Below are 62,674 nucleotides of genomic sequence, written 5' to 3'. Positions count from 1 at the left end.
TTATAGGGAAGGTAATATCTTACCTTTATGTTTGAAGAAATATTCATTTAATATGGTTAATGATCAGTTTATTACCTATTAAATCACAGTTAAGTCCTTTGTCTCTAGTGTGACTCCACTTTGATCTTAGTGAAAACCGCACAGGTAAAATAAAAACCTTATTGATAGATTGTTATAGTACTGTAGGGAAGTTCAAACATGAGACACTGTTAGTACCATAGCATAAGAAGTTATTTAACTGTTTGATAATTACTACATAAATTTCATAGGAATCTGGTTTTTTTTCTGAACATCATTTTGAAATCTTTTAAAAAAAATAATCCTGAATTATCAATTGTCTATTTTACTAGCAAATTATTGATGAGTTTCTTTAACAAATGCAATAATCAGAAATATAGTAGTAAAGGAGATATTTAAACATACATCATAAGGGGAAAAAATTATAAAATATCTTTCTTTTGGAAATTTTTATCAATTTGTTTAAAATATCATAGAGTACAATTGTTTGCTTTATACATGTATATATACTATTTATGAAATTATTCAGTAATTTCTCTCTCTTACTTTTAGAGATTATTAGTACATTGTGACAAATTTTCTCTGTTAGAGATTATTAGTACATAATGTGACAAGAAGTGTAGGTGTTGATATTAAAAACAAATTAAAATCAAATAAATTAAAAAAAAAAAACTGAAGAATTTCTGACTCATAATAATGACATATCACAAATCTTGTAGAAAGACAGGGCTTTGTATTCTTCATTTACAATAAATTGTTAAACCATATTTGTGGTCAATGACTTCCATTAAATTGTCAGATGAAATTAATGATGAAGGTTAACGTTTAATTGAAAAGTTTTTGTATTAGTTAGTCTTAAGATTCCTGATGGTCAGTGATATTTATATATAACTGCTGAAATCATCAATGTTTACACAGGCTGATGGAACCAATTACCATTGTCAATTTAACTAAGGACTCTTCAAATAAAAAGATTACTACACAGGTTCAGATATCATATAGAGCACAAACTTTATGCCACTGTATGTTAAAGAGCCATCCATTTATCAAATTAGTATGGTAGTACAATGTTCTTTACTTTGGATTTTAAATTTATCCTTTAAAACCTTGTATGTTGTACTTTGAAGAACATATAGCTTTAGATTGTCACCGTTAACTATTTGATTCATAACATGGTTTGTAAGAGATTTGTCAAAAAATAAAAACAATAAGCCATGTTAGATGCATGATAATAAATCATAATTGTTCTTTGTAAAAAAACAACATCTTATAAATTCTACACTGTTAGGTGTTAAACTTGACCGACAATGTGGTTAGATGTATACAATGTTATATCTTTAACAACACTTTTTCATCATGATTATGTAAATATGATATAGTAAAATCTTTTGAAGTCATAATTTTTGAAGGTTAAGAAAAAGAATGATAAATTAGGTAACAGGAGATGTCTTTTTTTTTGGTTATATTTCAACTTCTTGTTTAATTTAACAAGTTTTGAAAATGAAAACATAACAAATTGAAAAATTTGCTGTGTAATTGTTAAAGACCTTAAAATATAATGTACCTTTATATTTTATTGATAGTAAATGTTTAAGAAAGATAGTATTGATAGTAAAATAGGTGGGTTTAACAGATATACTACTAGGTAAGTAATCAACTGAGGGTATTTAGGTAGATACTTCTAGAGGGAAATGTTATGTCATCTGTGGGACAGTGACAATAAAAGATCACCAAACAGTCATCTTGAATATCAATATCACCTTCAACTTTTAACCTGTCTGTCCTGTTTACAATTTGTTTGACTTGTTTTACGGGGAGATACTCAAATTTCAGTCCAGGATTCCACAACAACCTTTGAGTTATTTACCCAGGTTAGCTTTTTGCTAATTCGGACAATACAATTATATGAAACACTTGGTTAAGAATAGACTACAGAGAGTTGAATTTGATACCAGGCTGCTGTTCCTGTTCCATTACCTTCATTAAATTCTCTCGATGATTTAATGCAGTAATTTTGTGATACATTTATGTATTATTAAACCCATAATTTATTCATACTTTTGAAGAAAAACATATTTATTAAAGATAGATCATTTTTGGTCGACATTTATAACAATCTGGTTTGAGATGTAAATTGTGTTCTTTTAGTGGATATGAGATATTTGGTTAAACAAACCATCTTTGATCAAGCAGTGTATCACATTGTAACTTAAGTGGAGTAATTGAGATTTTGTTCTGTAAAGCTGTTACATGTTTTATTGGGATGGTTGTTTAATAACTCGGATATTGGAATAAGTTTTTAAATATAGAATATAAGAAAGACCTTAAATTGAGGGTTAATGTAACAGACTATGTGAATTAAGGATACATGATAAGGGCCAGTGTAGAATCAAAGGATTCATTTTGTGGATTCATAAGTTCATTTAGTTATAAGAGCATTTTCACCAGGATAAGCTAATGAAATCATTTTTATACCCCCGCTTTAAAGAAGGGAGGGGTATACTGTTTTACCTCTGTCTGTCCATCCGTCAGTCCGTCCGTACGTCAGTATGTCCCAAAATTGGTTTCCGTTCTCTAACTTTAGTTTGCCTCAACCAAATGCTATGAAACTTATACACAATGCTTATTACCACAAAACACAGATCAAGGATGAATTTTGGTGACGTCACTTTTACCGTTTAAGAGTTATGCCCCTTTACAAATGGAAAAATTCCTGAAATTTTGGTTTCTGTTCTCTAACTTATCTTTGCATCAACCAAATGTTGTTAAACTTATAAACAATGCTTATTACCACAAAACTCAGATCAAGTATGAATTTGGGTAGCATCACTTGTATCTTTCTTGAATTATGTCCCTTTATAACGTTTTATGCAAGCGGAAGCATCATCTGTGTCCCATGGACACATTCCTTATTTATTTTGACAACAAATGAAATGTTAAGTTTGCCATACAAGCTATCTGCCTTTGAAGGATGTAAGGAATTTGAATGATAAAACTGAGGGACCCTAAATAGCAGGAGCTCAAGAGCTTAGCTGTATTGTAAAATCGTTAGCACTTCATACAAACACTCTACCTGATGGAATATTTGGAATGATTGAGTTGGTAGATATAGATAGAACTTTAATCTCTTTGTACCATGTTGATCCACATGTATATGTCTATATGTAATCCTTAATTTGTTGACTCAAGTCCTGCTGTGTTAGAATTCATCCTCTTTACTTAATGTACTGGTATCTATTAGACATTAAATCCATGTTTAAGTCCATAATTTCCATATAGTCTGTGTGGAGATATCTATGTAAGCTATATACTTCATTTCTGAAGAAGAAGCAATCTATAAGTTAACCAAGGAACTGAGTTTCCTGCTTGAATATAATTATATTGAGGAACGGTAGCTTGCATGTAAATGGATTTTAGAGTGATTTAATCTTGTTTTCTTAGCTCCTTAGATTAAATTCAGTTAAGCCATAGGCATACAATTTTAAATGAAATTGAAATGACTTGATTTAAGTAGGATTAGCTAGTTTACTACAGAAAGGATTTAAGTTCCATGAATAAAGTCTTAAAATAAATCTACAGGATTTGTCATAGTCCCAATCTTAAAATAATCATGGAAAATGCAGCTTAGTTTGAAAAAATAAAAATTTGTAAAAGATTGTGTAGAATATGATTTTAGAATATATTTCTCATCAGTTGAAAGCAATCTCTGAAACAGTTGTAGATAATTATTGGATCAGGGATTATCAAACTATATATAATTATATAATTATATACATGATATATGTATATGTCTCAAAACAAAACAAATACTGATGTATTTGAATGTAAATAGTTCAGGTTTTTACAAAAATTCCCAATTTGATGTGTCTGAAACAAGTCCTCATTTACTTGGAGAAAAAATAAATGTTTTTGTTCTTATAAAAACTTTAAATTAGATAAATAGATACATAAAATAAGGGTGAAATCTAAGGTCATTAAAATATAAGAAAATGGTGAAATCTAAGGTCATTAAAACATAAAATAAGGGTGAAATCTAAGGTCATTAAAACATAAGATAAGGGTGAAATCTCAGGTCATTAAAACATAAGATAAGGGTGAAATCTCAGGTCATTAAACATAAAATAAGGGTGAAATCTCAGGTCATTAAAACATAAAATAAGGGTGAAATCTAAGGTCATTAAAACATAAAATAAGGGTGAAATCTAAGGTCATTAAAACATAAAATAAGGGTGAAATCTCAGGTCATTAAACATAAAATAAGGGTGAAATCTCAGGTCATTAAAACATAAAATAAGGGCGAAATCTCAGGTCATTAAAACATAAAATAAGGGTGAAATCTCAGGTCATTAAAACATAAAATAAGGGTGAAATCTAAGGCCATTAAAACATAAAATAAGGGTGAAATCTAAGGTCATTTAAACATAAAATAGGGGTGAAATCTAAGGCCATTAAAACATAAAATAAGGGTGAAATCGCAGGTCATTAAAACATAAAATAAGGGTGAAATCTAAGGCCATTAAAACACAAAATAAGGGTGGAATCTAAGGGCATTAAAACATAAAATAAGGGTGAAATCTAAGGTCATTAAAACATAAAATAAGGGTGAAATCTAAGGTCATTAAAACATTAAATAAGGGTGAAATCTCAGGTCATTAAAACATTAAATAAGGGTGAAATCTCAGGTCATTAAAACATAAAATAAGGGTGAAATCTAAGGTCATTAAAACATAAAATAAGGGTGAAATCTAAGGTCATTAAAACATAAAATAAGGGTGAAATCTAAGGTCATTAAAACATAAAATAAGGGTGAAATCTAAGGTCATTAAAACATAAAATAAGGGTGAAATCTCAGGTCATTAAACATAAAATAAGGGTGAAATCTCAGGTCATTAAAACATAAAATAAGGGCGAAATCTCAGGTCATTAAAACATAAAATAAGGGTGAAATCTCAGGTCATTAAAACATAAAATAAGGGTGAAATCTAAGGCCATTAAAACATAAAATAAGGGTTAAATCTAAGGTCATTTAAACATAAAATAGGGGTAAAATCTAAGGCCATTAAAACATAAAATAAGGGTGAAATCTCAGGTCATTAAAATATAAAATAAGGGTGAAATCTAAGGCCATTAAAACACAAAATAAGGGTGGAATCTAAGGGCATTAAAAACATAAAATAAGGGTGAAATCTAAGGTCATTAAAACATAAAATAAGGGTGAAATCTAAGGTCATTAAAACATTAAATAAGGGTGAAATCTAAGGTCATTAAAACATAAAATAAGGGTGAAATCTCAGGTCATTAAAACATAAAATAAGGGTGAAATCTAAGGTCATTAAAACATAAAATAAGGGTGAAATCTAAGGTCCTTAAAACATAAAATAAGGGTGAAATCTCATGTCATTAAAACATAATATAAGGGTGAAATATCAGGTCATTAAAACATAAAATAAGGGTGAAATCTCAGGTCATTAAAACATAAAATAAGGGTGAAATCTAAGGTCATTTAAACATAAAATAAAGGTGAAATCTCAGGTCATTAAAACATAAAATAAGGGTGAAATCTAAGGTCATTAAAACATAAAGTAAGGGTGAAATCTCAGGTCATTAAAACATAAAATAAGGGTGAAATCTCAGGTCATTAAAACATAAAATAAGGGTGAAATCTCAGGTCATTAAAACATAAAATAAGGGTGAAATCTCAGGTCATTTAAACATTAAATAAGGGTTAACTCTTAGGTCATTAAAACATAAAATAAGGGTGAAATCTCAGGTCATTAAAACATAAAATAAGGGTGAAATCTCAGGTCATTAAAACATAAAATAAGGGTGAAATCTCAGGTCATTAAAACATAAAATAAGGGTGAAATCTCAGGTCATTTAAACATTAAATAAGGGTTAACTCTTAGGTCATTAAAACATAAAATAAGGGTGAAATCTCAGGTCATTAAAACATAAAATAAGGGTGAAATCTCAGGTCATTAAAACATAAAATAAGGGTGAAATCTCAGGTCATTAAAACATAAAATAAGGGTGAAATCTCAGGTCATTAAAACATAAAATAAGGGTGAAATCTCAGGTCATTAAAACATAAAATAAGGGTGAAATCTAAGGTCATTTAAACATAAAATAAAGGTGAAATCTCAGGTCATTAAAACATAAAATAAGGGTGAAATCTAAGGTCATTAAAACATAAAGTAAGGGTGAAATCTCAGGTCATTAAAACATAAAATAAGGGTGAAATCTCAGGTCATTAAAACATAAAATAAGGGTGAAATCTCAGGTCATTAAAACATAAAATAAGGGTGAAATCTCAGGTCATTTAAACATTAAATAAGGGTTAACTCTTAGGTCATTAAAACATAAAATAAGGGTGAAATCTCAGGTCATTAAAACATAAAATAAGGGTGAAATCTCAGGTCATTAAAACATAAAATAAGGGTGAAATCTCAGGTCATTAAAACATAAAATAAGGGTGAAATCTCAGGTCAATAAAGTGGAAAACATAAAACATAAGGACAGAAAACAATAGTCCATTTAACTTTACACAGGCAACACTATCTATAACACAAGGAACAGTTGATGTAATATCTGAATCTGTTAGAGGATAACAGAGCCTGCTCAACTAATTAGTCACCTGAAGTCTGATTTCCTTAAGCACTATAGTCAAACTTATATAACTTACAGAATTTTTTATTCAGTATGAGAAAAAACTGTTGGGTGAAATGATTCACTTAACCAGTAACTTGTATAATGAAGTTAAAGATAAAGAACAGCAATAGCTACTGGATATTCATTTATTTTTGTGGGTTGAGGAAAAATGATATTTTAATGGAATTTTTATTTCAATTATTGGATTACTTTGCTGAGAATATTTAAATTCTGATTTACATTAAACTGAAGAAATCCATGAAAATTGGTACCCCAAAAAATAATAAAGAATCATCAGCATAGCTTTGTTAGTATTATGTTTATCTATAGAAGTTAAACTGTTCATTTACGACTTTATTCTGTTTTTCAGATCCATCCAATGAGTATTTGTAGCCGAGACGTAGCAGAACAGATGGTTTATGGCTGGGTTGGTGTTATGAAGCTAGAACCTATCAGAAATCATTGTATGAGCTTATATAAACAGGTATGAACATATCTCTGTGTGAGCTTGTATTATAAGTGGAATAGGATCCCAGTTACAGGATACCAGTCCAGTACCCACGAATGAAGTCCCTTGATAAATCTACCAACTTTTAAATGGGATATTGTACTGAGATGAAAATTATGTAAAGATGCTTAAAATTGTAGTATACCTGAAGGGTATTCATTAAACTTTCAACTTCATTTAAATTTTAAGTGATTCTGAAATGTATAGGGTGGATGATTGTCTGAGTAAATGGTCCAAATTTTATTTTTGATTTTGACCAGGAAGTTAATAAAATGACCCTATTAATTCTCAAAACAGTATTGCTCTCTTAATTGCAATTCATGACCCTATAAGAATTCTCACAGAAACCAAGAAGGAGGCTACGAGTATGAGAATTTTGTAACTGAAAATTTGCAGTCTGATATAGGGAATAAAAAATCTGCCCCTCAATTTGGATAAAATTGCGTTATAGTAATGGGGGAATTAATTGGGTCCCCGTTCCAAGTCATGTATGAAATTAGAACCCATAAAAAATCATTGTATCATCTTATATTATCCAGAATGAAGTTAGTACCTATCAAAACCCTGCTGTTTAAGTTTGTAACACCAGTTTGTTATACTTTGATAGACCATTTTTTGTCTCGCCTGCGACTTTTGTTGCAAAATTTCTTCAGAGAATGTGAGACATAGGGATTACTTTCCATAGGCAGCTCAAACTATTTGTATTAAGCTTTTTATTTTAGAAGGTAGAAGACCTGGATGTTTTATACCTTGTATGCAGATGCCTTATGTTACAAAGTTTCCATCTGTCATATATCCATTCTCTTTGACCTCTGATTTTCAAGGTTCAGCGACTGCTTGAAATAAAAGTTGTGTATTGTTGTCATGGGAAATGCTCACTTACTATGAGTAAAAGGATAATTATATTTGGTATGATCCTTGCAAGTTCTACATGTCCATCAGACAAGGTTCATCTGACCTTTACCTCATTTCATGGTTCATTGATCAATGTTAAGTAATAACAAAGATATCTTGGTTTTTGTCGAGCCTGCGACTTTTGTTGCAGAAAGCTCGACATAGGGATAGTGATCCGGCGGCGGCGGCGTTAGCTAACTTCTTAAAAGCTTTATATTTTAGAAGGTGGAAGACCTGGATGCTTCATACTTTGTATATGGATGCCTCATGTTACGAAGTTTCCGTCAGTCACATGTCCAAAGTCCTTGACCTCATTTTCATGGTTCAGTGACTACTTGAAAAAAAAGTTAAGATTTTTTCTAATGTTAAATTCTCTCTTATTATAAGTAATAGGATAACTATATTTGGTATGTGCATACCTTGCGAGGTCCTCATGCCCGTCAGACAGTTTTCACTTGACCTCGACCTCATTTCATGGATCAGTGAACAAGGTTAAGTTTTGGTGGTCAAGTCCATATCTCAGATACTAGAAGCAATAGGTCTAGTATATTCGGTGTATGGAAGGACTGTAAGGTGTACATGTCCAACTGGCAGGTGTCATCTGACCTTGACCTCATTTTCATGGTTCAGTGGTTATAGTTAATTTTTTGTGTTTTGGTCTGTTTTTCTTATACTGTATGCAATAGGTATACTATATTTGGTGTATGGAATGATTGTAAGGTGTACATGTCTAGCTGGCAGGTGTCATCTGACCTTGACCTCATTTTCATAGTTCAGTGGTCAAAGTTAAGTTTTTGAGTTTTGGTCTTTTTTTCTAATACTATATGCAATAGTTCAACTATATTTGGTGTATTGAAATATTTTATGATCTATATGTCAGTCACGCAGGTTTTATTTGACCTTGACCTCATTTTTCAAGGTTCATTGCTCAGTGTTAATTTTTTGTGTTTTGGTCTGTTTTTCTTAAACTATAAGCAATAGGTCAACTATATTTGTTGTATGGAAGAATTGTTAGCTGTACATGCCTGCCTAGCATGGTTCATCTGACCTTGACCTCATTTTCATGGTTCATTGGTCAATGTTTAGTTTACTTGGTTAATGTTAAGTTTATGTGACAGTTGTAATAAAGTTTTATATTTAGGACTATCAATATAATATCATTGATTTGTAAAGAAGGCGAGACATTTCAGCGTGTGCACTCTTGATAATGTAGTGTCACTATTTGTTAAGCATACATGTACCTATGAGTGTTGATGCTGAAGAGTATGGCTGCTGTAGTTTGTCTCTTTGTTAAGTCTTCATATGAGTGTTAATACTGAAGAAGTTTGTCTCTTTTATAACACATTTACCTTACTGTACAGGTATACAAACCACAGGTGTAGAAATTTACCTGAGGCACAATCTTTGATGTCACTTCACAGAGAGTGCAATAATTATCATATAATTTAATTATTAGGTAAAAAATGCCATTCATTTTCAAACTGTCTTCTAAATATTTAATCTGGTGACAAGACAAATTTTTATCATAGTTATGAGGTCTATGTGAAGGGGGATTGTGATATTGTACACAAAGGCTGCATTGTTGACATACAAATACATGCATAGCAGGAAAACTATTTTAGATTTTCAGAAGACATCTATAAGAAATTTGAGGAAAAGACAACATATGAATTTTTAAATTTTTGTTTAAAAGAGTTTTCCTCTGTGTCTAATCTATCTAATGAATGAAAGATGTTGGATATTTGTAACATTAAATGAGAAAGCAATCCTATGACAGAAGAAATAAAACTCCAAAGACATCTACAGGACAGCAACCCTATGGCAGAAGAAATAAAACTCCAAAGACATCTACAGGACAGCAACCTTATGACAGAAGAAATAAAACTCCACAAAGACATCTTTGGGACAGCAACCCTATGACAGAAGAAATAAAACTCCAAAAAAGTCTATGGGCCAGCATACAGTCTTTTAATTATCATCTGCATTATTTGTCAATATAGAAATAAGAAGATGTGGTAAATTATTGCAAATGAGACAACTCTCCACCAGAAATCAAATGACATTGAAGTGAAGAACTAAGGGTCACCGTATGTTCTTCAACATTGAGTAAAACCCATACCTAGATTTGTACCTGTATCTGAATAGAAATATATACATATTATTAAAAATGACGATTTTTATCCAACGCAATCATAGGTTTGAACGTTGTTTTCAATTTAGACTTGTTTATATTAGTATTAGCCTATACATTGTGGGTCCCTCTAGAACTTGAAGTGATGTATGATTTTGCTCCATGTTGAAGTCTCCACTGAGATGATGAGATGAAGAACAGCAATAGAAGCACTGTGTATTTTCTTTTTGGTTTTGTAAAGTCAATGGATGAATTGTGTGACATTATTTATAATACACTATAACCATTCTGTACACATGAAATCTGTACAGTGCATAGTGATTCTGTTCCTAAGACACCCAATCTATACAGTGCATAATGATTTTGTTCCTAAGACACCCAATCTGAACAGTGCATAGTGATTCTGTTCCTAAGACTCCCAATCTATACAGTGTATAATGATTCTGTTCCTAAGACACCCAATCTATACAGTGCATAATGATTCTGTTCCTAAGACTCCCAGTCTATACAGTGTATAATGATTCTGTTTCTAAGACACCCAATCTATACAGTGCATAATGATTTTGTTCCTAAGACTCCCAATCTATACAGTGCATAATGATTTTGTTCCTAAGACACCCAATCTATACAGTGCATAATGATTTTGTTCCTAAGACTCCCAATCTATACAGTGTATAATGATTTTGTTCCTAAGACTCCCAATCTATGCAGTGCATAATGATTTTGTTCCTAAGACTTCCAATCTATACAGTGTATAATGATATTTTGTTCCTAAAGACAGTCAATCTATACAGTGCATAATGATTTTGTTCCTAAGACTCCCAGTCTATACAGTGTATCATGATTTTGTTCCTAAGACTCCCAATCTATACAGTGCATAATGATTTTGTTCCTAAGCCTCCCAATCTATACAGTGCATAATGATTTTGTTCCTAAGACTCCCAATCTATACAGTGTATAATGATTCTGTTCCTAAGATACCCAATCTATACAGTGTATAATGATTTTGTTCCTAAAGACACCCAATCTATACAGTGCATAATGATTTTGTTCCTAAGACTCCCAGTCTATACAGTGTATAATGATTTTGTTCCTAAGACACCCAATCTATACAGTGCATAATGATTTTGTTCCTAAGACTCCCAGTCTATACAGTGTATAATGATTTTGTTCCTAAGACACCCAATCTATACAGTGTATAATGATTCTGTTCCTAAGACACCCAATCTATACAGTGCATAATGATTTTGTTCTTAGACACCCAATCTGTACAGTGCATAGTGATTCTGTTCCTAAGACTCCCAATCTATACAGTGTATAATGATTCTGTTCCTAAGATACCCAATCTATACAGTGTATAATGATTTTGTTCCTAAAGACACCCAATCTATACAGTGCATAATGATTTTGTTCCTAAGACTCCCAGTCTATACAGTGTATAATGATTTTGTTCCTAAGACACCCAATCTATACAGTGCATAATGATTTTGTTCCTAAGACTCCCAGTCTATACAGTGTATAATGATTTTGTTCCTAAGACTCCCAATCTATACAGTGTTTAATGATTTTGTTCCTAAGACACCCAATCTATACAGTATATAATGATTAAGACCCCTAACTTCCAGATGATTGTCCTTCACATATTATGATGTAGAATGTTCTTAACATAAACCACAGATATTCCCATTTAGCCAAAAGACAAAACAGCATATTTGAGGCTGCCTTATTAACTTTTGGTTTTTAAGAATTTTAACATGAATAATTGACATTTTTGTACTGTGTTGCGGATACCAGAACAGGAAGTAGTAAAAGTCACATGTAAAAAACGTTATGCACATCAATAGAGTTTTATTCCTTTGTACAGAACTTGACCGTGATGACCCTCGTCCAGTCATACATCTAAATGTAGTTAATTATCATACCTTAAGATCACCTTTAAGATGACATGACAGATGAAAGAGAAATAGTCCATTGCATCCCGACATATCAGCTTTGATGTGTGTGTTTTTGTTTTTGATGTGTGTGTTTTTCTTTTTAATGAAACTTTCTGATCACCTTGTACTGAAGACATAGAGGACCTATTATATCATCATAAAGACACAGTTCAGCTTTTATAAATATCCACTTAACATACGAATTGACAATCAGTTCATTGTCATAAACATCTTTTCATACGTTTTTTACTAGTAATTTATCTTTGTGTATCTATATATACAATGATATATAAATGATATAGATTCAAAACATTAGAATTATACAAATTTTGTTTATATCCTTTCTTGTATGAATTGAGAGTTTTTCTATTTATTTTATATAAGACAAAAGACATGATGTCCAGAGGATTGAGTTGTATGTTATATTGTACAAAACTTGGATTCCAACCTTCATATATATGTTTGTATTTTGTGTTGTTGGGTTGCTGTCTCTACTCCTTTGCTTCATGCTAATGTGTAGTAGAAAAGAGAATACTGCATAAATGTAAATGAGATATTAATTGGACTGGCTCTTTTGAGAGGGCAGTCATATTAAAGAGTAAGGCCTCTGTTATATCTAAATATTTGGAACATTGTCTAATATAGATATTACAGAAGTCTTCCTCTTTAATATGACTCTCCTCTCCAATAGTCCTCATATGATTCTCCTCTCCAATAGTCCTCATATGAGGGTTGGAATTACCTTTTAAGGGCATTGGGATTAGGCCTTTAATTATATTTGCAGGAATTTGGGATTGAGCTTTTATTTTTGCAGGGATTCAGGATTTACACTTATCTGGACTCGGAAATTAATGATTTTTTTTTGGGATCCGGGAAAGAATGATTTATTTTTTTCAGGAATTGGGGATGACACCTCCTCCCCCTACTACCACATAGGTCTACATTAATTATCACTTACACCAGAAATTTACCTCAGCCCTGATGAGAAGTGTTATGACAGTAATTAAGAAAAACTCCTTATATAATCACCATCATGGTAATCAATCATAATGAATTCAAATATACTATCATATTTTTTCAGGCTAAAGTAGCAATAAGACGAGGCGCCACTGCTGTAGTGTTTGATGTGAGTGATGTCCCAGAGGCTTCAAAAAGGGTATGAAGACTGCAATATTGAAATACAGTTTAACATGTCTGAACAAAAAATTATTTTATAAGAAGGAAGATGTTTATGTGATAATTCATTTTTTCAATTTACTCATGTTGAATTCAGAGTTGAATTCACTAATTTTGCTTCAATTTTCATAATTGTTTTATCATTTATTTGTTTAATTCATTCATTTTGAACGGTCTTAATGAGCCATTTAGTATATAGATTATAATTATGGGATTATGGGAACATCATCATTTAAAAAAAAACCAATTGGTCATTGAGTCCTTTGCAACAGCACTGAGACTGCATATCATAAGATATCCAAACCAAACAAAATACTGGAAAAATAGTTCTCTAAGGTCTCACCATTATAGGAAAGGAACTTACCTTCAAGAAACAGACCATGAACTTCCAGGTATAATACAAATCTTTGGCTTTAAGTTAAATGGAACACGTTTACTGTTGATTCAATAATATTTGAGCTGCGTCGGATAGAAATTGACCTTATGTCAATAAATTATAATACATCTGTTAACTTATTTCGGGTTGAAAAAATTTCTATGCAAAGTATGTCACTGTTTGAAAATTTCGTTGATATAAGAATCCTACAAAACAGACCAAAATTAATCTTTTGTTTCGTATTTGCATGTTCTAAAATCAACCAAAGTCTTATTAATGTACATGTATACGTGAACTTGCATAAGGTCGATTTCTATCCAACGCAGCTCATTTGTTGGATATCAAGTTCCGTCAATTTCTTTTTGGGACCCCAAATATAAATACTGGTGGAGATATAAATTTTAAGTAACTTTGATATACTGGTATGAGCCAATGAAAATACTGGAGGAGATATAAATGTTAAATGATAGAATGAAAATGAAATAAGAAACCTTTAAAATAGCAAATTGTTTTCAACCACAAAAGTTGATAATTACAAAAATAGAATAATCCATGGTAATTAGAAAAACTGCACAGCAGAGATGCATTGTGTTAAAATTGTCCAGTGCACAATCTATTTAAATGTAATAATGAGGTGTATTTTTACCTGCAATATATATGCAAGATACCAAATGTGCATTATTGGTGCACCTGGTGGGTACTCTGCAGATTTTATACGTCTTATGATTAGATCATAAATTAATACAGCTATGGGTGGTCTTTAGAAATTTATAGTCTGAGTTTTTTCAATGTAGAATAATTATCGCAACATTCTCATTGTGGTATTATATATAAGGTTTATGTTTATGTTCATTAAAACTGTTTTCAAATACTCTAATTATAATAAAATTAAAGTTTTAAATTTGTCTGTTAAGTGAGTTGATCTCAGACGATAAATATGTTTTCTGTTAAGGTCTTATTGGTTTTATTGGTTTAAAGTACAAAGTATTTAGGCTCTCTGAATTTCTGGTCACTAAAGTGGACTGTATAAAAGTCATTCTGGAAACACAATTAATGGTCTTTGAGGGTTTTTTTTTTACATTAAATACTATATATTTCAGGAAATTTGCTCTTGTTTCTAATCTTCATTAATTGGAAAATTTACACTATGCAGATATTGGACACTATCTATTTAAAACAAAACTCACAGCACAAAGCTGTAAAATGTTGAAAATGAACACAGCAAAGATTTATATCTTTCCACTCTAAGGCTAAAACCTTGAACAAAACCTGACCCAAACATTACCCAATATCAGTACAATTAATTTGTGTTGTTATACCCCAACTCCAAAGTGGGAGGGTATATTGTTTTATATCTGTCCATCATTCTCTCCTTCCCATGAAATTCTAGTCTCATTATTCTCAGGAACTACATATCAGAGCTTCCTGAAATCTGGTATTGAAGTTTTATGTTGACCAGAAGGAACTTTTTTCATAATGAAATTGTTTTCATCCATTCTTAAAATTTAATTTAGAATACACTATATTCTTTCTTTTCAATTTCATGCAAACAGTTGATGGGTATTTAAAGTTGCAAATATATTAACTTAAAGATATATTCACAAATAAAAAAAACCACAAAAAAACTGTGACTTACACTCAAGTTCCTTAAAAAAACAAATTTTTCATGCAGTGATCATCCTTGTTTTTTTTTTAGTTGAGAAATTATGCATGGCAGCAGTTAGACAGACCTGTGATAACTATTCATGGTAACGAGGCCATACGACTAATGACAATCATACAGACACAACAAAATGCCAGGGCAAGAATACGGTCTTTACCTTCCAATGTCCCAGCCAAAAATGTAAGTATAAAGAAACATGGTCAGTTATACATATGTAATTTGTATGGGGCAGAATATGTTCTTTCAATTATTTCTTTTCTCTACAAAAAAGATAATTATTTGTGTTAGCAAGGCTTGTCCTGTCAACAACAGCAAAATAGTTGGACTGAAATACTATCTTTTTTGTTGGCTGGTGTCAACAGACAGTTAAAATTACATGGACTTGTGACCTTGTCATACTGAGTACTTGGTGCATAGGACTTGTGACATTGTCAAACTAAGTACTTGGTGCATAGGACTTGTGACCTTGTTGTACTAAATACATGGTGCATAGAACTTCTGACTTTGTCATACTATGTACTTGGTGCATAGGACTTGTGACCTTGTTGTACTAAATACATGGTGCATAGGACTTGTGACTTTGTCATACTATGTACTTGGTGCATAGGACTTGTGACCTTGTTGTACTAAATACATGGTGCATAGAACTTCTGACTTTGTCATACTATGTACTTGGTGCATAGGACTTGTGACCTTGTTGTACTAAATACTTGGTGCGGACTTGTGACCTGGTTGTATTAAAAACTTGATGCATAGGACTTGTGACCTTGTTGTACTATGGTACTTGGTGCATAGGACTTTTGACCTTGTTGTACTAAGTACTTAGTGCATAGGACTTGTGACCTTGTTGTACTAAGTACTTGATGCATAGGACATGTGACCTTGTTGTACTAAGTACTTGGTGCATAGGACTTGTGACCTAGTTGTACTAACATCCCTTACAGTTACAACAAAATGCATTTGTCAAATTGTGTCATTGATTTACAATGATATAGCAAAATTAGAAGAACCTGGCAATATAGATCAGTCAAACAGACAAAAACAAAATGATTCATCCTAAATACCAATGTAAAAAAAGAGGCAGAAGATACCTACGGGACATTCAAAACTCAGGAGTCAAAGAAAAACTGACAATGACATGTCATGGCAGAAGATACCTACGGGACATTCAAAACTCAGGAGTCAAAGAAAAACTGACAATGACATGTCATGGCAGAAGATACCTACAGGACATTCAAAACTCAGGAGTCAAAGAAAAACTGACAATGACATGTCATGGCAGAAGATACCTACGGGACATTCAAAACTCAGGAGTCAAAGAAAAACTGACAATGACATGTCATGGCAGATGATACCTACGGGACATTCAAAATTCAGGAGTCAAAGAAAAACTGACAATGACATGGCAAAAATAGAAATACGGTGAAAAGATGAACAAGTCCACAAAACACAACATAGAAAATTAAGGAAAAGGAATTTAATTCTATGATGTAGAAGTAATTGACAACTAATACATTTCCAACAAAATAGCACTGGACCTTTATATGGGTTATACACTCAATTACTAACTGTAAAATTTTACACTGCAATACAGGAGTTAATATATACAACTAATTTAGAAGTATAAATATATCTTATTTCCAGGCTATAATTTGACAAAAATAAGATAATAGATATAAGAAGATGTGGTATGAGTGCCAATGAGACAACTCTCCATCCAAGTCAAAATTTATAAAAGTAAACCATTATAGGTCACAGTACGGTCTTCATGTTAAAGTATTATTATGGAATTATCTGAATGAATCTTAGTAAAATTGATTTATAAGTTTTTTTGCTCACAATTTACTCATATTTTAATCTTAATATAATTAATATTCACTTGATATATTTCAATATACAATTCAGTATGACAAAAGTAATACTGTTTTATGGAATTTAATATATTGTCTTTCAGGAAAATGATAAAGAGTATTTAGATGTGGGAATTTTTGTTGCTGTTTTCGTTGCTTTGTGCATACTTGTTATTGTGATACTTATAAAGGTAGGTACTTGTTTTTTAAAACGTTTTCAATTTGGACAGTTTTTATAGAATTAACTAAGGGAGCTCGATGTATCCATGATGTTATATAGTAAATCAGTTGCCTTTAGCTTTTTGGTTGTTTTGATTAAAAAGGAATTTGTTAACTTCAGTTAATCCTATCATAACCAGTAAAGATCCTTTCTAAAAGTTTTGATGATTTGTTGGTTTTTCCCCAGTATATTATGTAATTTAGTTCTCCATTAATATACAATAAAATTCATGTCCTACATATTAATGTACCCAGTATACTGTCTTACATTTTACAATTGATAATTTCTGTTCTTTAAAAAGCTTATTTAAAACAGATTTTGAATTCAGTATATAATTCATTCCTGGCAAAAACAGAAAAAACATTTTTGTTGAGGTTATTATTCAGGATCCAAAGATATCTCACTAAGATTAAATTTTCTGATTTATATCTTGAATAAAATGTCTTGCGTTCCTGTCAATTGCACCGATGCAGTGATTATTAGAAAAAATATCTGTAAAGAAAAAGTAAGAAAGCATGACCTTGACCTCTGTAATTTAGTACAGTTTAGTTAAAAGCATTCCATGTAGTCATATTAAATAGGAGATTTTGAAAAGTAAGACCCTTGAAATTTCAGATGTAATTAATTATAGTGTTATATAATTTAACAAAGAGATTTATTATATTAAGTGAGATCTTTGAATTCTATCTAATGTATCAAAAGACTTTTAAAATATGAAATGGAAAATTTGAGAATGAAACGTATCATTAAGTCTTCATTCATTAACGAATATGCAATAGATTTCTTGAAGTTTTTCATATGATTTATGATTTTAAACGAAGTAGATTTTTATTTTGATTATTCAATTTTGAGATGTAGCCAAATCCCTCCCTAAAGGTTTTGCACTAAATTCTCAAGGTAAATTGGACTTCTCTGAATGAACAATAAAGCTGGTAGTTTTACTGAACATAAGGGGGAACAGTTCTTTATCAATATCAATACTCTGTGTTTATTATTTTTAAGTAAGGTTTTTATAAATTCAGTCATTTGTTGAGCAGGGTATCTATAATCCATAGAGACTACATCCTCCTCAGAGACATCCTCAACTGTCTAGTGATTTGTGATAAATTTCCTTGTTTCTAACTGACCAATGGTCAGCAGTTACATGTGTATCTCCAAACACTCCCCCCCATTGATTAATTGAGTGGCATAAAGTTATACCATTGAATATAAAACTAGATTAACCCTGCCACATATCAAGTAAGGAAGCTTATCAGTGGTTGTTTTATGTCATATCTCAAAGTCTTTAGTTTTCTACAGCATGTTATGTAGACTGTTATTTTTCTTTTGGTTTTTTTCTTTTTTGCCATGGTGTTGTCAGTTTTTCCTTTTTTGCCATGGTGTTGACAGTTTTTCCTTTTTTGCCATGGTGTTGTCAGTTTTTCCTTTTTTGCCATGGTGTTGACAGTTTTTCCTTTTTTGCCATGGTGTTGTCAGTTTTTCCTTTTTTGCCATGGTGTTGTCAGTTTTTCCTTTTTTGCCATGGTGTTGTTAGTTTTTCTTCGTCTTATGAGTTTTAGTTATGGGACTTTATAACATCTTCCTACACATTAAGAACCATCTACATTCATCAAGTGAATATGACAAACACTTAAGTATAATCCAATTTGAAATAGAAATTTTAATTTTATTTTCATAAGCAAAACATGGCATTAATGAAACTAGGCACTTTTAAGTGTTCATTTAGTGCAATATGGCAATAGTAATTTAATGATAGTATGTGTTTAAAGGAGAGAAAAAGAAATTTTATTATATTATATAATATTGGTTTTTATTAAGACCTATAAACCCTGATCAGAAAGTTACAGAAAAATAAGTTGAACAAAGTTTCTATTTAGTAATGATGCAGTATGAATTATAGATTGGAATTTAATTCTTGGTTTTTACCTGTAAGGAAAGGCTTTGATCATCCAGGTGTTGTCTCATTTATTTTATTGGATTGATGTTAAATAGTTATGTATATCATGCATGAGGGAATTTCTATTGAAACAGATTGCTTAAGTCATTTAACAAGCTTTTTGTCAAATTATCAAAATATTAAACAAAATTTTACTTTTTTTTAATGCTGTCTAAAAACTTGGTGATATTTGCAACCATTTCATGGATTTTTATGCGTTTTATGAGAAATTTGATAGAGTAAATTTAAAAATAATGGAATTGGGAGTATAAATTTGTTCATATGTTGCCATATAATCGGGGGATTATATTTTAAATAAGAGTCAGTGTGCTGTATTCTGATTTGATATCAAACAAAATGACGGTTTATTATCATCTATTTGACATCTATTTTTAAGGCTATTTTGTTGTGCTTTGATTTACAAACTTCTGTTCATTTGATAAATTACATTCTTATTTATGGAAATTTAATTTGACATGAGAAAAAAGACTTTGTTAAACTAAATGTGAAAAAGTATTACTTATATTAAATGTAAAGAATAGAATTGCCTACATTTCTTAAATAAGAATACTTCAAAAAAAGGGAAATTTTCCACAGATAAAAGAGTGTAGCTTCAGAAATGTTCTATATATAAAAAATTATAGTCTGTAAAAGAGGGGTAAAAGATACCAAAGGGACATTCAAACTCAGAAGTCGAAAATAAACTGACAACACCATGGCTTAAAAAGAAATAGACAAACAGTTGACAAACAACAGTACACCAACATAGAAAACTAAAGACTGAGCAACACGCACCCCACCAAAAAATGGGGGTGATCTCATGTGCTCCTGAAGCGTAAGCAGATCCTGCTCCACATGTGACAACTGTCATGTAACTAATAAAAAAAAAATCTATATTTGTTTATATATCCAAATCAAGAGCTGTCCTAAGTCAGGAATCTGATTACAGTAGTTGTCGTCTGTTTATGTAGTTCATACATTTATCTCGTTTCTCGTTTTTATATATATTAGACTTGGTTTTTCCGTTTGAATGGTTTTACACTAGTAATTTTTTGGGGCCCTTTATAGCTTGCTGTTCGGTGTGAGCCAATGCTCCGTGTTGAAGGCCGTACCTTGACCTATAATGGTTTACTTTTACAAATTGTAACTTGGATGGAGAGTTGTCTCATTGGCACTCATACCACATCTTCCTATATCTACTTAAACATTATTTCATTTTTTCATGCTTTTATTTCCTTATAATTGAGGTAAAATGAATTTACAAAAATTATACAATACAAGGATCGTAAAAGATTTATACAGTTATAGGCAAATATATACTTAAGTCTATATGCAATCTTTGATGATGACATATATTGTTCTATATGACAGAAAGTCCTTTTAGTCATTGTGTTACTTTTATTTAAAATTGCCCTGGTACAATATTAATTCAGGGGAATTTGACTCTATGTCTTTCACTCATATATTTTTAACTACTTTATTTAACGCAGGTTAAAACGAAATACACAAAGTTAACTAATTAGCTAATGGTCCCTAAATGGTATATCTATATAAATATTTCATTGAAGTCATCTGCCCTCTCAGGAAGTTACCAGATAAAAATATTTATAGGAAACATTCTTGCGGACTGTTAAACTCAGTATCATCATTCATCTTGATACGTCAAAAATATCAGACAATTTTGCCATAGTTATGTGACAACACAATGGTTATGATGTAACCTTATATATCAGATGAAGGTCTCCATGGAAATCATGATATTGAAGTATCTAGTTATCCTGTGAGACTGTTTTTTATATATATATATCGGTTTAAAAATTATATGCAATAAGAAGTGAGTCCAATGTTATCTTTTGAAATATGTGAATTCATAAAAAAGTTCTGTTTTTATTAATGCAAACATGATACTGACAACGTTATATGTGAAAAGATATGAAGATAATCAAGGGGACAATACTTAAGAATTGAATGCTTCTTTCAGAGAAGGTCCGGTAAGGGCTAATTTTGGCCTAAAATTCGAAGTACATCTGATGACTAATTATTGACATTTTTATCGAGCCTTCGACTTTTGACGAAAAAAAGAGACATAGCGATCCTACATTCCGTCGGCGTCGGCGGCGTTGGCGGCGTCAACAAATATTCACTCTGTGGTTAAAGTTTTTCAAATTTTAATAACTTTCTTAAACTATCCTGGATTTCTACCAAACTTGGACAGAAGCTTGTTTATGATCATAAGTTAGTATCCAGAAGTAAATTTAAAAAAAAAATTCCTGTTTTTCCGTATTTTACTTATAAATGGACTTAGTTTTTCTGCCAGGAAACATTACATTCACTCTGTGGTTAAAGTTTTTAAAATTTTAATAACTTTCTCAAACTATCCTGGATTTCTACCAAACTTGGACAGAAGCTTGTTTATGATCATAAGATAGTATCCAGAGGTAAATTTAAAAAAAAAAAAATCCTGTTTTTCTGTATTTTACTTATAAATGGACTTAGTTTTTCTGCCAGGAAACATTACATTCACTCTGTGGTTAAAGTTTTTTAAATTTTTATAACTTTCTTAAACTATCCTGGATTTGTACCAAACATGGACAGAAGTTTGTAAATTATGATCAAAAGCTAGTATCTAGAAGGAAATTTTTATTAAAATTTTGTACATGTTTATCCATATTTTACTTATAAATGGACTTAGTTTTTCTTCCAGTTAATATTACATACAGTCTGCAGTTAAATTTTTTATAACTTTTATTAGATTCATAAACTATCCTGGATTTTTACCAAACTTGGACAGAAGCTTCTTACAATAAAAAAATTGTATCGAAAGGAATATTTTTATTTAATTTTTTCCTCATCTCATTTTTGTTGAGCCTCTGATTAACAGCAAAAGTAGGCGAGACACTGGGTTCCGTGGAACCCTTACGAATTTTTTAAACACTTAAGTGTCTACTTCAGTCGATTCAATTAGTTTAAGTAAAACATTTGAACTGATTTGGTCATTTAAGACGCTCAAATTCAAGCTTAAATATGAAAAATCTATCAAATATGCCAGAAAACGTCCCTTTTCAGATGTTTTTTGTCTAAAATGTAAATGGCCGCATTCGTGTTCAGTCTCAACCTTTGTATAAGTTATGTATTATCATCAAATACAACATATATTTAAATATTAATACTGAACACAAGTGTGGCCACTTCCATTTTAGACAAAGACCGTCTTAAAATTAGCACAAATGCTAAAATTGTGAAGATTTCAGTAATTTTGCATGAATTAATGATGCTAGAACCTGATGCATGTGCATTGTATTCTCAAGACAGCCAATATTTATGTAACAAAAGTATTCTACTTTCCAATAAATAGCTAAAAGTTTACATTTTTAACAAATTTGTAATTTGTAATGCTATATTTTGGGCCAAATAGGGATCGTACCGTGCCTACTTCTTTATTGGGGTGTAAAAGCGTTGACCGCAATACATTCTGTATGAAGTGCGGAAGCGCTTCATTCTGAAAATGTGCGCACGGTCAACGCTTTTACAACCCTATAAAATTACCAAAAGAAGCATTCAATACTTATAATTACATTTTTTGCTAGGATTATGAAAACATGATTTCTATCGAGATTTTCTTTTATTTACCTGTGCACTTTATTGTGGGAGCTCATGTCATCATGAATGTTACATTTCATTTTGAAATGGAGGATAATTTCAGAATGATGCGAGATTGCTGTTAGCCAATCAAAATAACGTATTATAATGAAACATACATGTAATGTAATTATAAATATGTAAGTTCTAGAAGTATAAAATTGATTCTAGAATTGTAATATTAAAGAGTTATTTCCCTTGTTTAGTGCAATTTAAAGGTCATTAAATAATTATTTTGTATGGTTAACTTTTAGTTTTTTCCCTAAAATCTTGTTTAAGCTGAAAAAGTTCTTTGTCTATTTACATTGTGCTGTTTAGATTGAATGATATGCCTCTCTCACCTGTATAAGTTGTCAATTAGAAATAAGAGAATATTTCTTGCTGAAATTTGCTATGTGAGAGTATTATCAACATTCACTTTATTTATATCTCTATCTGAATTAATTTAGGTAAAACTAAAAACTGATCGTCTCATGTCTTTCTTGCATGCTTTAGATATATTAAAAGTCTCCCACATTGCACGACACATTTTTGTTTTGTATTCTCTAGGTATAATACAAGTTTCTTCACATGTAATGTAAAATGATTTACACAACAAATTCTCATTCATTTTACTGGTGAAGCATTTGATCAAAGTACAGTTTCATTGACATGTATCATGCATAAAACATATTAAATGCATGTTTGGCAAGTCTTTATGTCATTGTTATATTACAAAAGGCATAAAACCTTAGTAATTTCAGATTGCTATCTACTAATGTTGCATAAAGGTCACATGACCTTCAATATAAATTCCATTTTAGAGAAATAAACCATATTTGATAGTATAAGCAATTGAATAAAAATATTTGTTGATGTTGTAATGTTTCAATCCTTTTCCTCAAGAAAAAAAATCAAGTCATAAATATTTGTTATTTTTATATATCTTCAAAAGAGGCATGACCAATTTCCTCAGAAATACTTTTAACTCACAGGTTAGCTGTCTACAATAAGAAAATTGATGAAAACTAGTGAATTTGAATAATAAAGAGTCTGAAAGAGACTAAAAAGATTTTTCAACCTTGTAAAATTCAAATGTTATTTAGTACTGCACAATGTTGGCAACATTTATAAAATAAATGATATTGCAATTTTTGTTTTTGTTGAATTTTGCATCAATAAACAGTTTCATATGAATCAAAGAGACAATGCATACCTACACTTTCAATAGAATGATAGTTATGATAATCATATTTGGCCAAATCTATCAAAAAAAAGGAGATGTGAACCATCTTTGAGCATTTATAACTTGATGACAGAGTTTGTCTTCAATAATGTGACATGGTGTTGTTACTGAGAGCCTCAAAGTACACATCTGTGGCTCCTTAAATACTATGAATTTTATTGAAAATTAAAAGATTTTTTTTAAATGGCCCTGTTTTGATATAATTAATCTGGAATAATTTACCCTAATATATTCAGGTCTTTAACTCATCTATTTTTGATTAGTTTAACACTGGTGTGTATGAAATACAAGCTTAAGCAATTAACTGATGTTTTTTACTTTGATATATATCTAGAAATGAATATCTGTCCCAGGATTAAGGGGAGGGTTGGACATGTTTAACCCCGCCACATTCTGTATGTATGTGCCTGTCCCAAGTCAGGAACCTGTAATTCAGTGGTTGTCGTTTCTTTCTGTGTATCATTATTTCGTTCATTATTTTGTACATGAATTAGGCCGTTGGTTTTCCCGTTTAAAATTGTTTTACATATGTCATTTCAGGGCCTTTTATAGTTGACTTTGCGATATAGGTTTTGCTCATTGTTGAAGGCCGTACAGTGACCTATAGTTGTTAATTTCTGTGTCATTTGGTCTCTTGTGAAGAGTTGTCTCATTGGCAATTATCCCACATCTTCTTATTTTTATATTTCACAAAAGTCTTCTACCCTCTAAGGAAGTAACCAGTTTAAAAAAAAGCATTTGCTGGCAGACTTATATTTAAAACTGCAAAAATTTGTGTTGATTTTAAAATTCTGTTTTTTCATTAACACGAGTAATGTCCCTTTTTTCTGTTTCAGTTTAAATGCAGGCACAGAGAGCAGCAGGTGTGTATTAAGACTATTATAGTACAAGTTTTTAAAAAATGAAACTAAAAAATTTCTGAAATAACCTTCAAAGATTTTGAACAGTTGAATTTACATGTATAAGTCTTTGTAAAAAAAAAATTGTAGGAATTAAAAGATAATAAGAATTATTTAATGTCAGAAACAAATTACAAAGTTAAAATTTCCTGTTCCACCAGTGACACCTTGTGTGATACTCTGTTAAAAACAATTTATTGAAACATCAATCATTGATGGTAGTTAGATAGTTATTTTACTTAAGATCACAACATACATTACGATCAGAGCTTGTAATGTCTCTAACTGTAAAACTTGAACGAATTTGAAAATGGAGGTATAAGTCTATGCACACTATAAAAAATATGCTAATTGCAGCTTGTAAATTGTGTAACCTTGCATTACACAACTGTATTTGAACAATTATGTTACAATAAAGATTTTTTTATGCATTTCAGCTGTCTATGTCTGAGCTGGCAAAACAGGCAATAGCAAAACTGGAAACCAGAAAGTACCAGTGTAAAAAAGAAAAAAGTTTGACAAGACTTACCTCCCCTACCTCAGATGTTTATAGTCAGACTTCCTCAAATGGTGATAGTTGTGCAATATGTTTAGAAGAATATAGAGAGGGACAGGTACAATTTTAATTACTCAGGAGAATATATATCCATTACACATTTACAAACCAGGAACGTTCTGTTGTACATTGACGTATCAGAACATATCTATTGTACATTAACACACCGGGAGAGTTCTATTGACATATCAAAAGACAGAACATATCTATTGTACATTGACAAATTAGAAAAGTCCTGTTGTACATTGACATTTAAGAACATATCTATAGTACATAGACACACTAGAAAAGTTCTATTGTACATTGACATATCAGAACATATCTATTTAACATTGACACACCAGGAAAGATCTATTGTACATTGACACACTAGAAAAGTCCTGTTGTACATTGACATATCAGATCATATCTATTGTACATATACACACTAAAAAAGTCCTGTTGTACATTGACATATCAGAACATATCTATTGTACATTGATACACTATTAAAGTTCTATTGTACATTGACACACCAGTAAGTCCTGTTGTACATTGACATTTCAGAACATGTCTATTTTACATTGACACACCAGAAAGGTCCTGTTGTACATTGACATTTCAGAACATATCTATTGTATATTGACACACCAGAAAGGTCCTGTTGTACATTGACACACCAGAAAAAATCATGCAGTTGTATAAGCATTTGCAAGTCTCATTTCCATGGAGATTATATGGCCCAGTCCTATCATCATGGTTCATTGAAGTAAAAAGTGTGTGTTTAAGTTAGTTTAATTGAGGGAACCACTTATGATAAGTCAATGGTTTTTGGTATGCAGTTTTTTAAGCATTGGCATCTCTTATTTCCATGGAGGTTATTTGGCCCTGCATCATTAGTCATGGTTCATTGACTTTGAATGTTTGCATAGTTTACATGTTTAAATATTGCCATTTTAATTTCAACATTTGCATTATACTATTAAAATTACAAAAAATCAAGACACATCTCTGTGTCAACAGTTTATTTCTATTATTTCAGGCTTATATGTATGACCTGTTCCATAATTTCAGCAGTTTATGTGTTTTTATCTATTATTTCAGGTTTTACGTGTATTGCCATGTTCCCATGAGTTCCACAGTTTATGTGCGTTTATCTATTATTTCAGGTTTTACGTGTACTGCCATGTTCCCATGAGTTCCACAGTATATGTGTTTTGGTCTATTATTTCAGGTTTTGCGTGTATTGCCATGTTCCCATGAGTTCCACAGTATATGTGTAGATCCTTGGTTGGTTAATCATAGAACATGTCCATTTTGTATGTACAATATTATAGGTAAGTAACCAGTATTGAAGGTCAGTAACCAACATTGAAGGTCACAGATATTTGTTGCTGAATAGGACACTTCAGATTTGATGGAAATGCCGATTCATTGCCAAGTCTTAAACATTAATAAGCATAAAAATAGGAAATGTGGTTTCATTGCCAATGACACAACTATCAATAAAGACTAATGGAAAAGTATGAATAATTACAGGTCACTGTTCAACCTTTAATAATGAACAAAATCAAGACACTATATCTGATTTGTACTAGATAATTCAGTTGAGCGTTCAATGACGTCATTTACACCTATTGACCTTGGGGAAACTCATTCATAAAATGTATACATTATGTGGGACTATGATTGGAACAGCCAAAACAAATCATGACATTGCCGATCAGCTGACATACAATAAATACGTATTTTACCACAAGTGTGTACTCAAAGCAATTGTAGAACGTCATAAAAGAACAAGGAATTGATCGCAACCTTCAATTAATTTCATTGTACATGTTGAATATGACCTTGTACGTGTTGAATATGACCTTCGTTGTACATGTTGAATATGACCTTGTACATGTTGAATATGACCTTGTACATGTTGAATATGACCTTCATTGTCCATATTGATATGACCTTTATTGTACATGTACATGTTGAATATGACCTTCACTGTACATGTGGAATATGACCTTTATTGTACATTTTGAATATGATCTTCATTGTGAATGTTGAATATGGCCTTCATTGTAAATATAAAATATGAGAAATTGACCTTCATTTTACATGTTTTTTTATTTTCAGAACAACCTGAATCCCACCAGTCTTCAAGTACTCAGCAAACTGAAAGTAGAAGTTCAGACCAAAGACAATATTATCAACTACCTCCTCCAACAAACAATATTTATCATCAGATTACACATTCTCAATACTTACATTATTTAAATTATCGTTCAGAGCTTCACAATGCATGTACATCCTGCGAGGGAACAGTTGGATCCTCTGTTTCCTCGTGCAATTCTTACTGTCATGAATATCACCAAAATGCTCATCGAAATTTTTCACGAGAACCTTATCATCACAGTTATCATCAGGCATTGCAATCATGTTGTGCTAAAAATAGAACTAAAGAAGTTGGTCGTGTTTTTCCGTGGAATTCTTCACTCGTCAACTCAGGGATATCATATTCACATCATGTCACTGCATCATCAGTTCACCATCATACAAATTATTGTGGGACACACAGACAGATTCATAATTCTACTCACCATTATTATCTAGGGCAAAGTACACGATTATTCCAATACAAAATGAAAAACAATGTGGGACGAACATGTGATAGTGAACCAGAATATAATTCTGGAAAAGACACAAGTATCAAGGCTCATTATGGAAGTTGCAGTAGTGACAGTTGTTCAGACAGAAATCCGAGCAACAGTAGTTTAGAATGTCCAGAATGTGTTCAGCAGTGTGATATTGTTGTCGATAGCAACCATAGTACTTATGGTAGTAGTGGTAACCATGACAGCAGTGATAATACAAGTTATGATTCTAATGTGTTCTGGGGTGGGGGAGCCCCAGATCAAATGTGTACAGACCTCAGTTCTGAGAAAACATCCATTTCAGAGGCATCATGTCTGGACAACGTGCGCAGGTATTCAGATTTTAATAATTTTGGAGAAATTGGCAGCTGTAAAAACTGTGATATTAAAAATAGTGTTTCAACTTTAAACCTCAGTGAACTCAGTGGTTGTGACACAGCTGATAGTTTAGATTCAATGTCCGGTAAATTGGATAGTTGTCCATCTGTAGATCAGTTATTAAATTTGAGTGAGATTTCTGGTCTCACCGAGGATAGTGAGACATCGTCTAGTCATAAAACTTGTTGTTCTTGTAAACTTGAAAATTCTGAAACTGAATTGTGTAATGATATTCCTATGGAAAGTAATACACTACCTAGGAAGGATAAATGTAGAATGGTTCACCATGTTCAAAACACTTTAAATACCTTTCCCAAAGATAGACGAAAGAGTCTGACAAATTGTGTTGATTGTAGAAGTCGGTTGTTCATTAATCGCCAAAAGACTGGCCCAAACATGTCCAGACTTGGGTTGAATACGAATAAGTGTAGAAATCTATCCCACTCTTCAGCATGCAATAATGGGTTGACAAATCAGGAAATGGAAACACAACGATTACATTGTAATCTTCCACACTCTTCAGCATGCAATAATAGATTGACAAATCAGGACATGGAAACACAACAATTACATTGTAATACTCAGGGAGAATTGTATCCCAGCAATAACACACTCAACATTGCTGCAAGTACATTGACCAAAGAAAAATCAGCTTTTGGAAATTCTAATGGGGACTTACTTCACAATTTTCGTTTGAGTAGGTCATGTGATATTTTACCGATAATCAGGATTAATGCAGATCGTCATTGTGACAGAGTTATTTATAGACAACCAAAGCCTCTAACCAAAGACTCTATAGTCACAGCTACCTCTCAAGGTAAAATTTATGAATTACTAATTGTTAAGCTGTACAACTCAGTATCTCAGGAATATAATGTTAACCTTATTTGTCCTTGTGCTAAATCATCATTCCAAAATTGTGGCATTGGTCTAAATCAATAAGCCAATGAGACAACAATCTACAAATCCAAAAGATGTTGATGTAAGCAACCATAGGTCACTGCATGTACGGCCTTCAACAATAAGCAAATGCTTTAAAAGACCCCGACATGACAAAATGTAGAACAATTCAAACCAAAAAAAGCAAAGGGCCTGATTTATGCTAAAACAATAAACAAAAAGACAATTATCATGATTATGAAAGACAACCACCGAATTACTCCTGACTTTGGACAGGCACATTAAAAATGTTACAACTATCAGTCACTGCAATTTTACTATATGACATATAGATGTATAGCATTTATAGCAATCCAACAAATAGAAATTTTTTATAAGGATTTTCTTATGGTGATATGCTTACTGCAACTGTCAAACATTGCAGAGTATAAATTATTTCTGGTTATTTCTTCTAAAATTGATGTATTGACATCATTAGTGTTATTTCCTGTAAAGTTATGGTTCAAACAATTTATGATTACATTGCTCCAATATTATTAAGTGGCTGTAAATTCATTTGTAATGTGTATGACAAATTGTAATAATATTTAATATGCAAATGTGCTGTAATTTAACTGTCTCAGAGAAATGGAAGCTGAAGTTGATTTTGAATACTTGTTGTCATCTGTAGACAGAAAATCATGTAAATTAAATTTGGCTTGTCAACGTAGGAGTCTTTCCTTGTATATTAACCTTGTATGTAAATTTATATTAAAACAAACCTTCAAATTATATTTAAATGATGAACTATTCATAAAGGCAGTTGGGGGTCCAGCAATTGAACCTGCAATCCAGGATAACTAATACAAAGTTTGGAAATTATAAGTCCATGTGGTGAACCAACCCTATTGTGTTTACTTTGGATAGTTTCTCCTGAAGTCAATGGAAGTGGATACCTTGGTATGCAGGGTTGTCAATAAAGTAATGCAAACTTTTGCAAAACTGAAAATACCTATATATGACAACAACACTTCAAAGAGTCTGTAATTTTATTAAACTTGGTTGACATGTTTCGCCTGCCAGGGTGACTCATACAAAGTTTTTAAATGTTTAACTGAAATGAGCAAAATATGAATATTGTAATTACTGTAAATTAAGAAATTATTGCATACATTTATTATTGCTATTTCTGAAGAATAGACAAAAATGCAAAATTAATTATTGCTATTTCAGGAAAATCTACACATGCTACATACAGATATAATATGTATCAGGTATCAGTATGCGAGTTCTTATTATTGCGATTCCCACCAAATCAAATTAATTGCAATAATAAAAACCTGGCAATAATTTCTGAATTGACAGTAATCAATTTACATGAAAATTGTTTATTGATATGAAGTCCATGTAATTCCCCTGAAGATTCTACTCATACAGAGAAATATTTTCTGTCTTTTTTAAGTTCACCAATTGAATTATTTTAGGAAAGAGTCATTATGTAAAAAAATAATTTCTTTCTATTTTAGGTTCATCCGTTACTGTACTCATGAAAGACAAGACAAAACATGCCAGTGGAAATGCTGTATGAAGACATTGTTATACAGAAGTGGTGTACCAGAGTCTTTCACTACCATGACTACAGTTCATTGTTGTCATAGTTATAATAGTCATGTTTTTCTGTTATTTTTTTTAAGATCAGTTTTTAGTTGTATAAAATCATTTTTAAAATTTTGATAATATTGTTTTTTGATCTATGACAATGTTTTTAAAAATTACTCAAAAATATTCAGTGAAAAGTAACACAGAAACTGGAATAAATGTCCATTCCTAATCTCATGTTTCTTGTGAGTAGGTCAAAAGAATTTTTAATGGCCCAAAAAATATGATAAGCATCTTTTTTTTTTGAATAGGTCAATAGATTTTTATGGCCCAATAAACTTTTAGACACTTAATCTAACAATATTTAACAGAAAAGGAATATGGTAATTGACATGATACATACTACTTCTTAAATACTGTATAAGTGTAATGATTTTCATTAAAGATTTGGTCGGCACTGGTTTCTCTTAAGTTCTTACTATTGACGATAATGTTCAATTTATTTTCTTAACGTTCTTTTCTCAAACTTTTCCCTATTAGTTGGAAAGATTATTAAAAAAACTGTCAGCGTGTGAATTGACCATCACCATGTGTTTAGGACAAATCTTTATTAGAATCACCATATTCAATGAAAACTTCTACTACCTCAGTCACAACTAAAATGCACAAACTTTTTCAATCTTTTTTCCAGCCACACAATTTTAACGTAAAAATATATCCTTTATGGAAATTATATTAATTAATATGAAAGTAATCATATTGTACCTAATAGACATTTCCAAATATTTCAATACAAATACCTCTTGACCTGTAAACTACAATCATTTAAATAAGCATGATACTTTGGTAATAGTATCTTTAGCCTTTGCGGGAATGTGAATTTTACTACAGAACTTGATTTTTTGAAAATTTTGCAATTACATGTTCCATAGTGCTGTTGGGTATGAAAAAATATAACCTGAAATATTGTGAGTACTGCCAATGTGAACATATCAGTCAAAGTATAACATCTTCTATGTTCACATTTCATTGTCAAATTTTATAAAGGCATTTCTGATGGGCATTCATCAATAACATTTTAATTGATATTAAGTATGGATTTTCAGCTTATTTGATTTTAATAGATATGTATTCGCCCATGTCAACAAAAATGTATCGCCTTTTTGTCAATAAAACTAAATGTTATGTTTATAAGTTATTAATAATTTATTTTTGTTAATTTTTTTTTAACATTCACTGGAATTCATTCTAAGACTGAAGAATAGAATTTTTAAAAGTATAATGGCACCAGATTATTCCACTGTTAAAGTCAAAGTAAAAAATTCTGATTTCACATTTTTACAATTTGTGTCCTATACAAATGTGATCAAAAATAGAAACAAAAAGACATGATCATTGGACATCTTTGAGAAATTTGTAGGGCCCGAAACATTTCAGAGCCAATTAAAAGCTTAGTACACGGTATCGGTTTTAATCATTAATGAAGGTCTATAAGTATATGTCAACGTTCCTTTTCCTTCGTTCTAAGATGGGTTCTTGTCTCATAGGCAATCATACCCTATCTCCTTTTTTTTACATTACGGTAGGCATAAGTGTAATATCTAAAAAAAAAATTATGGAAGGTTGAGTTTTAATAAAAAATTATGTTTTTATTCAGCATAGCTTTTTACTAAAAACTAAATGTCCTTTAGAATTCAAAAGCATCAAGTCAAAATTACTCTCAACCATTCAATAGTTTTAATTATATAGCCATTTTTTTTCTGTTCAATCATTTAAGGTATGTTTTTCATCCTATTTTTGTGAATTTTGTGTGATAGAATAACAATGCATTATCTACAATCAAGGGCCAGTATATGTTAGGTATTCAGTAAAAGGTGGAGGTATGATAAGAGATTATTTAGCCCCTGAAATTGCAAAAATAGTAAAATTCTTTTTAACCAGCTTTAACTTTATTATAAAAGACATCTTTTTTCACATAATGCCTATTAGAGTAGAAATTAAGATTATACACATATTTGAATATTAAAGACATCTCAAAATGATGTTATTCTGTTCGGAATTATAATAATTTTTTATTTTTGAATCCATGGCTCTAAAAGTGACCTCGTCATACCTTAACCTTTTTCCATTTTTTATCAACCATGTATTTGAACATTTGTAAACATTTTCCGCCAATTTAACTTCAATCATGAATGTTTTGTATCATGTCTTTGTGTAAAAACAATACATCAGAGTTTGTCACCTACACATTTCCATGTAAAGTTACTTAAATTTCAAGTTTTTTAAAAACTATAATTGTGAGAGATTTCAAAAAAGGATACCCCCTGCCCACAAATTGGGTTGACTCAGCTACAACCTGTTTAACCAGGAAATATTCTTTGATGCAAATCCTAAGGTTGTGTTCCCACAAATTACCCCCCCTTTAATATGTTATTTATTATATAATATATTCCTATATGCACATATTTTGGTGTTGTCCTACAAGTGTTTTAAAGTTTTCACAATATTCATCCAGCCTTTTAAGAGGATTTGCACATACAAGGCAAATGGGCAGACAGACAGGATGATTTCTATATACTGACTGTTTCAACAAGTTGTCAAATCCTTTAAGATAATTAAATTGAGAAGAAGCTTTTACTCATGAATAAATAATTACTGTTGATTCATTATTATTCCTTGGAAACCAATTTTCGTGGATTTCTGATATATAGGTAAACCACAAATTTAAATGTTTAACAAGGTACAAAATTTCTGCTGGTATATGCAGGTTTTGGCAAAACCACAAAATTAGATATGACGAAAATGCATTTTCCCATCAATCTACGAAAAAATAAATTGATCCATAGTATTTTATTGAAGACTGTCAAGTTTTTTTATGGTCATTTCTTAATAGAGTGTCATTGTTTTGTTAATGGCTCTTAACAAGATAGCTGAATTTAAAACTTACAATTCTAGACCAACAAGAGAATTATCATTTTATTTACCTTAGTTCCCCAATATAGATTGCCTGGTCAAAGGGAAATAACTTTACTTCTCTTCCCCAATTACCTATGCTACTTTATGCTGTTGTGCAAACAAATTTTTATTGTTTTGGGCTTTTAGTGTATTTTAAGAAATTTCATGTCTAAGTTTATTTCATATAATTATGATTTTGACAGTAAATGCATTTACAGTTGTCGTAGATTGAATTTGTTATTTTTTTTTTTTCATTTTATGAAAAGTTTAAATCATCTATTATTAGATTAAAAGTCCAATAGTAACAGTCTAAATTTGCCTTAACTAAAACACATCTATGTTAAGAGCTAAAAGCACAATTTAATAGTGTTGCTTTTTAAAAGCTGACGCTATGAGTAAGTCACATTTTGGGTTATTTCCATGATTTTGAAATGTTTTTAAGTGAGATATGCTTATCACATTTATGATGGAAGTTCTGAAGTGTTGGTTTTATAATATTGTTAAAGTGCTATTGACTTATTACTACTAATATGAGGTCAGAGGTGTCAACCTTAATATATATATGGGAGTCTAAAATCCAGACATCAGAAAGGGGGGGGGGGGGTGAAAATAACACATCCCCACTATTTAAAATTCCAACTTCTCCATCTTTCAATTGTAACATTGATACATTTTTTACATACTTCATAATTAAGAACACCTTGTTAAAACTAATTAATTTCTTAAAATTGGATTAAATTGGTAGGTAATAATTGGTGTTTTCATGTAGAAATAGTACAATACCTGAAAGTAGGAATATAACTTTAAAAAGATAAAATAGTAAAAGCTCTCCCCAGAACGGAATCTCCTATTTTATAGGTTGACACCAGGGGCAATTATTTGTAAGAATGTTTTGTACTGACAAGGGTCGGTACTATTTATTTGTTGTTATTATATATAGACCAATTTCTGTTTACATTCTGTTGTTTATTATTGTTTCACTCTGTTTCAACTTAGTGAAATATCAGATATTAAAAGATTAAACTTTCTTGAGCTTTGTTTTATCTTTTGGTGTGTGATTGATTGATTGATTGATTGTAGGTTGCTTAACATCCAGTGCCAGTCGATTTTGATTCGTGAGAATGATTTTTAAAGAACTCCAAAGGACAATTAATCAGCTGACTGGAACTTTTATATTTTGACTGAGATGAAAAGATTTTGGAGCACAATTTTTCAAAATAGAAGGAACCAAGCGGCTGATGTAGGATAAAAGAGAGGTCGAAAATACCAAAGTGATGTTCAAACTCATTAAAGATGACAAACTAACAATGCCAAATAAAAAAACCCTGAAGAAACGACAAAGTATACAAAAACAACATATACATCTGAAGTCAGAAATACGAACCAAAAAAACTGGGGTGATCTGGAAGGGTTTCGTAGTGTAGTATTACTCATGAAAGTACAAAACTGGCGATAAGTGTAATTTGATAAGTCACAATAAATAAAAAGTGCTGGTAGGTCATATTAAAGGAAAAGAGGACATACCCATCTGTGATATTCCATGAGGATTAAAGGTGAGCAGTTCCTTAAGCAGTTCCTTGTCCTCTGTGACTACGTTTATAATGATAATGACAATTAAATATGTACTAAACATAGTAAAAACATCAGTGAAGGAAAAGAGAATCGAACTGTTGTAAGGGTAAGTGGGGTATATCAGTGTTTATCTTAGACATATATACCAGAACTGTCAACCAAATCGTGATGCCATCTGTAAACTTATTAAAAGAACCATTGCTTCAATACGTTCCTTGTTGCCAACAAACTTATCGATGGAATAATTATAGAAAATACAAACACTACAATATTTATTAACTTTATATCATGTATATGGAGGTTCTGTTGGGATTTTGCTATGTAAAAGTAAAAAGTTAAGGACGAGACACTTATTTGATTTGTTATGTTCAGCTCTCAACTGACAATTGCTGTGAAGTATTTTTTATGTGAGCCAAGACTGATAATACTAAACATTAAAACTTTATAGTAGTCTCAGGCCAATATAACAGTAAAAAGACGAGGCATTACCTAAAGGAGTTAGTAAAAGGGAGGCAGAAGGTATTTAAGTGATTTTCAAACTTTAAAAGTCGAATATAAAATGACAACGCGATAGCAAAAATCGAAAAAACTACCACAAGACTAACTAACTTACGAAACACAACATATTTTAACTGTAAATAAAGAGCACACAACGTCAATGTGCATACACGTGACCTGTCATTTGATATACAAAAACAACATTTGACAATCACAGGGTATTCTATTTATGTGATATAGAATGTTGGCAATGCATAATGATGATTGACAGATGGGTAATGTCCGTTGGCAAATTAAATGCATACTCAGGACGAGATCATGCTTATGTGATATCAGTATCAATTATATTTTATACTAGACCGCCACGCTGGGTCGTATTGTTTACATGTTATTTAATGTTCGTGTTGCTTAGTCTTTAGTTTTCTATGTTGTGTCTTGCGTACTATTATTTGTTTGTTTGTCTTTTTATTTTTTAGCCATGGCGTTGTCAGTTTATTTTCTATCTATGAGTTTGACTGTCCCTCTGGTATCTTTCGCCCCTCTTTCACAAGTTACAGTCAGTAGGGAGACATGTCACCCTACCCGGACACATAGCTCTGTGAGCCATCCAGCCTTTACTCTTACTCCAAAATGAAGCTTGCTCATTAGAGCAGAAGCAAATGTCAATTTTCAAGTCTTTGATTAGAAAAAAAACTAATGTTAGTTAAATTGATTTATCTATAGATTTTGTCCTGCTTAACATTTTGTATATCTTTATATATCGTAGCTCTGAACATATTACACGAACAACTATGATAAATTTGGTAAGCATTGTTTTTCGGCAGTGTCTGCGCGTACCCGCATGCGGGTACGCGTAGCCAAATTGGCCGTCGTAGGCTACGCGTACCCGCAACCGATTTTATAATAAACTGTCATATGATCGGGTATGAAACGAGAAAGATACACGAACATTATCGGTTATTTCCTGATTTTGTGAATTCAGTGAAGATAATGACAAATAATAGTTTTTAATTTATATTTTATGTATTTGTAACGTTAGAAAAATAGAAATTAAATGTAAATGCACATTAAAACAAGGCCGTATAACTAAATAAAGGCAACAGTAGTATACCGCTGTTCGAAACTCATAAATCGATAGAGATAAAAACAAATCCGGGTTACAAACTAAAACTGAGGGAAACGCATCAAATATAAGAGGAGACCAACGACACAACAAAAACACAACATTTAAATGTAACACACACAGAAACGAACTATAATATAACAATGGCCATTTTCCTGACTTGGTACAGGACATTTTAAGAAAAAAGTGGTGGGTTGAACCTGTTTTTGTGGCATGTAACATATACGTCCTTGATTAAAAGAATAAAATTATACTGAATTTGAATAAATATATGTTAAAAAAACTCGAGTGTGAAAGTTATTTTCTAATGAAATTCGAAACAAACAAAAATTTTAAAATATTTAAAACGACTAAAAATAAAGTTTGAGTGTAAACACAATTTAAAGTAATACGATAAAATTCCATATGTATAAAACTAGATGCATTAGATAATTATATTCATTCAGAACTCCGGATTTATCGTTTGCTACTTCTACTGTTGCACCTGAAATATGATAAAATATTTCAGGTCTTCATATATAGGTTAAAATGAAAATTAAGTGATATGTATGATGAATATATTTATTTGAATTAATAATTTGTTAATTATATGAATTATAGATAATCTATTTTATTCATGATCATTAAAACTAAGAACTTAAAATGTTCTTATTTTGTTTCTGTTTTTCTCACTTGTTTGTTATGCCTTTTTTTATTTGATTCTCATTTTGAAAAAATATCGTATATTCCATTATTACATATCAATAATTATAATTAATATTTAAAAAAAAAAATTCTAACACTAACAGGATCATTCCTACGAAAGCGTATTAGGGACGCAGTAAAAATAAAATCGACATTGAACTTTTTTTTTCAAAGTCGAAATTTTGACATTTCAAATCTTAATATCTCTGTGAGTACTCATTTTTTTCTCACTAATTGCGATAATTCATGGGTTTATTTCACATTTTATTCCCGATTCGATGACATTAAATTATAAAACCGGAGGCGGGTACGCGTAGTCTACGAAGACCAATTTGGCTACGCGTACCCGCATGCGGGTACGCGCAGACACTGCCTTGTTTTTATTGGTACTCATTGATTTTGAAAAATTAAAACATGACGAAATATATATTGCTGTATATTACAGTTATGAGAACTTATTATCCTACATTCAGTCGATACTGTTTACTTATATTTTGGAACTGCACAATTTTTTGCGTCGCTCATACTGTTTATTTCGCCATTACAATAAATCCGTTGGATGTGTACCGATTGGTACTTTTGTCTGGCAGAACATGATTTGTGTGTTAGTTTCAGTATTTGTCGTTTTGTTATAAATAAGGCCGTTAGGTTTCTCAATTGAATCTCGGGACCTTTTGTAGCTGACTATACGGTATGTGTTTTACTCATTGTTGAAGATTGTACGAATTTCTTTAATTGCTTACATCCATTCCATTTTAACTCTGTTGAATAATTGTCACCTTATTTTTATAAAGGTATACAAAATGACAAAATAATTCATCCGTCTTTATCGCATAAAGAATGTCCAATACTCAAAGACAAAAATCCGAACGCTGCTAAACAAATACCATCCAACCAACAGGAACATACTAGTACAAACAGAAATTAATTCAAAATCTGTAAAGTAAACCAAATGATAAACAACGTCAGCACTGCAAAATTATAAAAGAGGGGCGGAAGTTACCAGAGGGACATTAAAACTCATAAATCGAAAATAAACTGACAACGCCATGGCTAAAAAAGAAAAATAGAAAACTAAAGACTAAGCAACACGAACCCCACCAAAAACTGGGGGTGATTTCAGGTGCTACGGAAGGGTTATCAGATCCTGCTCCACATGTGGCACCCGTCGTGTTGCTCATGTTATTACAAACCCGGCAAATAGCCTAAATCGGTAGGTCACATTTGCGAAAAGGGAACGGGATTGTAGTTACGACATTAGGAACATATCCGATATCATCTGTGAAACGGATATTCCATAACGGTCAACCAACTCGTGATGGCTTCCGTAAAATTTACGAAGGGATGATTTCAACTTCACCATTTGGAACTCTTGGTTTAATAACTTCCCTGTGAGCAGCAATCCTCTATCAAGGAAATCATGATAGGAAATACAAGCCAGGGAATATCGCATCAATTTGGAGATATATTCTCCGTAAACAGGCGCCGCTGAAATGTTGCTACATAGAAATGGAAAGTTCACAATTGGGAAGCTGAAATCATCTCATTTCTCGTAAAGTTTTGTTTTCAACCGACCCTCATTGTCAATTTCTAGATGCAAGTTAAGATATGAGGCAGACTTAACTGTATCTGCTGTATCCTTTATTTCTGGTTCGATGGGATAGATGCGTTCAACATAGTCACCAAATTTTGAATTATTTAGTGAGAGAGCATCATCTATATAGCGGAAAGTAAAGAGAAAGGATATTGCTAACTTCCTCTTATAACAGCCTCATAAGAATAAAGGAACAAGTCGGCAAGAAGAGGGACACAATTGGTGCCAATGGGAATGGCGATGGTTTGTTGAAAAACATGTCCTCCAAACGTAACAAATGTGTTGTCAATCAAGAAATCAAGCATCTTGATAATGTCAGTTTCAGAGAATTTTTTGTTTGAATCAGAGTTATTTTTTACAAAGTAGGGTTTATCCCTCCCTAAGAAAAGATACTTGTATCTACGCTTGCCATTCTTTTTCATGAAACGAAGCAAAACCAACTCTTTCAATTTGTCTTTTAGTTTGGAATGGGGAATACTTGTGTAAAGTGTAGAAAAGTCAAATGTTTTAATACTATTGCAAGATGAAAGAATCTTAGATTGTATGTACTCTAAAAGATCTTTGGAATGTTTAAGTATCCACGTCTGATTCACGCCACCGTGTGGTAACAATTCGTGGAAGACCATACAGTGAGTTACCATTTTTGGAAGATCAATCAGAGAGATGACTGGATCATAATCTGCGCAGTAATATTATCTGCCGAGGACCATATAGTGAGACTTACTGAGCAAACTCTGCGCATTAATACCGTTTGTGGAAGTCAATATACTAGTAGTAAAACAAACCGAGCATATTAATAGGGTTTTTTGAGGATCACTTCAGCATACTCTGAGAAGAACGAACCACCAATTGAGCATACTTTGCATTTAATTTTATGTAAGTCCGTACAGTTAGACACAATGAGCATAATCTGCATGGTAATAGTGTTTGTGGGAGACCACACAGAGGACCAACTTAGAATACACGATACGCTTATAGTATTTGTGGAAGACCTTTACAGAGAAACTTACTAAAAATAATCTGCGGAGGACTATACCGTGATACTTACTAAGCAAACTATGAGGAGTAATAACGTTTGTGGAAGTCAATGTAGTGAAACAAACTAACATACTATGCACGGTTAATGTGTTTGTGGAGACCCACACCACGAAACGAACCTAACATACTCGACTCGGTTATTGTGTGTATATACAGGTGGAAACCCAGTTGAAATAGAACAAAAGAATCGAAGCTCTTTGTTAGAGAAGGCGATAAATGCTTACTGTAATGTTTACTATAGTAACACAAATTTTAAAAGTTAATAGAAACAAATAAAATGACAATTTTCTGCTCAATTACGAAGTGTTTTATTTAAAAAACACCATTTGCATAAGTTTTCAATTTATCTATTACATAGTTAAGCAGAACAATTAGATATCAAGTCGACGACATGGGTATCTATCAAGTTGTATGTAGAAAATGTATAACCTCCGATTTTTTTATGAAAATTACCACGGACGGAGAACATATCAATCTATTAGTTCAGTAATTTTCGTGTTTGCCCTTCCATTATGTGACTCAAGAAAAAATTCCAAAAAATGGGTAACAATTGTATTGAAAAGAGAAAATAGAGTGCACCTTTTTATGTTAGGGCGTGTTTGAGTTGAATATTTTGTCTTGAAAACGTATAAAGCAAGAGTATTTGATACATCATCTCGCTTCAGATTCTATCATTTTTATATATCAAGGCTACAGGTTGACTTTATAACATAAAAAAATCACAGTACTGAAAGATGAAATATATGGGTCAAGTGAAATACCTTTCTAATGAATCACAAAAACAGAGTAGGTGTGTTCGAATAGCTATTTTTTTACTAAAAGTACTTGACGACAGTCTTTTAAGTTGGATGTTGAAAATGCATATCTTCGAAAAAAAATCATTTTTTGTGTGTGATAATTAGGGTTTATAGTCTTCCACCACTGAAAATATTTAGTCTGCCCTCCCACGAAATATTTAATTAGAATTAGAATTTTTTTAAATATTTAAGAATTTTCGAAAATTCCACCTGACAACCGATCAGACAATAGTTTTAAGTTGACTCAATGCGGACACGAACATTAACTGATGCTCATTAGCTAGTAGATACATTTGTCTTTTAAAATACAACTGACATATAAGGATCGTAATGGTGCTATGTGGATAAATTTATCGGTTTTCAAGAGATAAATTGGCAGCGCGTCATCCCTACAATGGCTTCCATTTCTACGATTGTAAAAATGAACTGGCGTAACGGGGAGATAATTTTTAAGAAGTAGAATCCTGACTGTATAGGTTCAATCAGTGAGACCTATTGAACATACTCAGCACGGTTATAGGATTTGTGGAGGACCAATTAAACATACTTTGCGCAATAATAGTGTTTGTGTAGGACCAACAGCATAATCTGTTCAGTAATAGTGTTTTGGAGGGCTATACAGTACGACTACAGTAACTGAGATAACTAGAACTCTACGATGATACTTTAATTTAATGTCCATACAGTGAGAGAAAATGAACATACTCTGCATGGTAATAGTGTTTGTAGAGGACCAACATTGAAACTAACTGAGCATACTCTGCAATAATACTGTTTATGGAGGTTCATACGGTGTGACAAAATGAGCATAAACTGCATGGAAATGGTGCTTGTGGAAAATCACACAGTATTTTGTTAGTATTTGTTGAAGATCACACAGTGGACCTGTTGAGCATACTCGACAAAGTAAAATAAACAGTAGTTTACCGCTGTTCAAAAGTCATAAATCGATTGAGAGAAAACAAATCAGGGTTACAAACTAAAACCGAGTTTGTTGAGGTGTATACAGTGACAGCCATTGGAAATGGTCTGCATGGTAATAGTTTTTGTGGAGGAGGAATTAATCATACTCGGCACAATACTATTGTGTTTAGAAGACCATGCATAGATAGACTTGTAAGTATACTCTACGTTAATAGTTTTTATGGACGTCCATACAGTTTGACTAACTGAGCATATTCTGCCAGTATGAGGATTTGTCGAAGAACAGACAGTGCACATCTGATCATATTCAGCACGGTAAAAGTGTTTGTGCAGGATCATTCGGTCAGACTTACTGAGCATACCTTGCTATGTTAAAGTGTTATAAAGGATCAATTGCTCCAACTCAGTGATATTATAGTGTTTTGAAGGACTACTCGGCAAAACTAACAACGTATATACTTCGATTTACTAGTTATGTTGACTTCGGTCAAGTTGTCAGTAACTGCGAGTACTGACAGATCTGTACTTAATTTAATTTTTATTGTAGGGATGTATGAATACCCTGCCATGTCCGGTCTTGTTTTTGTTTATTGTTTTCTGCTTGTTTCTATCTAATTATACGTGTGGCCCTTTTCAAATGATTTTTAAAGTTTGTATTTATGTTGTGCTTTAACAATAGAGTTGGATGTCCGCAAACATATTTGTTTTTCGTTCAATTTTTGTACATAAATTAGGCCGTTGGTTTTCTCGTTTGAATTGATTTACATTGTCATTTCGGGGCCTTTTATAGCTGACTATGCGGTATGGGCTTTGCTCATTGTTGAAGGCCGTACGGTGACCTATAGTTGTTAATTTCTGTGTTATTTTGGTCTCTTGTGGAGAGTCGTCTCATTGGCAATCATACCACATCTTTTTTTATGTTAAACCCCGCTACATTCTGAGCCTGTCTCAAAGCCTGTTATCGTGTGTTGCTGTATATCATACTTGTTTTTTGTTCATCGTTTTGTACATAAATCAGGTCGTTAGTTTTCTCGTATGAATTGTTGTACGCTTGTCATTTTGGGCCTGGTAATGCTGCCTTTACGGTATGGGTGTTGCTCTTTGTTGACGGCCGTATATGTTGACATATAGTTGTTCTAATTTTTATATCTTATGATTTTGGAGAATCATAAATTTCGACTAACAGATCATACTCTGCGCAGTAAATTGTTGGTGAAGGACAACTCAGTGAAACCAATTGAGCATAATCTACACGGTCAAGAAAAATACCTTGAGACCTACTAAATATAACCTTTTGGGTTAAATGTTTGTAGTGTGTAAAACGATAGAACTACTTATTGCACTGAAATGAAATAATAAATTCCAAGCGCAACTCCACATTTATTAACAGAAATGTTGTGTCGATCTAATGATGTTATAAGTATAATGTTCAAACTTTTTGTATCATGTTGCAGAGGATAGTAGGATTGCTGTTTTGTCATAATGCTATAGATGGTAAACCATTCCTCTTTAATGTCACACCGAGAACAATAATGAAATAAATTACATTGTTTTGCGTTTGGTCTTGGTGCTTTTGATAGACACATGGAAAAAAGTATTGCAACACCTTGATTTTTTAAACTTTGGAAATGCAGCCTTCTATTTTGGAAAGAATATGATAAAATATATATGTGTATAATAATATTGAAACATTGTTGATGATAACATTGGCATTAAAATTAATTAAAAAAAATGAATGAAAAATTTGTTTTAATTAACCCCAATTTTGATAACAAAATGAAGTAATTTTTGAACTAATAATGCATTTTACAACTTTTACTGTAATCGAACTTTACAATGTCAGACATTTCAAAAAAGAATCTTAAGATGATTGTTCACATCATGGTTAATCGTTATACGCCAAAGAATCAATACTTGGAGCAGACTCCATTCACACGGATAACCGTTAACGTCATCTCATGCCTGCCACCAATCGACGAATTTTTTGCTGCGTTAACCACAACCATTCCTGATAAAGGGCATTGTTTATTTCATGAAGTGTTTATACTGGTGGTGTCCTTTCACGCACTTTACGCCCAATAGTGTCCCATATATGCTTGATATGGTTCAAATCCGGGCTACGATCAGGTCAAGGAAGATAAACTGACTTTCATTGGACCAATGAATCATCCTCCAAGATGCTAATTTCCAACGTTATCTAGCTCTGCACCATTGGTTACGGGCCACTTTATGTATTGTGTCTGTTATATATCTGTTTTTTTATTACTCAAGTCTTTTCGTTGAGAATTTTATTACATTTTTTGCAAGAGTTCTTTTACTGCTTTGCCTATTATCTTTTATTCCGTAATTGATTTCAATCGTTTAATACCAGTCAATTTGGGGTCCTTTATAACTTGCTGTTCGGTGTAAGTCAAGGCTCAGTGTTGAAGGCCGTAACTTTTTATACATTGTGACACGGATGGAGAGTTGTTTCATTGGCACTTATACCCCATCTTCTTATCTATACAGAACGAATTGGAGCTTTACATATGACATTGGACCTTGAACCCAGTTTCAATTGAACATTGTATTAAACTCTAGATGTTTTGATTTGCATGGTTGGATCACTCCCTGAATGACATATACCCCCATATCTTTTACCAAGTTTATCAATTTTTAGTCTTTACACATGATTCATAATTGAATAAAAAAACCTTTCAATACAATGGTCGTGTGTGTGAACAAAAGGGTTACTTATCCATGTTTGAAAAAGATATTTACTTTGAAATGATCATTTCTGATCCAAGTATGAAAATGATATTTACAAATCAGAAATGTTTTTTGCGATGTTTTCATTGCATAATAGTATAAAAATTATCTGTTAGGTTTTACATTTGGAATTTTTGAGAGCAGTAGTTATATGCAGCATTATTTGAAATCACAATAATTAATAACATTTTTGTGTTCAACAAGATCAATATTAAAAACACACTCTTTTTGAATTCACAGTATTACTTATAATCCAAGAATTAATATGCTATTTACAATATTATGATTATTACTGATTCAAGTATGAGCATGACATTTACAAAAGAATGATTACCGTAGTTTCAGTTTTAAAATTATTTATAAGCAGCATTAACTGAAATTGCAATAATCAGTATCTCTTTTTTGTCCAATGTTCAACACTCCACAATTATTTTTGAATTTACAGTTTTACTTATTATCCAAGTTTGAACATGATCTTTCCAACATAATGTTTTTTTTTTGTGATTTTACTTCTTACTTATTTTTGATTTTGAGTCAAGTTTTCAAGTTGTTCCAAATTGTCGTCTAAAATTTATGTTTGTTTGATTTCACCAAAAATTGAGTTTATAGGGTTCTTTGATGTGTTGAATCTAACCATGTGCTATTTAGATTGTGTATAATGAAACATAATGGATAAATGTCTAATTTAAAATTGTTAGTTCTTCGGCCACAGTCATTCTGTATCAGAAACTTTTTATGTGCTAATTATTTAATCGCAATCTCAATTCAGAGCTGTACCAAGCTTGAATGTTATGGCCATACTTGCGCAACTGTATCAAGCAGCCCTCTGCGAAGCTTTTTATTAAAAAATATTTCTTGTCAAATCTAATTAGTGTCTGTTCATTATTATAAATTGCAGCGAATCACTTATCTATGATAAACTTTGCCAAAACTATCACTTTACATAGAACTTAGACAATTAAGATAACCGTGTTCCTTTAATCAACACAGTCTTATGGAACAAGGTATTACTGTTATTTTTTAATCGTGATAGCTAATTTTTATATTAACTCCATGTATATTGCATTTAATTATGCTTAAAAGCCATACGATTTGGGTACACAGTTATCATCCTTTGATTCTCGTTGTCTACGAAAAAAGTAATAAAAAAAAGACACTGAACTCCGACGGAAATTCAAAATGGAAAGTCCCTAATCAAATACCAAAATCAAAAGCTCAAACGAATAGATATCAACTGTCATATTCCTGACTTGGTACAGGCACCCTGTTATTTAGAAAATAGTCAATGGTAAATAAAATCTGGTTTTATAGCTAGCTAAACCTCTCACTTGTATGACAGTCGCATTTAATTCCATTATATTGGCAACAGTGTGTGAACAAAACAAACAGACATAATAGGTAAAAATGTCAAAAATAGGGGGAACAGCAGTCAGCTATATGTTATAATCCCAATCACGACAAGCACAAATAAATCTTGACAAAGAAGCACAAAAAGGCATATAGACAAAGCACATTAGCAAAAATAAAAGACAAGAATACAAAAATTATCATAAAACAATATCACATTAACGGGATGTATAAGTACGGAGTCACGTAAAATGGATATCCTTAAAACAGACTAAACTGAAAAATTAATATTATAAAGACAAATAAAAGAATACTATAAGTTATAACACGAATAGAGTCCCTGGTGGGGACAGTTTATAATTTATTTTCATACACCTTCCACCTTTATCTTTATGTTTTATGCCTTAAATAGTTAGTAGAGAGATGAAATAACACGTGAAAATATTAGGAGCATGCATTTTTAGGTTAAGTATTGATTTGGTCCAGTTTGAAAAGATAAAAAATTAGTATGTCAGAGCTGTGGAACTGTGTTAGAGACCCCCTAATGCAGGATTTTTTAAATATACGTGTTTTGTCGAAAGAATTTTGGGTCCTCAATGCTCTTCAACTTTGTATTTGTTTGGCTTTATAACTATTTTGAACTGAGCGTCACTGATGAGTCTTATGTAGACGAAACACGCGTCTGGCGTATTAAATTATAATCCTGGTACCTTTGATAACTATTTACACCACTGGGTCGATGCCACTGCTGGTGGAAGTTTCGTCCCCGAGGGTATCACCAGCCAAGTAGTCAGCACTTCGGTGTTGACATGAATATCAATTATATGGTCATTTTTATAAATTTCCTGTTACAAAACTTTGAATTTTTCGAAAAACTAAGGATTTCCTTATCCCAGTAATATAGTACCTTAGCCATATTTGGCACAACTTTTTGGAATTTTAGGTCCTCAAAGCTCTTCAACTTTGTACTTGTTTGGCTTTATAACTTTTTTGAACTGAGCGTCACTGATGAGTCTTATGTAGACGAAACGCGCGTCTGGCGTATTAAATTATAATCTGGTATCTTTGATAACTATTTGAGAAAGAGCCGAATTTTCTAAAATTTTGATATAATTTGTCCCAAAAGTAGTACACTACACTGTAAAAAATCTGCTTTTTTTTGGAAAGAGCAGGCTTTTTTTAATATACGTATTTTGTCGAAAGAAATGCAGTACGAAATGACTGTGTTCTCGGGACATATGAGGGATACAGGCTATTTAGAACTTTGTTCATTACACATGCAAAATAAAAAGTAGTTAAAATTTGTTCTCATTTCTTTTGTAATAAACTATATATAACTAATGGATTCATAAGTTATTACTTAGTTATCCTGAACGCCTTTGAAGTAAGTGGATACACGTTTTTTCTTTTACGACAAAAGAGATAATTTCAGCTTCTCAATTGTGAATTTTCCATTTCTATGTAGCAACATTCCAGCAGCGTCTGCAAACGGACTATACATCTCTCTATTAATACGATAGTCCCTGGCTTGTATTTCCTATCATGATTTCCTTGATAGAAGGTTGCAGCTTACACGGAAGCTATTAAACCAAGAGTTCCAAATGGTGAAGTTGAAATCATCTCTTCGTAAATTTTACGGACGCCATTACGAGTTCGTTGACAGTTATGGAAAAATCGTTTCACAGATGATATCGGATATGTTCCTTATGTCGTTATTACAATCCACTTCCCTTTTCACGGATATGACCTACCGAATAAGAATATTAACCGGGTTTGTAATAACATAAGCAACACGACGGGTGTCACATGTGGAGCAGAATCTGCTTACCCTTCAAGAGCACCTGAGATCACCCACAGTTTTTGGTTGGGTTCGTGTTGTGAAGTCTTTATTGTTCTATGTTGTGTCGTGTGTACTATTGTTTGTCTGTTTGTCTTCTTCTTTTAAAGCCATGGCGTTGTAAGTTTGTTTCCAATCTATGAGTTTGACTGTCCCGCTGGTATCTTTCGCCCCTCTTTTATAGGATAGATATATACTATATATACTATAGATATATATATATCCACAAATTTTCCCGTGCAATGCCAAAAAGTGACTAACCTGTTTTAGATTAACTTCACAAAATACTGTACGATCAACAGTGAACGGGAGAGCTTTTTCGCTCTCCGTTTCCTGTGACATTACCTGAAAAACTCAAAACCTTATATATGTGGTAACTTGAACCCAACCTAAGTGTGGTATTCAATATGTGGGACAGACGGGACGAGCGTATTACAAAAGAAATCAAGAACACCTTTACCGCTTTCGTAGACCTAAAAAATTCAAAAGTTTGATATATCAACATTTAGATAAGCATAATCACAATCTAAAATTTATTAAATTCCAACCACTTGAAACCGTTCAGAAACAACCAGGAGAATCACACAAGCAATTTGAAAAATCACGTGAAGTTCGCGAATTATTTTGGATAAAAAGACTTCAAACAGCTTATCCTCTCGGTCTTAATGACAACATAATAGGACAGGGGAACATAACTAAAACTTCAATCGATGTCATTAATATTGTTGATAAACGACTTAGAAATAAAAGGTCTCATGGCAAACGCAAAAACCGTAATCAACGTATTAAACATCGTATAAATTATACACTTGCTGATCTGTTATCTATAATAAAAAATAATGGCAGACATCAAGTATTATGCAAACTGGGTCAGATACCAATAAGTAAATTATATGCTATTTTTCTGGAGTGTAATACAATTTCTTTTTTTAGCCCAATGTATGAATACACCCGTATTATTACAGCCTTTTGTCATCATAGGCTATTTCCTAGTATCGATAAACCTGAAAATCATAAACGGCATTTTCTTAAATTAAAATATATAAATAGAGGTATTGATTTTATTAACTTATCTAGTATATTCAATGACTCTACCATCCAAAGCCAAATACCTCCATATTTTGATAATATAGAACCACCTATTATTTCGTATTCTTATAAAAAAAACCAGCAGAAGTTTGATTTTTAATTATACGTCAGTTACATCAGACGTCAATATAGAAAATAATGTTCCTTCCACTTGAGATTGTGAAACATCTAGTTTTAGATATGTTCCCTATGGTCATGTCCTTACAGGAGACCTCAACATCGTCGAAGACCGTGAGGTCATAACTTTTCTTAAGAAAGGACCGAAATATCGTCCTCCATCTAAACTAGATTGGAAACAGTGTCGTCAGATCATTAAAAACGCTCTGTCGGTCTACTGTAAAAATTGGTGTAAACGTGAAAAATCGGATAAAAAATCTCTAGACAGTTATTTAAATAAAATTATGAATACTGTTAATTTTCGTATATCTCATTTTGAAAACAATTCTGAAATTAGTAATAGGGTCCATGATATTCCCATTTCCAGAATAAAAAATAAACTCCAAGTACTCGCAAAGCGGTTTGTGTTCGTACCGGCAGACAAAGCAGCAAATAATGTAGTGGTGGTGTGACGCATATACTACACGGAAGTTCTCCAAAACGAAATTACAAATTCATCTACATTCAGGTCCGTACGCTCCACAGAGAGTCAAATTGTAAACAAGCATATCACTGCCACTACCCAGCTTAAGGCCTCTTCCGAACATTTGAAAGTCCCTACTATGTACTGGTTACCTAAATTGCACAAAAAACCATTTAAATTCCGTTTCATCTCCGCATCTAGTAAGTGTTCTACTACTAATCTATCAGTGCTTCTAACTACCTCCCTTACTACTATCAAAGAACTTGTTATTAACTTTTGTAATAAAGCTTATGAAAATAATGGTATTAATTATTTTTGGAGTGTTAAAAATTCTTTAGAGGTTTTAGATAAAATACATGCTTTTGATGGTCCTTTTAATTCTGTTGACAGTTATGATTTTTCTACTCTCTATACTACACTTCCACACAATCTTATCAAGAAAAAGTTTTCATATTTAATTAAATGGTCTTTTGAAAAATCTCATTACAAATTTATTTGCTGTAACTCGTTTAAAGCCTGTTTCTGTAACGAAAAAGGAAAGTATGCTAGATACACTTACTGGAAATGTGAAGATATGATTGAAGCTTTACATTTTCTCCTGGACAACATATATGTACGTTTCGGCGATAGAATGTATCGACAGGTATTCCTATGGGCACTAACTGCGCCCCTTTAATAGCAGATTTATTCCTGTATTGCTATGAATCTCAGTTTATGACCAAACTCAGTAAAGACACGTCATTGTTACATTTGGTTGATACATTCAACAATACCTTCCGTTATCTAGATGATATTTTTTCGTTAAACAATCCAGAGTTCTCTAAATATACTACCGAAATTTATCCAATAGAACTTACTTTAACTAAATCTAACATAAACAGCAGTAGTTGTCCTTTTCTGGATTTGGACATTTCAATCTCTAAAGGAAAACTCCATACGAAAATTTACGACAAAAGAGACGATTTTTCATTCCCTATTGTTAATTTTCCTTTTTTAGACGGCGATGTTACTTTGGCTCCATCATACGGTGTATATATATCCCAACTCGTTCGTTATGCCCGTGTGTGTAGTGATGTCATAGATTTTAACGAACGTAATCAATGCATCACTGGTAAATTATTAAATCAAGGATTTCGTTACCATAAATTACGTAAAACTTTTGCTAAGTTCTTTCATAGATACAAATATTTGATTAGTAAATTTGGCTGCACTTGTAGAAAACTGATTAAAAACGGTATTTCACATCCTAAATTTTACGGTAATATTGTACTTAAAGCGCGGAAATCACTATGTGATCCGTGTAAACTCATCGAACCTTTACACAGGCTTATTAGTAAAGGTTATCTTACCAATGTTGTAATTAGATCTTTGAACATAGTTTACATTGGCACTAATATCGATTTTGTCATCAGCAAATTAAAACATAACTAAATTTGTATTTTTTTCAAGTGGGATGTATAAAGACACACCCACGTTCGTTTAGATCTATAAAGAGGTTAAACTCCTAACTATCCTACTGTCTGTCGATACATTTATTTTTGGCATTGCACTAGTCTGTCTTCTTTGATTGTCCATGACGTTAAAATACTAAATCCCTGTGATGTGTTTTAGTTGATTTTAGTCTCTGATGCATGATTTTTTTTATTATTAATTGTTTTGGCTTTTAACTAGCTGTCAGTAACTGCGAGTACTCTCAAATCGTACTTTCTTGTTTATTTGACCTGTTGATATTAATTGTATTGCTTTTTTGTTATTTAATATATTCAGGGTTATATCTGGTCTATATACCAGCTTTTATAAGTGTTTGGTATAACTATAAATTTTCACTTCGTACTATGAACATCAAAATTATTTATTTTGTAATAATATTTCCTTTCTCTATTGGTACTGTACACGTATACCTGACAACAAAATTATTTTTATTTACCTGTGTTTAAAGTTATTGCTAATGGATGGTATTTTTGTTCGAGCATATTGTTTTTCCTTAATTGTTTAACATTTCTTACCGATATAACATGTTACTTTTATTATTCTTCCCTTAGTTTATTTATTTTGTATTCAAAATTATTTATTTTGTAAAAATATTTCCTTTCTCTATTGGTACTGTACAGGTATACCTAACAACAAAATTATTTTCATTTACCTGTGTTTAAAGTTATTGCAAATGGATGGTATTTTTGTTCGAGCATATTGTTTTTCTTTAATTGTTTAACATTTCTTACCGATATAACATGTTACTTTTATTATTCTTCCCTTAGTTTATTTATTTTGTACTTACATTGTCTCATAGGTCAAATTTATTTGTTCAGTGTATGTTCAATGGTGTTAATATGTCCTTTGATTGAGTTGAGCTATTTCAGTTGATATTTTATAGTGTGTCTTTCTATGTTGTGATGTTACACTATTGTTTCAGAAAAAGGGTGAAGGTTTGGTACCATTAAAACGTTTCAACCCGCTGCATTTGTTTGCACCTGTCCTAAGTCAGGAATCTGATGTTCAGTAGTTGTCGTTTGTTGATGTGGTTCATAAGTGTTTCTCGTTTCTCGTTTTTTATATAGATTAGACCGTTGGTTTTCCCGTTTGAATGGTTTTACACTGGTAATTTTTTGGGGCCCTTTATAGCTCACTGTTCGGTGTGAGCCAAGGCTCCGTGTTGAAGACCGTACTGTGACCTATAATGGTTTACTTTTATAAATTTTTACTTGGATGGAGAGTTGTCTCATTGGCACTCATACCACATCTTCTTATATCTATTGTATAGTGAGCACACCCAATAAAACACACAACAATGCAAATTTTTGTATGATTTGTCGTGTAACTTTGTCGAAGTAGATTATACCTTCTTCAGTTTTGTGATAAAACAGCATTCCTTCTATCCTCATAAGCATGATAAAGCATAAAAAAGCTAAATATCGTACATATAACCGTTTATTAAGTTTATGAGCAGTTGAGTATTGAATTGATTACATTATATCATTTGAGTACATTGAGTTCTATTTTATTGCAAATTAAACACATTCAAACCCCAGATAATCTTCACCTGCTTTCATTGTGTGGTCATCTACAAATATGTGCGTAAAATATATACGCAAGACGCGCGTTTCATTTACATCAGACTCAACAGTGACACTCAGATCAAAATAGTTATAAAGCCAAACTTGTACAAAGTTGAAGAGCATTGAAGACCCAAAATTCCAAAACGTTGTGCCAACTGCGACTATGGTAATCTATGCCCGGGAAAAGAAAATCCTTAGTATTTAGAAAAATTCATACTTTGTAAACAGGAAATTTATAAAAATAACCAAACAAATGATATTCATGTCAACATATAATTAATTAGTTAAAAGAAACTTTTTTTATTAAGGTTGCTCAAGTGCACTGCAAATGATAATTTTATAGATTAATTTAAGTTCAATAACTTGAATACATCCCGTCATTATGTCATTGTGACATGGCAAATGTTTGTTTACTTATTTGTTTGTTTTATAGTGATTACAATTATTACACAATGTTAAATGCAGTACCCCTATTTTCGACATTGGTACCTATTGTGTCTGTTTGTTTTCGTCGCACATTATTGTCAGTATAAATATTTTTTATGCGACTGTCATACAAATGAGGTTTAGGTAGCTATTAAGTCAGTTTTAATCCACCATGTTCTACTTAAGAAAATGCCTCTACGAAGTCAGGAATATGACAGTTGTTGTCCATTCGTTTGATGTGTTTAAGATTTTGATTTTGCCATATGATTAAGGACTATTCGTTTAGAATTTTCCTCCGAGTTCAGAATTTTTGTGATTAACTTTTGAGTAAGGCGTGTGTCATATGGCCATCTTGTTGAGCATTCGTAAGCAGTCATTATCTTATAGATTATTAACTATTGGTGATATTGATAATTTAGAATCTGCTATACAGCTTGAGCACAAATCTTGTGTTAAATAATTCGTTTGATGTGTCATTTGTATACAAGAGTGACATCCCTTTGTACTATGTTTCAATCCAAAAAAGTCAATGCGTTTATTTTTTTCCGTGAACAAGCTTAAGTACATAGAGAGTAATGATATTGGAAATTCCTGAAACAAATCCTGGAATGGCTACTTTTTGAGCCGTAGTATGTTAAGTTATCAAAGATACCAGGATTATAATTTAAGAGGGGGCAATACCTTTTTATGTTAACATGTTTTGGCCTTTTTCAAGGTGTTGTAAACTGTTATCTGAGATAAATTCTAAGCTGGTAACTGTTTTCAATCCACTGTGTTAACTGTTATCGGCATTTTTGCATTTGTTGTTAACTGTTTTTGTCAAAATCGAGGTGTTGTTAACATGTTAACGGACCCCCTATTGCCCCCTTCATTTAATACGCCAGACGCGCGTTTCATCTACAGAAGACTCATCAGTGACGCTCAGTAATACTTTATATAGTAGAATTCTATTTACTTTTAATATGAAACAAAATGATCAGGTGAATAATACGTGGTTCATTCTGCTGTCAAGTTATCTGCATCAGCATTGATACTGCTCATGTAAAAGCAGTTATTGTTTTGATATGGTGTACAATTATGTCAGAATTCAAATGAAGCAGACATTATGTATTAATTTATCTAAATTACTTGTTTAACTATGCGTTCGGGAAAATATAAAAATTATGTCATCATGTGTTTTTGAAATTGGAATTAAGGTAAATATAAGATTTTGTACCTTTTGTCATGGATTGGCTAAAATACATAAATATTCACTAAATGTCAATTTTGTTTGATATTGGAACACTTCAACCCAATGACAACAAAAAATCTAATTGATCAAAATACCAATTATCTCAGACTGTGTTTTATAGATAACCAAATTCAAACATTTAAATTCGACTATCAATAAAAATATAATGATAAAGGTGCGATGTATGAAGTCATGTGTATTTTGGGTAAACTGTAGATAAAAACAAGTGACATGTGATGGGTATATAGCTAAGTTTCTATTTCCGTTATAGTTTAGTGCAGTGTAGTGTAGTGCACATTCAGTTGAAAGTCAGTAGCCATTTTTTTAAGAATGTGAAGGTATGTAGAAATATTTTACGTCTTTTTTTTTTCATTCCATCTCGGCCTGGTTATTATTAGATTTAATTATGAATATAGGAAGACGTGGTATAATTGCAAATGGGTTAACCATCCACATGAGACCAAATGACATATACTGTGGATTCATTATTATTCGTTTGATACCAATTTTCGTGGCATTTGTAGGAACAGGGGAACCACGAATTCCAATGTTCTGCGAATAGCATATTTTCAGTTGGTTTTGTATTCACTACAGAGATCGGCAAAACCACGAAATCAAATATCCACGAAAATGTAAGTTTTCAGCAATCCACGAAAATTGATACCCACGAAAATAAATTTATCCACAGTAAGTTAACTATAGATCACACTACCGCCCTCAACAATGATCATAACCCATACCGCATAGTAAGCAATAAAAGAATACAAAATTACAAATGAAAAACAATTCTGAAGAGAAAACTAATGGGCCTGATTAATGTACAAAATATTGAACGGAAACAGCATTCAGCAATAAAAAAAAACCACTGAATTACAGTTTCTGAATTGGGACAGGCACATACAGAATGTGTTGATATTTAACTAGTTTTCTGGCGCTAATAATATTTATATTTTTTTTTAATTATGCTTCTTTCTAATATTTAGTGAAACATGCATTTCTATATATTCAAAGAGGAGATCAAAATGACCTATATGACTTACAAATTGATCTTTCTTACAAATCGTCTATTGTCCAATGTTTACGATCTAAACATGCAGTTGTTAATGTATCAGATATTTGTCTGTTAACGATTTGTTATCAACAGTGTTGATATCCTCAACAGCTGACCCTTTACTAGTTTGAAGCCGCCTTTTAAGGCCCATTTACGAGGTATATTTCTATCTGAGAATGATTCTTCTCTAACTTGATAATCGGCCTGACTAAATGAATTATTGCCAAAGGTCTTGACAAAGTCATGCCTTCGAGTATTCTAACGTCATTTCGGTTATATATATATGCGTGTCCTTGCTTAATGAACAAGGTCTGCATTGGTAAATTTCTGAAACATGCTATAGCATATAGTGTCAGATTTAATAAATAAACATGTACAACCTGTATACAACTTTTCCATACGACTTTTATAATGATATATATATAAACAAGAAATGAATTTTAAAATCATACAAATATCAAGTTTATATAAGTCAGCATATCGGCCTTTGATAATCGAATAGAAAGTAGCAAATCGACACTTCACAAATAAGGATATAATTGTTTGAAAATATACGAGGAACTACATGAAATCATTTCTATTTATTTTTTAAGAAATGAGGGAGTTGTCGAATTTCAATGTTCAATAAATATTTATCACACTTAAGGTATTTCGGAGGCCAATGTTATAACTTGTTTCCTTAGCAAATATTTAATCATACTTAATCTTTTATATATAATTTGTCTTAATGTGTCATAATTTGAGGGAAAATCAAACTTTATTTACCGGTATTTTTGTCATTCAGAGAAAATTATCCCAAATACGAGGTGTGACTTTTTATTCAGCGAGTTTTGTCCTGTTTGTGTTTCTTCAGTTATCTACCTTTCTGTGTATTTTAAAGGTTCGCCATTCTGTGTTATGCAGGTTAACAGACAATGTCTTATTATCCGTATACGATCATGCCAACAAGAGAACATTTATTTTCCTATATCATATATTTAGCTTTATCTTACCTCCTATCTATTCTAGGAATATGATTGGTTAAGAGCGTCCGCGTGGAGACTGTGTATATTTCATATTAGGTTAGTAGGGAGGCGGGGTTTATTTCAGTACACGTTTAGTATTGGAGTTACGACTTTGGCACTATTTGATTATTTAAATGTATTGAAAGTTCTGTTTAATATTGTTATATCAAGGTTGTTGATATTAAATTGTTATTGTTGACATCATTTTTTTGTGCAGACCATTCGAACTAGGTTCTTAAAATTGAACACTTGAACACTTTTAAATTAATATAAAAATAAGAAGATGTGGTTTGATTGCAAATGAGACAACTCTAGTCTAAATTCAACAAATAAAGATAGTCGGTAAGATAAAGTCGTTACATAGTGTGCTAGTGAAGTAATACGATATATACGGGATCAGTAAATTCCATATGGAAATTACTGACCCCGTATATATCGTATTAGGTCACTTACACACTATGTAACTAATCATATTATCTATGTTGACGGCAATACACTATAAAAGTCCAAAAGTCTGTAAAGACCAATTTTTGTCTCGCTTGACGGAGTCAAAAAGCGAGACATAGGTATGCTGTTTCCGGTGTCGGCGACGGCGGCGTCAACAATGTTTTAGTTTGTGATTAGGTCTAGTTTATTGTGAACCACTAGTGGTATGTCAATGATATTCGGTATGTAGTTGTATTAGTATTGGCACATCTCATTACTATGGATATTTTTTGCCCTACCCCCTCAGTTATGATCTATTGACTTTGAAATTTTTGCTTAGTTTTCATGTATAAGTTTGTGATTAGGTCAGTTTATGGGGAACCAGTTGTGGTAAGTTTATGATAATTGGTATGCTGTTGTATAAGCATTGGCAGATCTCATTTCCATGGAGATCATTAAGCCCCGCCCCCTCAGTCATGGTCTATTGACTTTGTAACTTTTGCTTAGTTTACATGTTTAAGTTTGTGTTATGATTTGTTTGAAGGAACTACTTCTGATAAGTCAATGGAGATTGTTTAGCCATGTACCTTGAGTCATGGTTCATTGACTTTAAATATTTGAATAAAACTTACATGTTCATTAAAGTGTTGCTATCTTAACTTCAACATTTGCATTATCGAAATGTGGTAGACTGTATATATAGGTTTTACAGTAATTGTGTATATTTTTATATTTAGTTTATAGTGTTATATTTTGTATATTATATGACTTATATTGATTAATTAAAGGTATAGTATATTAATTACAGATTGTAATTAATTGATTAGTATATCTATATATGCTTTGTTCATTACATTTACGTATTTGACAGTTGGACTTATTGACATACGACATTTTCTACTGGTTTGGGTAATTTTGGTTTGACTGTAGTTTACTTCAAAGGTTCTCTTTTCATGCTGTAATTGGACCGCACACTTTCTTTATTTCTATTGGTCATCATGTTTTGGCGCTATATTTCTTTTGTTCTTTATTTTGGTCATCACTTTTTCTATATACTGGTGGACATATGCATATGTGCTTGATATAATTCTAAGTCTGAACTTATATTCTTTCTTAGTTTTCTATATTCTGTATTCAGGTATATTTTAAGTAATCCTGGGAAGATGTGAATTAATTTCCAATAGATAATTCAGGAGGCCTTTGCACCTCATGCGAGGGTATTTTTATATATATATTTGTTATTATCCTGAGTTTGTCCAGAAATAAAAGGAACCACCTCTAACGAGTTATGTGTTTTATAAGCCCTAGAAAGTGCTACTACATAATTTGGCGCCCACAAAGAGTTATTTCTGTTACAACGTTGATATATCTACGATTGGAATTCTTGGATTGAAGAAACTGTACGGCGAAAATTGTTTGAACGCACCCGACCTAGTTATTGGCCACGTCCGGTTCATATGAACGAAGAAAAGGTAAACAGGAATCGACATGTGATTGGAATTCTGGAACAACTTTTCTTGATTTATACTGATATTGTAAGTTGAATTATGTTTATATGAATTTAATTTGTGAATATAACATTACATTATATAACCGCAAGAGTAATTTGCGATAATTTTGTACTGAAAGGAGAATTTGAGAGCAAATTGGTGTTGTGAATTTTTTTTCATTGTGGTACATATTTATGCATTGAAAGTTGTATACTACATAGACAGAAAACTTATGCATTGAATGTATAGTGGTTGTTGCTTACAGTGAGACATACTTTGTGAACTTAGGTTGATTGAACATAGGACTTTTTTCGTCTTAGATAGAATTTATAGATTTTTTTTCTTTGATACTTGACCTACCCCCCCCCCCCCCCCCCCCGTAAAAGAAAGTAAACATGTTCAAGGTCAACCGGAAGTACATGTATTGAAATAGATTAAATATACACAACACATGTACACAAATCATAGTAACACATAGTGACATTGGATATTGATTGTTTAACATTGATTGAAAATATTTTGACACTTTTTTTATTGTGTTTTGTGAAACATTGTCATTTAAACTGGACTTTATTAAGTGACACTTACACGCATACACTTTGATTTTGGATAATTAATCCTGGATTTTTTTTCTCTCTCTTTGGTACAAACACATAGGACTTTGTGATATTTTTCTTTTTTTTTCTTTCAAATTTTTTTTTTCTCTCATATTTACACACTGATGATTATGGTACATGCGTTATGGGTTATTGCATACATGTGTGAAATGTTATGTGACTTATAGTACTTAGTTATGTACATGAAGTATCATATATTGTGTTTATCATTTGTGTTTGTTGGTGTTATATCTGATTTGTACTCTAAAAAAAAATTAAACTTAATTAATTAGGAACATAAAATTTACGTAAACATTTACAGAATAGTAGTAGTGTTTTACCGTATGTAAGGTGCATGTGCATGCAATCCTATATATAACAATTACCTGCTAATACACACATTACATCCTTTCCTTATTGTATGTAAACCTACCTGTGACTTACTTACTTTGAACTTTCAGATTACTTTTTAATCTTTCAGTGAAGCTATACTTTGAGTTAATTCTTTGATAGTTTGGTAGTTAGGTACTTGAGTTGACATTAGTAGACATTGACTTAGTGACTTTACAGATTGATACTGAGTTGAGATATTATTGTGTCCCTGATTTAGAGATGTGAGCATAAAAGTTTCACATTTCTGGCCAATCCTTTTCGCAGGAAGTGTACATTGCAGAGTATTTACATTATTATTTGGTGAGTGTACAGTATATTGCATTTGATTTTGTACTTTGTTTATTTTTTTTGTGTACTGCATATTTTGATTTTACATTTATTATTACTACACAAATTACTGTAATCAGGTAAGTTGTCTACACACATACTTACATCATGGCTGAAGGAGGAGATATGGTCATTATTCATCAACCGAAGAGTCCATCATTTGAGACATCAAGAAGATGATGGATGCATTTGCAAAGATGGGAGTTAAACCCAAGGCAGATACTCCAGAGGAACTTACTGATTGGATGATGGGATTTTTGAAGTTGAAAGGAAAGATAAAGGAGGAACCAGAGGCCAAAATTGAGTTACAAGCACCACCTATACCATCAAAACCAGAAGATAAAGTCACCAAAACAGTTATTCACCAAAGATAGCATGGTTTTGAACTGAAACCAAAGCTGGAGATGTGACGTTTGAGGTATGGAGGCATGAGGTGAGAGTCCTAATGAGGCAGAACTACGACAAAGACGCTGTACTCAACACTGTAAGAAGATCTTTACATGGAGAAGCTGGAATGGTTGCCATGAGACTGGATTTGGATGCTTCAGTTCAAGAGATACTACACAAACTAGACAGTGTTTATGGCAGTGTGGAAAAGAAGGAAGAATTATTGGCGGAATTTTACAGCGCACGGCAAGGAACAGATGAGAGCGTTACTACCTGGAGTTGTCGACTAGAGAGTATACTCGGGAAATCCAAGGAAAGAGGATTAGTACAAACCAAGGACATTGATGAGATGCTACTATCTATGCTTTGGAGTGGACTTAGGACATCTTTAAAAGACATATCCGGGCACAAGTATGATACCATCAAGACATTTGATGCACTTAGGGTAGCCATACGTCAGATAGAGGGTGATCATTTATTGAGGGAGTCATCAACTTCATCTAAGCCACACACCAGCAAGGCAGCAACTGAAGTAAAAGAAGCACCATCAGAATTTGAGGAACTTAAAGGAATGATACATCAACTGGTAAACAGGATGGACCGTTATGAGGCAAACAAACAGACACCTCCATGGCAATAACAAGAACAACAACAATGGCAACAACAGCAACAACAACAATGACAACAACAACAACAACCACCTTGGCAACAACAGCAACAACCTTGGCAACAATAACAACCATGGAATGGTCAACAACAACAACAGAAAGGTAAAGGACAAAGAAACAACAACAACACAAGACAACAATCACAAAAGAACACCAGAGATAATTTTGAGTGCTGGATATGCGAACAATTTGGACACAGGAAGGCAAACTGCAATGTGAGATTGGACCACAGTAAAAAGGATTTAAACTGGCAGCAACCTATGAAGGGGGGACATCCATAGGTACAATATATAGCAAGACAACAAGTTCCCAGAAGCAACAGAGTTAAGACACCAGCAGGACTTTTTGGAACACCAACTGAAACACAGATTTTTATTAACGGAAAGGAAATTTCAACACTTTTGGACACTGGCTCAACCGTTTCCATTATAAGCGACAGCTTCTTTCGGGAACACATAGTAACACCTTTGAAGAACTTAGATACATTACTGGACATTAAATGCGCTGATGGTCAGCAGCTTCCATATCTTGGATATACGGAAGTTGAATTGGAAATATCTGGACACAAGCAAAAACACTTTTGCAAACTATTGGTAGTACCAGACAGTAGATACAACCAGGGAGTACCACTCTTACTTGGAACCAACACACTTGCAGCAATCATGGATACTTTTGAGCAAGAACTTGGACAAAGATTTTTGCAGAACAGTTGCCTCACTACACCATGGTACCTTACATTCCGTTGTATTTTACTACGTGAACGAGAACTTCTGAAGAACAACAACAGATTAGGAATCATCAAGAGCGCAGAAGTCAAGAATATTACTGTACCACCTAACTCATACATCTCATTGACTGGATATTTGGATAAGGAGATACCATACTATCGTACAACAGCTATGACGCATTCTTCTGTATTGGCAAAAGACTTTAAGGATTTTGATATTGAGCCAGGACTTGTCAATTATTAACATAAACAGAACGGACCAATGACCATCAAGATATCCAATGTAACAACAAGAACCATCAACATTCCACCAAGAGCTATCATTTGTGAACTCCAACCCGTATCACTTGAATATCAACATGATCAGCCATCAGAGAAAGAGGTAGTTAACATCATGGATCAGATAGAGTTTACCAAGAGCAACCTAACAGATGAGCAGTATGACCAAGGATATCAACTCATAACTTCATATTTGGACCTATTTTCCAAGAAAGATGATGATGTTGGCCAAACAGATATTGTGCAGCACCGCATAGATCTGATAGATGACAAACCGTTTAAACAGAGATATAGGAGTATACCACCTTCAGCCTATGACGAAGTTAGAGCTCACCTTCGACAGTTACTGGATGCTGGAATCATCAGACCTTCACGCAGTCCGTTTGCATCCAACGTGGTCTTGGTGAGGAAGAAGGACAACAGCTTAAGACTGTGTGTTGATTACAGTCAGTTAAACGACATCAGCAAAAAAGATAGCTAAAGCTTGCCCAGAATAGAGGAGCTTCTTGATTGTCTTGGTGGGAGTACGTTTTTTAGGACCATGGACATGAAGTCTGGATATTATCAGGTAGGTATATACAAGCCACACAAGGAACGCACAGCATTCACCGTTGGACCATTAGGCTTCTATGAGTATAACAGGATGCCTTTCGGACTAACCAACAGTCCAG

At 32.1% G+C, this 62,674-nt stretch overlaps 1 protein-coding gene and 1 long non-coding RNA gene across 52 annotated transcripts; both read left to right on the top strand.

Moving 5' to 3' along the window:
- Positions 1-3,861: 3,861 nt before the first annotated feature.
- Positions 3,862-6,657, top strand: LOC127713032 (uncharacterized). 50 transcript variants are annotated; one of them, XR_007987392.1, is made up of 7 exons: positions 3,862-4,056; positions 4,158-4,428; positions 4,497-5,107; positions 5,211-5,380; positions 5,483-5,720; positions 5,755-5,890; positions 5,925-6,657. It is a non-coding gene; the product is annotated as an uncharacterized LOC127713032 (long non-coding RNA). The 50 variants fall into 50 exon arrangements; XR_007987396.1 differs by having other exon boundaries at positions 3,862-4,259; positions 4,327-4,428; XR_007987399.1 differs by having other exon boundaries at positions 3,862-4,292; positions 4,327-4,428.
- A 352-nt stretch (positions 6,658-7,009) lies between these two features.
- On the top strand, positions 7,010-31,421 carry LOC127713031 (E3 ubiquitin-protein ligase ZNRF3-like). Of its 2 annotated transcripts, XM_052219627.1 has the most exons (10): positions 7,010-7,150; positions 13,215-13,289; positions 15,382-15,528; positions 17,303-17,389; positions 25,055-25,081; positions 25,555-25,731; positions 26,887-26,989; positions 27,783-29,142; positions 29,215-29,495; positions 31,084-31,421. In XM_052219627.1, the coding sequence occupies exons 1-10, from the start codon at positions 7,046-7,048 to the stop codon at positions 31,143-31,145; spliced, it is 2,424 nt and encodes an 807-aa protein (XP_052075587.1). In that variant the 5' UTR covers positions 7,010-7,045; the 3' UTR covers positions 31,146-31,421. The 2 variants fall into 2 exon arrangements, with proteins under 2 accessions (XP_052075587.1, XP_052075585.1); XM_052219625.1 differs by having other exon boundaries at positions 27,783-29,495.
- The last annotated feature ends 31,253 nt before the right edge of the window (positions 31,422-62,674 follow it).

This window comes from Mytilus californianus, unplaced genomic scaffold, assembly GCF_021869535.1.
Source record: "Mytilus californianus isolate M0D057914Y unplaced genomic scaffold, xbMytCali1.0.p SCAF_8, whole genome shotgun sequence".
NCBI classification, from domain to species: Eukaryota; Metazoa; Mollusca; class Bivalvia; order Mytilida; family Mytilidae; genus Mytilus; species Mytilus californianus.
Note: the sequence above shows the minus strand (reverse complement) of the source record. Positions and strands in the feature narration are given on the sequence as shown.

What these genes read in the sequence shown, in the direction of transcription:
- LOC127713031 (XM_052219625.1), top strand. Translation starts at nt 7,046, where the DNA reads ATGAGTATTTGTAGCCGAGACGTAGCAGAACAGATGGTTTATGGCTGG. An exon ending in GCAGGCACAGAGAGCAGCAG is followed by an intron (nt 25,082 to 25,554) that starts GTGTGTATTAAG and finishes TATGCATTTCAG; the next exon opens with CTGTCTATGTCTGAGCTGGC. An exon ending in AGTCACAGCTACCTCTCAAG is followed by an intron (nt 29,496 to 31,083) that starts GTAAAATTTATG and finishes TTTCTATTTTAG; the next exon opens with GTTCATCCGTTACTGTACTC.